At 39.2% G+C, this 60,948-nt stretch overlaps 2 protein-coding genes across 2 annotated transcripts in view; one reads left to right on the forward strand and one right to left on the reverse strand.

Annotated features, from left to right (window-relative positions):
- The window catches only part of ext1b (exostosin glycosyltransferase 1b), a 126,853-nt gene extending 114,371 nt beyond the window's left edge, over positions 1–12,482 (forward strand). The window contains exons 9-12 of the mRNA XM_028596851.1: positions 5,164–5,253; positions 8,225–8,385; positions 9,674–9,845; positions 11,304–12,482. Coding sequence (XP_028452652.1) covers positions 5,164–5,253; positions 8,225–8,385; positions 9,674–9,845; positions 11,304–11,489 — 609 coding nt within the window. The 3' untranslated portion in view covers positions 11,490–12,482. The remainder of the gene's footprint in view (positions 1–5,163; positions 5,254–8,224; positions 8,386–9,673; positions 9,846–11,303) is intronic.
- A 9,856-nt stretch (positions 12,483–22,338) lies between these two features.
- med30 (mediator complex subunit 30) lies at positions 22,339–57,129 on the reverse strand. The gene is made up of 5 exons (XM_028597814.1): positions 57,032–57,129; positions 55,825–56,135; positions 53,323–53,481; positions 47,769–47,876; positions 22,339–23,116 (listed from the first exon to the last, which is right to left on the reverse strand). Exons 2-5 carry the CDS (start codon positions 56,041–56,043, stop codon positions 23,021–23,023), a joined length of 582 nt encoding a protein of 193 aa, XP_028453615.1. The 5' UTR covers positions 56,044–56,135; positions 57,032–57,129; the 3' UTR covers positions 22,339–23,020.
- Between the last annotated feature and the right edge of the window lie 3,819 nt (positions 57,130–60,948).

The raw sequence follows: 60,948 nt of genomic DNA on the forward strand, positions 1-60,948 counted from the left end.
GGGTAAAGAAAAAAAACTTTTTTTTCCATTGAACACAGTGTATTTTATATTTAAACACACTGCACACTGGCAGGGAGACGGATTACTAAACTGCCCTTTCTGTCCTTGACCACTCATAAAAACAGCTGATACCTTAGGAACAGTATGACAGAAAATGTTAGTGGTTTTGAAACCTTGACTTTTTCAAACCGCGGTATACCTTGAAATCGGTAACCGGCCTATGCCTTGTAGCAACACCCCTAACTGTCCTTCAGTTTTTCTCTTATTTCTCTTTCAATTCATATATCTTCCCTCAGACAATGTTGGCCGGTTTGTGTCTTTCGCTTTAAAGGGTAATGTATCCCCTTGCATCTTGCAGCAGGAAACATAACTTTTGAATGTGTAGTGACATAAAATCTGGTTGAGTCAGTTTAACAAGATCCACTCCTGTTTAAAAGAACAACAACAGTGAAATGAAAGTAAGTAAAGAGAGAAAACATTAGCCATTTTGACCTGATACCTCTTTGAGCAGTCTGATTACTGCTCATGCTAAGCTTATACTAAATAATAAACTTTAATTTTACATAAATCCTTTAACATATCTCTCTGAGTCTGACTAAAAATAAAAAATAAGACCCCTGGATTGGATTGCTAACAGCATAGGGATCTAATTCCAAGTTAATTTACCGGCTTGAAAAATACCCAAGTAATTTTGCTGCTATGAATTCTCACTAATGCACAAAATGTGTATTAATCCGCAGCTGGAAATAGTGCTCCAGTAAAACACTATTCACTCCAGTTTGAGTAAAGTTTTCTAGATACTACAGTGCCCATCTCTTTTAGGAAGTTACTAAGCCTTTTTTTGTCATGGGATTTGTTAACAGCTAGGAAAAACATGGGATAACACCAATCTTATCCTTTAACCATGTTCCTTCTTTTTCTCCCTCTGTCCTTCCCTCTTTCATTCTCTCTGGCACAGGGGCCAACAATCTGGTTTATGACTGGTTGATTAAAGCCGTGTGAGAATCCCTGCAGCGCTTAATATGGTTTAAACAAACTGGTGGTCCTTTCTCCTTTCTCAGTCTTCCTCCTCTGTTGCTGTCCTTTAGAGAAGAGGTGAAGTGCTGGAGGTAGATTCCTGCTGTAAGAGCTCACATTCCTGGAGAGCACCAGGAAGCCCCAGGCTAATATGTCGCACTTCTAACATTACAAACCATTTGGGGGTTGGAAACACCAGCCTCTCATCCCCTCTTTCCTTTTTTGTCTTTTTTGTGTCTCTTTCCCTTTTTTGGGTTAGGTTTGTCTCGCTGTCCCTTTCTCCCCTCCTGTCTTCTATTTTGTTCTGTCTCCACTTCTTCTTCGCTGGTATTCTCTCTGACACATTCTGTTGAAAAAGAAGTGGGGAAGTGGAGCGCAGAGCAGAGGTTGTTTTGTTTCTCTTCATATCCCCGCAGGAAATTACAGCAGTAATGATGACACTAGAAACTCACACACCTTGGCTCCTCCACCCCTGTTAGGAGTGAGTCGAAACTTCCAGCTGCTGCTGTTGCCTCTGGAGTTTTTTTTGGGCAGAGGGGAAGAAGATGGCACTTGACCGAACCTCGACAGTGCTGTCGAGGCTCAGCTGTGTAGAATTAACTCCCCTTGTACATGTAAAATTAAGTTCTGTGGCAATCCACGTTTTATACTTGATTTCTTTCCTGCAAATACACTGCACCTGCAGATATAAAAAATTCAACACTACATTTTCCAAATTTAATCCCTTAAAATAGTATTTAAAAACGTATTTTGCTGCCTATATATAGTTTAACATTTAAACGACTGTATATATGTATGTTAAGTCAGCCTTTTTCCATCACCAAAATGACCCATGTTTCTCCCATGAGCTCAAACTGTTGGATCATGAACACATACAACTCTCACAGTTAGAATTCAGGAAACAGGTGTATGTGTTAAAAAGATACCTGATCCATCCATCAAAGTGTACCATCAGGTCTGAAAAAGCATATTATTTCAATTTGACCTATTAAATAGTTTTTCCGTATTATGTTGCCTATTCGTCATTTAGTCAACTACTATGTAAGTTCAATCTGCTTCTTTTTTTTTAATTACATTTGTAATATCATATTTCTTTTCTGAAATGAAAAGAAATCTTTATCAGGAGTCTGAAAAGCAACGATGCCCAAAATAATGAAAATGTTTGTTTCATCCATGAATCCGAACAGATTAGTGTTGAAACAAACAATTGAAGTGAGCCGTCATTTATCAGACAGGTTTATCAGGCTGAAGCTTTTCATATGTAAAGATTTGCTGCTTTTCTCTCACTTGTCATCATTATATACCTCAAACTAAGTGTTGTCGTATTGAACACCTGATAGACGGGTGCATAGTTAAATCAAATCATGCAACAGAAAGCGTTGAAGTATTGCACAGTGATTAATTCATGAATCATAAAATTCATAATTCAAAATGACAACATCTTTATTCTTTAGCCACAGTCTGCAACAAACAATCACAAACATGAAAGACAATCATAACAACAATAAATGTAAGGATGTCTCAGGTGTTTGTGATTTCACTCTTCTTGATTCTCCTTTTGATTTGATAATTTATGTAATTGTCAAATGAAAATCTTTGAGTTTTTTTTTTACATTTTATTTTTAAAGACATTTTATTCACTAAAAGGTTGGTCGATAATAAAAGTTATCATTAGGTGCAGCAAGGCATACTGTCGAGCTTCACACAGATCGACAATATGCCTTGCATTTCATTTCTTTTGGTGCTTGTTGTTGCCTCGGCCGTAGGAGTAAACCTGTTGAGACTGAGGTCACTCTTCTTGAGCGCAGCAGGCAGACAAGGTGTTCATAGAGAAACGAGGTTAACATTGACTATTCTTCAATGCAAATGTGGCTTTTTAAGTGCAGGTGGTGTTTTAAAAGAACACATATTCTTCTGACCTTTTTAGAGCTGTGCTGAGTAACTGAATAACAGGCTGTTAGTGTGTATGTAGTGTGGATGTGTTAGTGTGTCTACGTCCATTAAAGCCATGCACTGTTAGTTGTTTCTTGTTTGTGTGGGAGGTTGTTTGAGTTTGAGCACACATCCAGTTTACAATACACACACACACACTTCCTCAATAAGAAGCTGCTGTTTTTTCGTCCGAATGCGTTTCATCACAGCAACAGACTAAAAGACTCCCCGTCTCAATGTCCTCAAGATGTTGGTCTCTCCATCCGCCCACCAGGCCCCGGCCACTACCACTCTCTCTCTCTGCTTCCAGTAAATATTCAAGGACTGTTGTGTATAACATCGTTTGGTTTAATTTGCCGTTAAATATATGCATTCTGTTTCAGCAGTGGTTGATAGGAACGGTAAATTTGTGCCATATGTAGGACACATGACTTGTGTCTTATGTGCTGCATTCATGTGTTTTCATTGATTTAAAATAGAAAGATGACTCTGCAGTAATAATGGAAACTTGTATCAGCATTCTATCACTGTTGGAAACAATGGGAGACCAGCGTGCAGTAAAGAATAGGATATTGGCTTCTCTCTTCTTCTCAGTGCGCTGCTGTTTGTTGATGTGATGGCTTGTTGTTGTCTTCCATGAATCTGTAAGCCATATCAACGTTAAAGGTGATCATGTCAGTTTTGTGTTGACAGCTTGTTTGTGTTGCCCTTATGTGACCAAAAACATCAGTTATCATGTTTTAATATAGTATAATCACTTCTCTGTAGCCTCCTTTAGCATTCTTAGTGTGGTTTGGGCATCTGATTAGGATGCCTCCTAGTTGACCCTCTTTAGACCGTCAAAGTGTGAGGAGACTCAGGGCAGACCAGGACATTCTGGAGGGTAGTGATGTAAGATTTGTGAATTAATCATTCTTTTTGAACAACTCATATAGAGGAACAAGTTAACTCAATTCGCAAGCGGGAGGGAATCCAGAATCCTGCTTCTGTATGGTGAATGCACAGTTAAGAGTTATAAGAGCCAGGTTAGCTTCTGAGCAGTCTCGCTTTGCCAGACCATCCACATGCTGCAGAGCAGAGGAGGATCTGGCTGCTCAACACAGCATTCCGGGATGGGAGAAAAACGTGCTCTGGTTTATTGGTATTTCTTTAAACCAATCACAATCGTCATGGGCGGCGCTAAACTCCGCACGGAGCCGCTGTAAACAGAAAACTCAGATTGGACAGATAGTCTAGCTAGCTGTCTGGATTTACCCTGCAGAGATCTGAGGAGCAGTTAACCATAGTCCTCATAAATCCACCGGAGTTTCAAATTCCAACACAAAGAAAGCCGAAGGAAACGGACAGTGGCGAAAATACATGCAGTAGGAAGGATATGGACTAGCTTCCGAGAGTCGTTGCTCCAGACTTTTGTTCAGGGTGCACCCAGTGAGCCGAAAAGAGCGAGTGAGAGCCACAGCATCAGTGACACTCTTGTTCAGTGAGAGAACGCAGTAGCACAAAGCACACCCACTGAGCTCAAGAACGAGTTGTTCATGAGTGCAAGGTTGTAGGTGATCCAGGGGCGCAACTACCCAGTGTCAGAGGGGTATGCAACAACAATTTTGGCGCCCCGAATGTCTACGAACTGGGTTACTTAAAAGAACTTGTCTTCTCCAGCAGGCGCTGAACTACGACTACGACTGGGGAGAAGTTAATCTAGGCTAGCTTGCCCTCGCTACCTGAAACTGAATAAGCAGCAAAAAAATCCATTGAGTTATTTCAAAATGATGACAATTTTTGCTAAAAGCGTTCTTGCTGAGGAAAAAGAACGAGAAAGATGTTTTTGTGGTAAAAAATGTAATCATTCGCAGATGTTAGATAAAATAGCCAATATTTGGAACAAAGCTCTCAAAACAACCTGCAATGATTTAGGATGACATGGAGCTATTAATGTTTCCATGGCAACATTCAATGGAAGCTGTCATGTGTGAATAAACACCGCCGCAGTGTTGGTTTGCAAAACAATATGCAGCTGAACGGAAAAATGGAGACCATTGTACAACAAGGGTTTTTTGCTTTTTTTCCACAGCTTTCAGATCTACATTTGCTCCTTAATGTGTTTCAGGCAACCAAATGATCACATCTTCATGCTGTTTGAAGAGGGGAATCCAACTGCTATCATTTGAATGGTGTGTTTTTAAGCCTTTGTGCTCTGTGTTTCCCTCTCTGCAGGTGATGAGCAGTCGTTTCTTGCCCTACGAGACCATAGTGACCGATGCTGTCCTCAGCCTGGATGAAGACACAGTGTTGTCCACCACAGAGGTATCTTATAATATAATAAAATAGAGTAGAATAGAAAAGTCTTTCTCTCTTTCTGCCTCTTCTCTGTGTCTTGATAGCCTGGTCCTCCTGAGACAAACTCTCTCTATGTCCCAAAAGCAACTCTCTGATTGCATTTTCTCTCAATTTTATTTCTCTCTTTCTGTTTGTCCCTGGTGTTTTCAAGTTATCGCTCTGCAGCTTGATTCTTAAATCGCTTAAACTACTCTAACTTTTACTGCCAGTGCCTTAACTTTATCCCTCTTCTCGTCTGCCTTTTCTCCTTTTCTTTCCATCTTCCACCTCATGTTTTGGTGCCAGTAATCACACGGCACCTCCCAAATCCCCTGTTCCAAAGCAGCAATGCAATAGGCATTTTTGTTCCACATGCTGTCGGGACTGTTTCTGTTTTTCCCGGGGACACGTTTTGGCGCAGCACCATAGAAAGCCAGATGCTGCTTTGAACAGTGTAGAATTAGATCTCATAAAGGCTGTTTGTACTGAGGATCAAGATGGCAAGGCAGTGCTGGCACTGAAAAAAATCCAGCCCCAAAAAAAACGAATTCGACCTGTGCTTCTCCGTTGAACATAGTTGGATCATGAACACAAATAATAAGTTTTAGGCACATCAATGCCAGTGCAAGTTTAAAAAAGAAATTCAGGCAAAAATACCATCACAGATTTCTGAACAGTTTCCCAATCTAAACACACTTCCCATTCCCTCCAAATTAGCCTCTCAGAAAGAACAAAATCCAATTTTCTTCCTCATCCTCAGCTTTCTTTACCCTTAAGTTAAAAAAAAATTATCCTAGGGGTTAATAGCATATGTGTACCGAGTCGAACGTTCTCTGGGATCTGTTTTCATGCTAATCGAATGTGTCTGTAGCTTGAAACTAGCTACCGCAAACCGGTGTTTAGCTGCAAGTAGCGTTAATGTTTACATGCGGTCGCCATCTTGCATAACAGTCATGACCAGTCAAATCACGAACGCTGTGTTTGAGCTATGTTACTGGTTACTGGTTGCACGGCGTTCGACTGGTCATGACCAAGATAGCGGCTGCATATAAACATTAACGCTACTGTCTTTATAATCTATCTTTGTAATAAACTGTCTGTACACTTACAAAGTCAATGCTTCGGTTTGCATGTAGGGACCTTCATTATGCTACCGTTTAAGTGTGGTGCTATTTTGAGCCTCGTTAGTGGTGTAGAAATAGTGATTTACCCTGTACCCCGTTAGCAGCTAAACACCGGTTTGCGGTAGCTAGTTTTAAGCTACAGACACATTCGATTAGCTTGAAAACAGATCCCAGAGAACATTCGAATCGGTACATATACAGTATGTTATTAACCCTAAGGTTCATTTTGCGCCGGAATTGTCCTCTAAGGATGATGAGAAGCAAAGTTATCCTTCACAATAAAATACAAGCCAGTTCTTCCGAAGGATTCCCCATGTTTATTTATTGCCATTTTTCCAGCAATACTTCCTTTTGTTGGTGGTTCAACCATTGAAATAATTTTCCTTGTGACTGTGTTATTCCTTCAACTACCTTTCTCTTGCATTGAAAGTAAGAGCACAAGAGAGTCAGAGGTCTTCTTCTTTCCTCTTGGCACTTGTGAAGAGAAGATAACAATGTGTTTTATGGTGTATTTTGACATTCATTCAAGTATTCATTTATATAAACACTCTCTCAGTTTAGTTTAGTTTAGTGTGGTAATATGTAGTGTAGTGCAGAACGGGCTGTTTGTGGAGCAGCTGAGGCCTTTTTGATGTTTTCATCTAATTTTTTGATTGAATGCTTTGATTGTGGCCACAGAAGAAGGCAGCTGCTTAGGAAAGGCTGCTTTGTGTTTGATGTGGTTTTGCCTATGTTGTATTTTCACTATGGTGTGCACTTCCTTTGTTAGTTCTCCATGTTGTCTGTTTATTTCCTTCTTTGTTTCTTTTTCTAGCACAATGTGCACTGTAAAAAGAAATTTAATCCTAACTAAATAAAATTTCTCAACATTTCAAAAAGAATATTTCATGCTTTATATGTACAAATTACAAGGGAATACTACAACAGGTGTTGTCGCATTTTTCAAATTGTGTTGTAATAATTGCTTTATTATTGGTTACTACATCTTTTACTAATGCTTTGTATATCAGTTATAATCCATTAATAAGAGCAACATTTGGGTTGCCAAGTTGTGGTAAATCCCTCTGGCTAGTGTTTATCCCTTTGATTTGGTAATAATGCAGTTATAAATGTTGGCAATCCATTAAAGCATTAGTGCGTAACTTTTTTATACTAATGAACATCCGTTACATTCAAGCCATGGCCAAATTGCTACAAAGCTAATTAAGACTATCAGCTCCACACAACTCGCTCTGTATTTCTCAGTCTGGCTACATTCAGAAGATTGTGTCTAATTACCTCCTCTGAAGAGTCAATCATGTTTTTGTTTTTGTTTTTTTTATCCTCAGTCTCCTCCTTGGTTACTAGCTACTCCGTGGAGGAGGGGTGGAGGTTCCTCATGGGGGCACAGAAACTACGCGCTATAGCTTTAATAAACACATGCGAGTTTCAGACTTTCTAATAAGCCATCAAGTCAGTTATAGAGTTAGTTATAACTGTTAAGGTAATGGTTGAAATAAAATACGTGGTGTTGATGAAGAGGTACTTGGGTTCATCTCACCTCTGTGGAGGTATGTCAGACAAAATATGTCGGTAAGCGCTGTCCTGATGAACTAAAGAACTATCTAAAAAGATACATCAAGTGTCCTGCTGAAGGAGCATAAACACCATGTTAAAGAATTTTTTCATAACCTGGCCACCCATAAGTTATTAATTCATTATAAATGATATAAAGCATTAGTAAATAAATATTAACCATGAATGCATTATTCACAACATATATAGAGTGAATTATTAGGAATTGCTACCCATTATGCATATAATAAATGTTCAACATATAATCTGTCATCGTCCAGGTGGACTTTGCCTTTACGGTCTGGCAGAGTTTTCCAGAGCGAATCGTAGGTTACCCTGCTCGCAGCCACTTCTGGGACAGCAACAAGGAGCGTTGGGGCTACACATCCAAATGGACCAACGATTATTCAATGGTGCTGACTGGGGCCGCCATCTATCACAGGTACAGCACGCGCTTCATTGTCCTCTTCTGATCCGCAGTTTACTTACTCGCTGTTTCGTTCTGCTCCGCTGTTTTCTTCCATGCTCTTTACTTCTGTTCTGTTCCTCTTCTGTTATATGGGGATCACAGCTTTGCTCTACTCTGCTCTCCAGTGTTCAGTCGTCTTTCTTCTGATATAACACTTTGATGCAGTGATCTGTAGATTATGAAAGTAGGTGTGATGTTCAGTGTTGCACAGCCTCAGGAAACCAGTGTTTTGACACTTGGTATGTTTTATGCAAAAAATTTCAATTTGTCCGCTACACAGCGTTTCATAGTTCCTGCGTTTAGTTTTACTACAGCCCTGTCAGCTTTAATATGGCTTCGCTCAGCTGTGATGGGAGCAGTCCATTAAGCTGAAGTCAGCCAATCACTGTAGCCAAATGCTTAATCACTTTCAATAACTCAGTCGTTCAATCCATCCAGGAACTTGAGCAATCAGTTGTCTGTTGATGAACTCCATGTTCTACCCAAAGGCTTTAACCTGGAACGTAAAGGTGTCTTTTGGGAGCATTTAAATGAAGTAGTCTACGCAGTTCTTTGTGACATACGCCACTCTTCAGTTGTCTCTAAAGGTCTGAAACTGTGGGATTACTCATTTTCACAGTGATGTTTTCAGGCAATAATCCAAAAGCAATCTTCTGAAAGTTTGTGAATGTACTTAGAATTTGTTGGAGTAGAATGTAAATGAAAATCAATATACAGTTTAATGTGTTCAATTGGGAAAAGTGAAAGGGAAATGAAGAAAAAACACGTGAAATTGAATCAAATCACAGATGTGCTGCTTTTGAAGGGAGGCCACAAAAACAATTGTACATCACCAACTTAACCTGCAAATCATCCTTTAGTCTGCTTCCTTTCCATTTAAATGCTTGCACCTTTTGATTCTTAGTCACTCTGCATTTGTGTGACCCCCCTGGACCACATATACACACACAAAATGTTTTTGAAATATTGGATGTATGCACATTGGTATCATTAGTTTAGAGTCGTGGTTCTGTCCATCTGGCAAATGTCTAATTGTCACTCTCCTTTAGCTCTGAGGGAAATACCTTCTCTTTAGCTGCTAAATGCTCAACTATGTTTACCAGCAAGTATCTTATTGTGTCTTTTTGGTGCTGAGCAGGTAGTGAACAAAGTATTTTTTTTTTTTTTTTTTAGGGAAGGAAGACAATTTCTCATAAGAACTGACCCATCCAGATCAGTAGCCTATTCTATTCTTCTAACTCCTTTCGGTCCTCTCTTGCAGATATTACCATTACCTGTACACCAACTACTTACCCACTAGTCTGAAGGGCATGGTTGACCAGCTGGCCAACTGTGAGGACATCTTGATGAACTTCCTGGTATCTGCTGTCACCAAGCTGCCACCCATCAAGGTTACACAGAAGAAACAGTACAAGGAGACAATGATGGGACAAGTAAGAGTCTATTGAAACCCTTCTCATGACTGGATCCATGTCATTTTTTTATTTTATTATAGATACATATTTATTTTTTACTTAGAAGACTCATTACCTTGTAGCGCTTTTATGAAAGAGCTGTTACATCAAAAACAGGACAGCTGCCAGTTGAGAGAACTGGTTTGCACTAATGAAAAACACATTACAGGATATGATAGAACTCGTAACAGGCGTAGACCTATTATATGAATCGTGATTCATGATGAAGCCAGAGTTGTTTTTTTCCCATCATCAGTGTGTGTGTCATGGCCTTTGAGCTGGAGCAAACCTGTGCTGCTTTATGAAATCAACATGAATAATTGTCTTAAAATTCTTTGGTACGACCCATGGGTAAACAGAACAAGTCACTTACTGTACAGTGGAGAGACAAAAGCAAAGAAAGGAGTCGTGTCTTACGTCATCGTTGCTAGTCTTGCTCCCAAATATAGAATATGATCCACCTGATAATTTATTGAGGCACATTAATGTCAGTTGTCATTCCGTAATGGTTTTCTCTTGTCACAGTGTCTGAACTGTGACTATGAATAAAAGAATGAATGCAGCTGATTGTTATTGTTGGTCTTTTTCATGTAATGAGAACGTCCCTTTCCTGCCAATGATAATAATTAAAGCAGTGGTTTTTGTCTGGCGTACCCCAACATGCCATCAACGACACCACTTGTCACGTTCCAAATAAGTTCAACGCGATTGGTTTTGAAGTAGTACAACATAAAATTGGATATTGTTACAAATGGTTTTCATACTGTTGAATTCTTAGTGATTTTTAGCCAACAGTTTATCCATCACTTTTAGCAAATTATTTAAATGTTTTATTCATTACTTTTAGGTAGTTCTTAACTGTTTAGCTCATTGGTTATTGTGGCAATACATTTTCTAAAGATCAGCAACACACCAGTTTGTAATTTAATCTGGATGTTTATTTTCCTTACAAATTTGTTACATAAAATCATAAATAGGAAGGCAATTCTGGCACTCCAAAATGCTTTGTTTAAAGCCCTGACGAAGACCTACAGCAGTTGAAACATGCTGGCTTCTTTAATGATGTACCCACTATAATAAAGGCTTTTTAATATTTCCTTCCTCTTTGTCATTTTGGAGTGCTTTGATTGCCTTCCTATTTATCCTTTTTTAATCCCCATTTTCAAAGAGCACCCGACACTTGTTTGATCTACGTTTGAGTATACAGAGCTACCAGTCATCTCTTCTTTTTTTTCTCCACATAAAATTCTAACTTAATTAAGCTACTCCACAATCCCCCATGTACCCCAAAGCAAGAGCAGTGGTACTGGTACCCCCTGGGGTCATGGTTGCCAATCACTGATCTAAAGCAATACTTATTTACTGTAATAGTATAACTCTAAAATGGTTCTTTTGTTTTCCCTTATTCCTCTTCTTCTTCTTCTTCATTCCCTTCAGTCTTCAAGGGCTTCTCGCTGGGCCGATCCGGACCACTTTGCCCAACGGCAAACCTGCATGAACAAGTTCGCCAGCTGGTTTGGCGCCATGCCTCTGGTCCACTCCCAGATGAGACTGGACCCCGTCCTGTTCAAGGACCAGGTCTCCATTCTCCGAAAGAAATACAGGGACATCGAGAGGCTCTGACAGGACCGGCGCCCCCTAGGGGGAGACCCTACACAGGGGGAGGCACACGAGAGAGACCCTGTGGAGAGTAGTAGTAGGACTACAGCAGGATGGACGGGGAGCGACACAGCTCTGTCTTCCACTCAGCACATTGCCAATGACCACAGCGCCGCTGCTGCCAGGACTTGACGTGGAAAGGGATGAATGGGAAACAAGCAGATGGCGTTTGGATATGAAAAATACAAACAAAAATCTCAAACACAGACAGACAAAGAGGAGTACACAAACTGATGGACATGCCAAACAGTACTGTATGTTTTGCGAATGTGCAAACACACAGCACACACTACTGACGACAAGAACTCTTGGATAGAATATTTTTTTGTACAACATGAACATGGACGACATTGACTTTCCTGCTCTATTGGCACGTGTGCAGGACGGTAGACGAGGGAAGGTGTCCACGATCGCAAATCTGGCAACCCCACCACCATAAATCCTACTGGTCGCCCCTAGCTACCCTCCCCAGTATGCATCAGGACTTAATATTGGACTACCAAAACCCCTGCTTTATAGCCCAGGATACCCTGTTCTCAAGTTGATTTGATTTCTGTACAAATCAGCTCTCTGGTGTCACTGTTGACCCTTTCTCTTCTCTGAGAGGTAATATTTTTATTCTCAAGGCTGAAAAGGTAAACATAAGTGTCCTGACAAGGTTTTTATAGCAGAGCAGCCATGATTTCTTGACATTCTTGGCCATCAACACATCCTTGAGCCGGAAAACATCCTGTCTGTCCTATCCTTGGCTCATTTCTTGATGTGCTGATATGGCATTTATAATGGTCTATCTGTGTCCCTGTTATCACAAAGATAAGTTAGAAAAACATCTTGTTATCATATTCCATTTTCCACCAATACTCGCCATTTACTTTCATCATCTTTTATTTTACCCATTCAAACTCTCTGTAGTTTCTGTCGTGTGTGTGTGTGTGTGTGTGTGTGTGTGTGTGTGTGTGTGTGTGTGTGTGTGTGTGTGTGTGTGTGTGTGTGTGTGTGTGTGTGTGTGTGTGTGTGTGTGTGTGTGTGTGTGCGTGCGTGCGTGCGTGCGTGCGTGCGTGCGGCCTAAAAGAAGTTGACTCATCCAACCATAAGCTCAAGCCGAGTACATTTTCACTCCGTTGGAATGAGTGAAATGAACATTTCTGGATGAAATGGAGCAGAACGTTGCATTCAAACCCAAACTTGTTTTTGCCCATTTATTTCTTCCTGCATGGCCTCCGAGCACTAACTTACAGGGAGAGATGAAATAAAATGTCAGCCCATAGCAGGTCTTTAGTGACCAGCTTCATTTCACAAATGTGCTTGTGGAGAGATTTTTAACGCTGAGTGCATCAGTGCCATTCTGACATCAAGGTCTGCCTTTAAAATTGTTTATTGCACATCACGTTGCCTGCATCTGTTTGAGATGCCTAGATGCCCTCAAGTTGAAATATTGTAGTCATCGGTCCAATGTGGCTCTCCTGCCACCATGATTATTATTTTTTGCCGTGACATATCAGAGGACCTCAGACCCATTAAATTGACGAAAGGTTTTTTCCTCCATTTGTCAGACAGAGATACGGTTTGGCTTCAATTAGGTAAAGCTATTTCATTTTGAGTGCTGTTTTATTCCCAAGGGACAAGCTGTTGATGAAACACTCTCACATTATGGACCATTGTGTTGTAGAAGCAGTGACCCACAAATATGACCTGCTGGCTAATGCTAGCCTTGGGAGGACAGTTTTTTTTTTTTCTCGCCCACACCCTCCACTGCTTGTCCGTTACTTATAAGAGCTGTTCACATCACCATCATATCCACATCAAACTGCCTGACATTTTGCACCTTAAATTACCTTATTGGTATTGCATAACCAGATTAAAATGCTAAAATAACTAGCTATCTCAACCTTTTAATTGATCATTTCAAAGAGATATGTTGTCTGTGAAAATGGCTGGATCATAGCAGAGCTGCTACACGCTGTCATTAGGTCTGCATGCAGCCGAGAGCACAGGCAGTCCACTCGCACATTTAGTTTGCAGACACTTAAATGAAAGCAGCATGCTTTTAGTGGCCTTTCTGTTGGGCAGCCATTGTCTCTGCCGAAGTGTGTGTGTGTGTGTGTGTGTGTGTGTGTGTGTGTGTCAACATCATCAGTACCAGTCTCACACATTCAATTACTTTGAGATTTCATTGATTTGTTTTAATTTTGTTTTACGGATAGTTTATATAAAATGTATTTTAAAGCCTTTACAGTGTCAACAAAAATGTTGTTCATGCTATCAGGTGTCATATCCAAATGCTACTAATGCAAAGCTACTCTTTTTCAGCATGTATCAAAGCCAGCAGGACTATTATGTTTTTGTTTTATTTTTTCTCACGTCATTGCTTTAAATATCATGTTTGTATTTGCATTCTGGGACATCAAGATTGGAGTGTTATTTGTCTGCCGGGAGAGTTTTATGATCTGTTTAATGTTAAGTCAAACAGCAAATGTTCTCTCATCTACAGTACGTGATTCCTGGAAAGACATGCTCCTCATTTGGTCTGCATCTGGTCCCTATTTCATCTTCAGAGAACCATACTGTATTGCTTTTTATTCCATATCAAGTCTTTTATGTCTGATCGTTTGAATCACTGTATGTGCATCATCTCAAGAGAACCACGTGGCCCCCAGCTTTGCAGATATCTCGCTGAAAAAAAAACATCCATTTCAAATCCCTGTACATAGGCATATATTTATTTTTGGAAAAGAAAAAAAAGACTGTGTACGATTTGAGATGACATGGTGAGAACATACAGTAAGACTGATCCTGCATCGCCGAGGGGAGTTAATGGTATTTATTTGGTTTATGTTCTACACGCTGTGCACATTAATCCACAAAGATGCCGATATACAGCTCATATTATGTTTCACTCTGCATTGGTTTTCCAAGGAAACATACATCACACTCTTTCTCATACAGAACTCTCCAAGAGATGGAAAACATTTTTGGAGTTTTAACTCTAAAAGATTGCATACACCAGTGATCTAGAATTGTATTGGGCCGCACAATCTTGGCTCTCCACGGGAGTCAAATTGCAAAGTCCCAATAAAGACTACGCCAACTGACACATGGAAAATAATAAGCAGCTGGCTCCTCTGATCCAGATGGAAACATTTTCAGATTCTGCAGTAACATCCCCCCCATGCATTACAATAATGGGTCTGAGGCTGTGACACAATTGTTTAAATTGCCTCGTTCAAAGCTTGGTTTCAGGTCAGATAACTTGGCAAAGGAACTTGCTCCATCTTTCAGTTGGCGTGCTGTACATCATCGAGTCCAGAGCTCCGTCAGAGTGTGATGGATGTGATTAAGGCCACCAGGAAAACCTCTGCATCTGTTTAAAACGCCTCTGTCATGTCTGTCATTTGATCAGGAGGAACATTATGCAAGTTATCATTCTGTGCTTTAAAACAGATGATAGAATTTTACCCAAAATGTGCCAGGCATTTGGTGTTTATAGTGGCAACGGCGTGTGTGCTAAAAACTAGTCTGTTCTTGATTTGTGCCTTTTTATCAACATGTAAGTTCTTGACATGCCAAGCACTGTCTGTCCTAGACTTGTTATTTCCAGTAGACAGGCAGCAATAGCACCATATGCAGGAGTGGAACTGCCCTGCCTTCATACACTGGATGAGTCACAGCTTCCATTCTCTTATTGTAACACCCCGTTTTCATCTTTGTGTTTGGACACTGTTGCTAAGTTGACAACGTATGACCACTTCCTGTTTGGAATTATTTATCAGTGATTTTGCTGTATCACTTTACCAATCAGCAGTAATATCTGTTGATCTGTAAGGACTCTTATCTAGCCCAGCTGTCCTGATGCCTTCTCCTCCCTCCTACCTTGTAATTAACAGAAGACTTTTATAGAGGTCACAAATGAAATAGATACATGCCAATTTTGTAAGAATGATTTATAAAAAAAAATAAATAAACTCATATTTGATGATAACTGTATCGCGTTGTGCCTTTCTTTTTAACAGGCTGTTTGCTTTTAAAAGAACATGTCAAAGTATAATATGCCATAAAGAAGTCATAGTCGAAAAAAGTCATAGTATTGTATGTCGAAAAAAGTCATGGTATAGTATGTCGTAAAACATCATAGTATAGTATGTCAAAGAAAAAGTCATAGTATAGTATGTCATAAAAAGTCAAAAATAATTCATAGTATTGTAGGTAGAAAAAAAATTATTTAAAAAGTCATAGTATAGTATTATGGAAAAAAGGTCATAGTATAGTATGTCGAAAAAAGTCATAAAGAAGTCATAATATAGTTTGTTGAAAAAGTCATAGTCAAGTATTCCGAAATAGTCTTTAAAAGACATATGTCAAGAAAAAGTTATAGCATAGTATGTCGAAAAAAAGTCATAAAGAAGTCTTATATCGAACAAAGTCTTAAAAAAGTCATAGTATAGTATGCTGAAAAAGGTCATATTATAGTAGGTCGAAAAAATTCAAAAACAATTCATAGTATTGTAAGTAGAAAAAGTCATTAAAAAGTCATAGTATAGGCTTTTCAAAAAAGTAAAAAAAAATAAAAGTATAGTATGTCGGAAAAAAGGCATAATAAAGTTATAGTATAGTATGTCAAAAAAAGTCATAGTATAGTATGTTGAAAAAAGTCATAAATAAGTATTGTAGGTACAAAAAAGTAAAAAAAAAAAGTCATAGTATAGAAAGTTGAAAAAAGACATTAAAATGTCATAGTATAGTATGTCGAAAGAATCCAGAGTATAGTATGTCGAAAACAGTCATAGTATAGTATGTCGAAAGAAAAGTCATAAAAAAGTCATACTATATTATGTCAAAAAGAAGTCTTAGTATAGTATGTTGAAAAAAGTCATAGTATAGTAAGTTGAAAAAAGACATAAAAAAGTCATAGTATAGTATGTCAAAAAGAAAGTAACAGTATAGTATGTCAAAAAGAAAGTAACAGTATAGTATGTCGAAAGAATCCATAGTATAGTATGTTGAAAAAAAGTCATTAAAATGTCATAGTATAGTATGTCGAAAGAATCCAGAGTATAGTATGTTGAAAAAAAGTCATAAAAAAGTCATAGTATAGTATGTTGAAAAAAAGTCATAAATATTCCATAGTATTGTAGGTAGAAAAAAGTAATAGTATAGTATGTCGAAAACAGTCATAGTATAGTATGTCGAAAGAAAAGTCATAAAAAAGTCATACTATATTATGTCAAAAAGAAGTCTTAGTATAGTATGTTGAAAAAAGTCATAGTATAGTAAGTTGAAAAAAGACATAAAAAAGTCATAGTATAGTATGTCAAAAAGAAAGTAACAGTATAGTATGTCGAAAGAATCCATAGTATAGTATGTTGAAAAAAAGTCATAGTATTGTTGGTAGAAAAAAGTAATAGTATAGTATGTTTAAATAATCTTAAAAAAGACATATTATAGTATGTCAAAATAGTCTTAAAAAAGACATAGTGAGGGCAGTGGTGGCTTAAAGGTTAGAGACGCAAGCTTGTGACCGGGAGGTCGTCGGTTCAATCCCCAGACCGACAAGATAAAATCTGGGTGGGGAAAGTGAAAGAACAGTGCTTGTCCCTCCCTCATTACCACCACTGAGGTGCCCTTGAGCAAGGACCTTAAACCCAACCGCTCCAGTGGAGCTGCTCAGTGGCCAGCAGATCAGACTGTGGTTGTACTGGGCAGCTTCCAGGTATGAATGTGATCAGGGTGTTCCTGCAAAAGAGAGGCTGCCTCTCAGTGAACCTTCCCGTAATAAATAAAGGTTAACAAAACTAGTATAGTATGTCAAAAAAAAGTCATACTATATTATGTCAAAAAGAAGTCTTAGTATAGTATGTCGAAGTAAAAGTCATAGTATGTTGAAAAAAGTCATAAAGAAGTCATAGGGGTCTAAAAAGTCATAGTATATTATGTCAAAAAAAGTCATAGTATATGTCAAAATAATCTTAAAAAGTCATAGTATAGTATGTCGAAAGAACACATAAAAAGTCATGGTATAGAATGTCGAAAAAAAAGTCATAAAGAAGTCATGTCGAACAAAGTCTAAAAAGTCATACTATAGTATGTTGAAAAAGGTCATAGCATAGTAGGTCAAAAAAGGTCATAGTATAGTTTGTCGAAAGAACACATAAAAAGTCATGGTATAGTATAGTCATAGTAGTCATAAAAAAGGCATCAAAAAAGTCTAATAGTGTGTTAAAAAAGTCATAAAAAAATCTAAGAATAGCATGTAGGCAAAATATTCATAGTATAGTATGTTGAAAAAAGTCATAAAGAAGTCCTAGTATAGTTTGTCAAAAGAACACATAAATAAGTCATAGTATATTATGTCGAAAAATGTCATAGTATGTCAAAATAATCTTAAAAAGTCATAGTATTGTACGTCGAAAAAAGTCATAGCATAGTATGTCGGAAAAAAGTCATAAAGAAGTCTTATGTCGAAAAAAGTCTTAAAAAAGTCATAGTATAGTATGCTGAAAAAGATCATGGTTTATTAGGTCGAAAAAATTCCAAAACAATTCATAGTATTGTAGGTAGAAAAAAGTCAAAAAAAGTCATAGTATGGTATGTCGAAAAACTCATTCAAAAGTCATAGTATAGTATGTCGGAAAAAAGTCATAGTATAGTATGTAAAATAAATTTAATCCATTTTGGAATAAGGCTATAACATAACAAAATGTTGAAAAAGTGAAGCGCTGTGAATACTTTCCGTATGCACTGTATAATATGTTGAAAAAAAGTCATAGTATAGTATGTTGAAATAGTCTTAAAAAAGACATAGTATAGTATGTCAAAAACAGTCATAGTATAGTATGTTGAAATAATCTTAAAAAAGACATTTCAAATAGTCGAAATAGTCTGTCGAAATAGTCTTAAGAAAGACATAGTGAGGGCAGTGGTGGCCTAAAGATTAGAGACACGCGCTTGTGACCGGGAGGTTGTCAGTTCGATCCCCAGACCGACAGGATAAAATCTGGGTGGGGAAAGTGAAAGAACAGCACTTGTCCCTCCCTCATTACCACCACTGAGGTGCCCTTGAGCAAGGCCCTTAACCCCAACCGCTCCAGTGGAGCTGCTCAGTGGCCAGCAGATCAGACCATGGTTGTACTGGGCAGCTTCCAGGTATGAATGTGATCAGGGTGTTCCTGCAAAAGAGAGGCTGCCTCTCAGTGAACCTTCCCTGAATAAATAAAGGTAAAAAAAAATAGTATAGTATGTCAAAAAAAGTCATACTATATTATGTCAAAAAGAAGTCTTACTATAGTATGTCGAAATAAAAGTCATAGTATAGTATTTTGAAAAAAAAAATCATGGTATAGTATGTCGAAATAAAAGTCATAGTATGTTGAAAAAAGTCATAAAGAAGTCATAGTATAGTATGTCAAAAAAGTCTTTGAAAAGTCATAGCATATTATGTCGAAAAAAGTCATAGTATATGTCAAAATAATCTTAAAAAGTCATAGTATAGAATGTCGAAAAAGAAGTCATAAAGAAGTCTTATGTCGAACAAAGTCTAAAACGTCATAGTATAGTATGTTGAAAAAGGTCATAGCATAGTAGGTCGAAAAAAGTCATAGTATAGTTTGTCGAAAGTACACATAAAAAGTCATGGTATAGTATGTCATAAAAAGGGCATAAAAAAGTCTAATAGTGTGTTGAAAAAGTCATAAAAAAATCTAAGAATAGCATGTAGGCAAAAAATTCATAGTATAGTATGTTGAAAAAAGTCATAAAGAAGTCCTAGTATAGTTTGTCAAAAGAACACAAATGAGTCATAATTCATATCTTTGACATTATAGCTCAATTTGGTTTTGGAAACACTTTCCTTAACTGGATCAAACTATTACATTTGAACCCTATAGCTGAGTTACTGACAAATGAAGTGGTGTCTGAGGCCTTCAATATTACAAGAGGTTGCCCCCAAGATTCACCTCTATCACCACTCCTGTTCATACTAGCTATTGAACCATTAGCAATAGCAATTAGATCTAGTAGACAAATACAGGAGATTACAATTGGCAACAGAGATCATAGATAATCTCTTTGTGCTGACAATGTAATATTATTCTTAAAACAATTAAACACATCCATATCAGCACTGTTAGAGCTAATCGGCATGTTTGGTAGTATCTGCAGATATAAAGAAAATGCTTCAAAATCATCACTAATGCTGCTTAACGGAATGATAAACCAATATAAACCAATACTTATTTACTTTCAAGCTCTCATCTAATTTTACATATTTGAACATCAAAATAACACCCTATTTAGAACCCATAGCACCAACAAACTATAATGTAATAATAAACAAAGTTCATAAATATAAAGAAAGGAGGATGCCCTTAACCTATATCTATGATAGGGAGAATAAATATCTTAAAAATGAACATATTGCCTAAATTCCCTTTCATGTCACCTGCAGGAATTTTTAAGAAACTCTTTAGCACTCTTCCGGAAATTTGTATGGAATAAGAAATGTCCTTGAATCCGCTTATCTCTGCTATATCTTACAGTTGATACTGGGGGGCTGAAATGTCCAAATCTTTATTGGTACTATTAAGCAACACAATTGAGAACTATAATGTTCTATTTTTCTTCGGGAGATTCTCCGTCATGGACGGTCATGGAGTCATGCCCCTTTAAGGTACCATTGCATTTGCACCTATATTTAGCTAAGCTAAATTACTTAAGGACACATACTGCTCACCCTAAAGTTCTTCATATGTCATAGTATTGTATGTCATAAAAAAATAAAAGTCATATTATAGTACAGTTTCTCAAAGAGCGAGCCACAGGCCAATGGCGGCCTTCAGAAACATTTTGTGTGGTCCCTGAACATGACATGAAATGCATGCTGCGCAAATTGATTTATCAGTTTAGCTAAAATTATACATTGTACAATTGACCCTGTCTAACTTACATATACAAACTTGAAACTTATTAACTTTTAATACTTTTTAAGCGCTTTCTGAGTTTTGTCTTAGATCAAGAAAATGTGTCTGGGACAGGCAAATAGTGGAACAAAATGTATTTAATCTGCATTAGACGTTTGGGCCTCAGTTCTTTAGAATCAAGGACCAGTTTCGCACAATTTGCACAACAAATCATAGTCATACCAGCTTCTCCTAAATGCCATTCCTCCACTGACACTTTTTAACAGTGTCTGAGGATTCCTTTTTCGTCCTGAACATGACACAAGCGCACATTGTAAACATCAGAGTATAACCCAGCACATTTTTATTGGCTTCATCACTCGTATCCAGTCCCTGACCTCTGCCTTGGCTGAATGAGAACACACTCCATTTGTACAGATATAATTCTGCATTGCCCTCGGAGATAAAATAACCACTTCTGTATTAGACAACTGAGGAGGGGTTTATTAGTCACTAGTCAGAGCATTGATTTTTTTTTTTTTTTTTCCGCTGAAAGCCTTCTCGCTGCTCCAATGCTGCATCTGTCCTTCTGCGTCTCCCTGAGGACGATACCCTCATAACACATCTTAGATATGACCCCAGCTTTGCTCTGAATTATTAAACGCACCCATATCACACACTGATATTCTCATGCATATCTGTGACCTGACAGTGGAGTGTGTGTTTGTGTGTGCGTGCACATGTACTCAGATTTTAGCTCATGTTTCAGGTTTGTATTGAATGAGGTCCTTTATGAATTCTTTCTCTCTCTTACTTCATCTGTCATTTCTTTTCTATAAAACAATTGTGTCTGGGTAAAAATACAAAACGTAAACAGAGACCAAAGGCTCCCCCTAGTTGAATTAGCTGGCCTCCGATCAAAAAGGCCAGTATCTATCATGCACCTGAGGAAATCACTCCTAAATGCCTTACATTTCCTGAGTGATAGGGAAGATTTTTAGTCCTACTTTTGAGCCTCACAACCAACTATTTCTGCAGAAATATATCAAACTTTGATCACTCTCACACATCCTCAGATAATGGTCAGATTAATTATTATTTATCTACTTACTAAAAACAAGCTGCACTCATGCACACCATTCATTTAAAGAGTTATCATTATTTTGTTACGGTGCAGTTCCCAACCGAGCTCGACCGATAAATTGGCTAGGTTGACATAACTTCAAGCATATTACCTTATCTCCGATACATCAGTATCTGTGCATGTGACGGCTGATAAGTAACCATAAATGCCAAACTAGGTTTAAGATCTTTAAAGTGTTCATATTATGCTTTTTGGCGTTTTCCCTTTCCTTTATTGTGTTATATATCTTTTTTGTGCACGTTATAGGTTTACAAAGTGAAAAAGCCCAAAGGCCACCCCAAAGGCACTTACCATCTCATACTCTGCTTCTGACTGGCTAGTAGTCCTTACCTAGCTACTACGCATGTGCGACTCCTAACAAAGATGGTACAGAAGCGGGATGCCTCACGCTGCAGCTAAAACAGAGAGCTCAACACACAGGGTGAAAAGAGGAGCTGCAGCAATGTGCAGTACAACAAAAATGTTTTTTGAAAATTAAACCATGTAAACCTATTCTGATATAACCTCTAAATACAATTATGATCCTGAAAATGAGCATAATATGAGCACTTTAAGAACCATTGTCACCGTAGCATAATTTTTCCACCAGAGAGCACTGACAAGCTGATTCTTACAATGTAAAATGTCAAGAGGAATCTGTATCAATCATTGTTACTATCGTCCGATATATAGTTTATTATAGATTAACTTTTAGCGCGAGGAGTAATTTTTAAATGCTTGATAAATACAGACGGGATAAACAACAGATACACAGATGAACAAAAATCACAGCACAACACAGCGTTGAGTTTTTTTTTTAAATCACAGCAAGATTTATAGTTCAGCAGAATCCTTAACAAGGCATTGTATTGACATGTCAAGTCCAATCAGAGCAGAGCATAGATGGGTTTACATATTACATCAAATAAAAAAGCAGATCAATACAGTAAGAATAAGACTCATAATTTTCCCACAGTGTTTGTCCTTCTTATTAACGTTTTTAGGGATCATATAAAAGATTTTTAAATGTAGGGCTTCACTGGATTTAAATACACAAAATTGGCAGAATTTTGGGATTAAATAGAATATATCAGTGTGTCCGATACAGGCATAACCCCCTTTCTTGAGTTAGTGCCTACAAATACATAAAACTTAATATATCAACTCTTAATTCAACTATTAATTGTTGACTGATGTCACCTGCTCCCTCCGTCGCGGTATTTTATTGGGCATCTCATCACGTCTCTGTGGTGTCAAGCGCTTTTTGTCTTCATGTGTCTCCTCTCGGTTTTCCTTCTATTGTTTTACTTCTTCTTCAGGAAACAGGTTAATATTGCCAAAGTCTCAATTTCTTCTGTAAAGTGCAGCCTCAGCCAGCCTGTGGTACCCTGTCGCAAGTCCAGTTCACGACCAAATAATCCCATTTTTGGGGCAATTTTGTGTGCGAGTGTGTGCGCGTTGTATATAAATGTGCGTTTCTTTTAGCTCCTGACAGCCAGCATGGAGTTGATCTCCCAAATGAGGTTGCGGAGTTGGTCCATGATCTGCTTCAGCTGCTGATTCTTCTGCTTTAGCTTCTACAGGAAAAAATGACAAAAAGAAAAACATATTACATATTTTTAGATGTAAAAACAAAAAACAAATATGAATGTCATAGTGCCTTTTTTGTCTGCTAAAACAATGAAACTACAGGTTTACAAAAGACCAAAAGGTCAAACAACCAACAAACACCTTTCAGCAGAAAAAAATAATCCATGGCTTACAGGGTATTAAAGTTGCACATACTGTAGTACTGAAAAGTCCAATGCAGCCAGATTTGAGCTGCTACACTGGACCACGTAACTAGTTTTCCCCATCAGCACTACATTAGCATCATGCTAGCAACACAGCATAAACTTCACACATTCTACACCACTGGAAGTCCTGTAAAATATAATTTATTTTACAACAGTACTGAGAAAAACAGGTTCCAGGTGTAATCTCGTTCCTAATGACTGTTGCGGTTTTGCTGCTGGCATGAGAAAATGAACAGGGAGGTTTTTCTCAGCAGGAAATCCTGTGAGAAACCCATTTAAAAGATTCTGTTTCCTGTCTTCAAATTTAGTATTAGTCCAAGTTATTATTGTCGTTACAGTATGAAAACAAGGTTCAAAGTGTTTATGCTTCGGTAGTTTTAAAAATAAAGACGGATTCTTTGGAGAGTATACTGTAACAGCTACTGCCAGATATATGTAAGTGTGGCAACAAAGCCATATAAAAGCCTAAAACCTACAATAAATTCAAACAGATCCTACTAAGTATTGTATGTGCAGCCAAAGCCTGATATAGCTTATTCCTCTGTGCCATTGAACTCTACTGTGTGCAAAAACGTACAAAAAACACATCTCTAGATAATATTTACCATGTTCACCATCTTAGTTTAGCATGTTAGCATGCAAACATTTGCTAATTACATTGAGGCTGATAGGAATGCCATTAGTTTTGCAGGTATTTGGTCATAAAGCAAAGTATTGGTACATTAAAAAAATGGACTCGCTAGTGGCAGCAGATGAAAAGTCAGAGAATCACCAAAGTCATTATGATTCATTGCATGGAAACCATGAATGTCTTTACAAAGTTTGATGGCAATCCATCAAATAGTTGTTGAGATATTTGGACCAAAGTGGGGGATCGATGGACCAACATTGCCATACCCACAGCCGTGGAGTTAGTGTGACTAAAGATTTAATTATTTTTGTGATCTATTTCTGAAGATTTACATCCTCAGTAGGAATGAATGGGGCCTGGGGTTGAGTACCATAGACACAGCACAAGTCAAAGTAGAGAATAATAATAATAAATAACCCCTGCCTTATCCTTTACTGTTTGTATGGGGTGGGGCGAGGATAAATAAAAAAGTTAGAAAGCCATCTTTAACTTCATTTCTTTCATTGTATTTTTTCCTCCAACATACAATAGACAACGTTTTCCCACCTGCCCATTAACCTCTTCCCAAACACTGAGTACTTTAGTTGACTTTATCAATCCTAGCCTCTGCTAATCGCTAAACTAACACATCTGGCCTGCCTCGGGGTTGTACAGGTACATCACAGAGGAGCAAACAACTCAATCACCCCGTCAGTCACTGAGGGCTTTGTCTGCTGATTGCCTCTGAATGTGCTACCAAGATCTCTAAGTCAACAGCTGCCATGGTCTGAAGTACCTCATTGCCCGAGCTTTATACATCGACAAATAATGGCTCCGGAGCTGCTGCTGCTGGAGAGTCACAATAAAAACAGGCACAGCTGCCAAATGTGTGCGGCCTTTGAACAAGTAACAAAACATCTACAATTGAAGGTTCAGGCAAATTAAGCAAAAGCAGTACATCACAGCTACTTACTCCGCTGCTTTTCTTCTGATAGATAGCCAGAGAGAGATGGGGGGGGGGGGGGGGGGAGCTTACTCACTCAGGAGCTACTGTATCTGCAGTGCAGTGAAATCTGTTAAGATTAAATCCATCTCACTCTCTCGGTAACACTCCTTTAGCCATGACTAATTACCAGCCATTTTAGCAGTGCAGATAACACCTTGAGCAATCGATTCCACACAGCTCTCTTATTATCAGCTGTTTAGCTGATTGTCCTTGAAGATATTCCAGAGTGGAACATTTGGAGGCCTTCCAGTCTCTCTCTCTCTCTGGGGGGCTCTCACTGCCTCTTAAGCTCTCTCACTCTTTTCTCTTTCTATCTCTCTCTTCGACTTTCACTTTAATTCTGTGAGTGTGTGTGTGTGTGTGTGTGCGTGCGTTACATGGGATATGCCTCATTACCCTGACGAGCAAGTTCTTGAAATATCTCGGTCATTTACTCTGTATTAATGAGATGATACCATGAGCCTTTGTAATTTCAGTCAAACACTTTTTAAACAAAGAATACAACACTGGTCCTTTTTTTTTTTTTTAACAGCAAAACTATTTTTTATACACAACACTTTAAATGAAAAAAAAAGCTGCAATAACAGATATAGTTTTCAAGCGTTAACAGGCAGATTTGGCTTCAAAGACAAAATGTCTTACTTTTGAATCCAGATTCTACTCTCAGCTTTTCTTTGAAACCAGACATGAAATTCCCCATTTTTCACAGTGGAAATAAAACTATGGAGGCTTGAAGCCTTCACGGCACATTCATCACAAAAAGGCTCGCTGGCATACCTTGATTTATGAATAACAAGACTGCTATTATTACAGAAATTGTTCTGCAACCTCAGGGAGATATAATTCCATTCATAACCTTGTAATTAGCGTAACTCTAATCCTTCACACCTATAATGCGATGTTTGGGGAAAAAAAGGGTATACTACAGAGAACAAAGCAGAGAAAAGAAGCTCTGAACCATTTTTTTTTTATCTCCATAACAAGGCTTTTACACACATGCACACACAAAAACAGGTATCCAGCTGATGCACTCCCTCATTTCTTGGCATGCCACTCAGCAGGTCAGCCCCACAATAATGTTTTTGATGCCTTTTCAATCCGCAGTAGGCCTTTTCTGACACGGTATGACACTGCATCGGCCGCGGCAGGGTGGCCAGTCAACAACTCATGAAAGTAAACAAGGAAGCGCTGTCTGAGCTCCTGTCTCTGAAGGCCTCCTGCAGACTGGCAAACTGCCTACCTGCTTCAAATAACCGGGAAATGCTGGCAGACGCCGGCGGACTGGCGGAGGAGAGAGTGGAAAAGCACAATGACCCGAGATGGAGTGGAAATGGAGATTGGCACGAACAGAGGAGATGGTGTGATGTGAGTATGTGAGTGTGTGTCTGAAAGTATGCATGTGTTTATGGTCTGTGTGCGTGTGTGTGTGTGTGTGCGTGTGTCTGTGAGGGTGTGGCTGCACATGAAAATAGGCTCGTTGGAGATGAACTGCGCCTCGCCTGTAAAGCGGACGAGAGTAGGCGGCAGCAGCAGGGGGCGGTGACAAAAATCCATCGGACAGTTTCCAGCCAATTCCAGCAGCCTTCAGGCTGAACAGGAAGTCACAGAAACACTGTGGTCCGATTCCAATTTAATAAAATGCTATCAGACCCATATATCAGCTTTTACACAGTCTCCAGTTGTTTCATCATGACAGAGTAGCTCTCAAAATGCTCTACATTCAATCTGTTGCTGATTTTAATTAGCAACAGACTGTAGATGATCTGTAATCTGAACAGATTTAGTCTCTCTGACTTCTAAATTTAACTACCAGAATAAACTTAAATCAGACAAATTGCAGTTAAAATCCCTCCAATTCAAAATCAATAAAAAGTTTATATAAAACGTCATCATGTTGAGTCGATTCTGAACAAATCAGCTGTTGGATCAGATGAGAGACCGGAGTCTCCCAGCATGCACTGGGTCCGCCTGGGTCTTGCAGTCAGTGAAAAGCAACTGCGCTGCCTGCGTCTCAGAACTGCGGCCACCTTGATCTTGTGAGGTTATCGTTGCCCACGTGTGCATGACGTCAGAGTAAGTCGGGATCAAGTCGGACACAAATCTAACCAGCATGCATTGGGCAGCGATTGCCGGTGATTGATTCTACGCAGACCTGGCTCATCTCGAACGTCTGTGTCTGATGTCTGTGTGTGATTTTATTTGTGTGAGTGTGCGTCAGACTGCGTAAGGGATGCAGCGATTCAATCCACTGGATAGGTATCGGCGCCAATACTGACCTTATTAAGCAGGTATTGGCCAAGATGGACCGTCTTAGTCTAAAAAATCTAATAATTTCCCAAAATGAATGTCTTTAAACGAGTCCAAAACCTAAAAATATTAAATTTACAGTAATATAAAACAGACAAAAGCAGCAAATCCTCACATTTTGTGAATAAGAAACAGTGAAGTCTAGCATTTTTCCTTAAAGTATTGTTGATAATTACTTCTTTGTCGATCGACTAATCAATTCAGTTGTTGGGAGGTTGTTTTGAAAACATTGCATGGAAGTTTTTATTACATGTAGTAAGTGTGCACACCCAATATCTGTGTGCGATCAGAGAGCCGGAAGAGAAGGTCATGTAAAGCTCTCAGGTGCAGCTTACAGCAGATCTGGGCAGAGGATAAGCCAGGGTGAGATTTTTGCAAGCAAACCAAGTCGCCTTTTAAACAAAAATCACATGGACTGATAAGTAGTTTGTTTAGTGGACAGAATTTTGGCAACCTCTCCCCTAAGAGATTTAACATTTTGGCAGTGGGGGTGGGGGGTCAAAAACATATCAGATTCTAGTCCCTGTAACTGCAGCTAAGCCTAATGGACATTTTACAATTTACGTCTGATTCATACCCAGTAAGAACGGATTCTAAAACCAAGTTGAACATAGTGTAACTAGAGTCGCACTGTGGTTTGACCTACATTTGTTTAATTTCCCAAGCTTGTGAAATTGTGGGTTTTCAGATGTTAATCACTCCAAGTTTATGTAAAAGTTGAGGTGAAAATAAATCAGCAGCAATTTTGATAAGTGATGAATCATTTAAGTAATTTAGGAAGCCAGAATTCAAAACATTACCTTGTTTCAGCTTCTTAATTTTGAGGTTTTGCTGCTTTTCTTTGTCTTACAGTAAACTGAATATATTTGGGTCTTGGACATATGGTCAAACACATTGTCACTTTGGGCTTTAGAAAAATTTGATGGACATTTGTCTCTATTTTCTGATAAAATAATCTCAAGTAATTGGCAGAATAATTGATAATAAAAATAATTAAAACACCTTGAATGTGGTTAATATGGACATCTTTATTGGTGGTTCTCGCTTTTCAAAAGTGAAGATTTGCTGCTTTTCAGTGTTTTATATTATTTCAAATTAAATATCTTTAGAGTTTAAGAATGTTGTTTGGATTAAAAAGACATTAAAAGAGGTCATCTTTTGTTCTTAGAACTTGTGATGGCCATTTTTTAAATATTTGTTTTACATATTACCGACTAAACAATAATCAGTAGATGAATGGATGATGAAAATGACTGTAGGTTGTAGCCAGCCATATTTAAAAGCAACAAGGACAGCGATTCACAATAAAATTGCTTTCATGTTGTCTGTTACAGTTATTTACTGATTTATTTTAGTTTTTTTAATTAAGTACTTGTATTTGACTTTTCTATGTAAAGCTCTGACTTGGGTTTTCCAACATTCAGAAACACAACTCTCACTTGTTTAACAGCCTGTACAACTGTAGGATTACCATTTCTCACGTTATGTTCCTGTCCTGCCAGCATTGCTATAGTAAGCGTAAAAAGTCTGACTTCTTCCTTTGTCCTCCACTGTCTCTTAAAGAAAAGAGTCCTATACATCTGCTGAGTTACAAACTGACAAAAAGAGTCCATTAGTATCTGCCGCTTTGATTCTGACAGTATCTGATCCTTTGTTCACCATCAACTTTATAACAACCCAATCAGTTTGAATTACAGTGATCAAATAGTCACAGAAATGGCTTGTGCATAGTGGAGTGGAGGACAGCAGCTCCATCATTAGCTGCAGCCTTTAAAAACAGAAAAGTAGGAAAAGGGTGCTCTTAGCTAACAGGACAGATGACAGTTTGTTTGAATGACAGATGAAGGGCTGTTACTCCGTTTTCTCCATCCTTCGCTGCTTCTTTATCTCTGCCTTTTCGAAGACACCCTTCTTCATGCTCCCTTTCTCCCCTACCCATCCAAATCAGATCAAAGAAGCTGTCCTCAGCGGAAGGGTGTAAGACAGAAGTGAAAGAAAGTAAAAAGATGAATTTTTCATTGAAATCACTTTATTAAAATTCTGCTCCAGTGAAATGTAACAAGAGAAGCTGGAACTGCTGTATCTCTGTGTCATGTCACAACAGATCCTGGCTCGGGCCACCAAAAGACATTCCCTGACCTGAAATCCATTAGTCACAAAATTGGAGATTGCTTTTAATTAAAAGTGAATGGATTTTGATGATTTCAATACATCACTGCTCGAAAAACGTTCTGTGACAGATCAGACGCAACAAATCAGCACAACATTGTAATCTGTAAACACTTGGGATTTGTCAAATGTAGGCCATCAAACAACAGGCTTATCAACCTTGATAATTGGCAACTCTATATTAATTAATTCTGTTGCTCCACAATAAAGCCAATTGGGGAGTTTTTTGTATTTATTTTTTTTTATCTATTAGACATTATAGAAAAATCAAGCTAATCTTGTAATTATATTATATGAATAAGATGAGGTATTCATCTGCTTTTTAGCCATTTAACCCATTTCATCTACGATTAAAAACATGACCACCATGCCTTAAGAACACTAGCGTTGCTTTTTAATGAGAAGCTTTGAGATAATGGTGGGGACGAAATGACTTAGATTGAAAAATATACACACACACACACGAGGAGTGAGGAGGAATATAGCAAGTGGAGCGGAGACGTGCTTTCACTCAGGATTCCTTTGCTAATCCGCCCTGTCGCTGACGACTCAAATCGCAGCTTTGACTCCGACGGATCTGGCTGGGAATTACAAGTGTTAGTGTCTGTGAGTGAGGAGAAGGGATTAGGGAGGGGAGAGGAGAGGAGAGGAGAGGAGAGGAGAGGAGAGGAGAGGAGAGGAGAGGAGAGGAGAAAAAGGTAGGAATGGGTTCCAAGTTGGTAAAATACCTGAATTCTTTAAGCTCTGCAGCCAACGAATGCCTTATCTAATGTTAATTGTACAAAACTGACTAAATGAACATGAAGGACCGCCTTAACTTAGGGGCCATCCACACAGAAACGTTTTTTTGTGCAAACGCACATGTTTTGCATCGTTTGGGCCGACCGTCCAGACGAATCCAGCAAACACACTGCCTGAAAACGCACTTTTTTGAAACCTGGTCTCAGGGTGAAAAAATCCGAAAACGGCTCTCGTTTGGCTTCGTATGGATGGTAAATACGGATCCGTATTGATTATGTCATTGCCACACCCCTCTTTTACACCGTCTCCCACGGCCGCTGACGCCCAAAACTGCGGTGAAGCTAAGCGAGCATGTCCCATCTCCGTGGTCAAACCAGCTCACTTCATCTAAATACTGTCTCTGCTCCCTGACCCTTCCCTCTGGATTCTACACAAAATATATTGCTAACGTTATGTAGCCAACGTTAAACATCGCTAAAGTAGCTGACCACTCCAGCAGCGAAGTAATGTTAACGTTAGCTGCTATGGCTATCTGTTTATAAAGTGGAAGTAGATAACTTATCAACTAGCTAGCTAATCTGTCTGTTTATAAACTCCTTGAACGGATTATAGTAACTTTTACCACGGCTTATTGTAGAAAGGCTATTAAAAAGACATCATTCATGGATCATTGATGTTTGTTTGACTGCCGATGTTAGAGCTAGCTAACGTTAGAACGCTAACGTTAGCTCGCTACTAGCGCGTTGCAATCATGCAAAATAAAAAGCAATCCAACAGCACATTATACAATGTAAACAAAGACACGTTTTCTTGCGGCGCCTTCATAAAATGATCAGTGGTGAAAGGTATTATAGTCCACGGATGTATTAAGAGAACGTTATAATCTAGCTAGTTATGATGGGAAGTGGAAGTGACTATGCTCTTCTTCTCCGTTTTTTGTGAATGTCTGTAGCAGAAACAGCGCCGCCTATAGGCCTGGACTATGAAGTAGCGTATTGAGTCATTTACAAGTGGATTCGTTTGGACGCAACTATTCTTGAAACAAATCCAGGGAAGACGGGTAAAAAAAAGATTGTTTTGGTACGTGTGGACGAGGCCTTAAACAATCCAAAGTGTGGATAAACTTCACCAACGTCAACAAAACAACCGCCAAAAGCAATAACTGCAGGAGGGCACTCATGAGAAAGGGAGGAGCAACAAGTCCCTTGCTTCAAATATTTATCTACGGCCCTTTATGGTAAAGTTTCTTAAAAAAGGACGAGTGTTTGGGAAAGACTTGATAAAATACTACAGAACCTGATCCACATACTCAATACCTGCTGTTCCACTTTAAAATGCCTTACGTTTCACATGGTTTACAAAGGCTGAGGCAAAACCCCTTGCTGTCCTCAGACAGTGAGACTGAGTGTCATGGCAGAAACACAGGTCAGATTTAATAAAATAATATGTTTTATAATAAGTAAGACAAAACCTTGGAAATGAGCCTCAGCTATATGGAGCGGTGCCTTTCCAGAAACCAACATTCTCCTAAAAATTGCACAAATGATTAAAGTTGTATTAATTTTGGAGCACATACTGATTTAAGTTCAGGGGAACAGATCCACATACACAACTAGTTCAAGATCAAGTGGCAAACATGGACCAAGGTAAAGCAATATCAATTCATGGTTCATTTGAAATAAAAAAAAGATATGATTTGTTGAAGATTGCTGTAGATTGCACTTAAGTGTGAGTGCATGCGTACTAAAAAATGTGCCAAAGTGAAATGTAACTTGAAGGAAAACGCTCTGCCCACTCGGAGGAAACTTGTAGAAAGCAGAAGTGAGTCGGGGGGTAAGTAAGCTGCTTACTGCTCTGTGCCCTGCCTGGGGAACCCTGGGACGCTAAGTGGGCCCTGGTTGACCATCTGACAGTATACCCACAGGGAGCCAGGCCAAGAAGCTTTAATTTGCCTGACATCAGTTAAAAAAGCCTTAATTGACTTTATAAACTTCATGGCTTTCTCTCAACGGAAGGTTTAAATGCAAGTGTGTTCTGTGTTGGCAGTGGCTTTCCAAGGGGAATAAAGCCATTTAAAGGGATTTTGAAGGCAGATAAAAGCCTTCTCTTCCAGGAGTGGCAGAAATACAATAGCCATGTTGTCATCTTTGCATACTCCTACCAACAGGGTTCTTTCAATACGTCCTCAGCACTGAGGTAGAAAGCCTGCAGTGTCAGCCGACTGGTGCAGAACAGCTGCAATCGATTTGGCCTTTTAGAGCTATCTGAGGCTAGGTGCCCCCTCGCTCTCTCCTAAGCACTTGAGTCTCTGCCAGGTAGCCCCATCGATTTTGCTTACCTTTGTGATTTGGTTCCCAGTCATAATAAATGAGGGGCAAGAAGGTTGAAGCGCTGTTTCTTTAAAACCAATGATGGGCAGCCATGCAAGTAACTTAACCATCACAAAATTGCACATCAGAGCAAAATCCAAGAAATGCTTACTGTGTAGGGGCATAAGTGACATAAAAAGATTTCTATTTCACTGCAGAAGTCTCATTATGTTAACTACCTTTTATTGTAGACCTAAGAACATGCAATATGCTCTTGTGCCTGAATGCATAGCTAAGTTCATACTTTAGTTCAGGAGAGTAAAAGGGGTAATTTGTACTAAGCAGCAGATTAGCTACAGCAGGGGACCGATAAGGAGAAGGAAATTCAAATCACAACATTCTGGGTTTCAAAATGTGTCGGAAGAACAAGTCAATAGTTTGCTTGCTCATTGTTCAGACGCACGTAAGTTGTGATATCTGTCTCCTTCCCACAGACGTTTACGCATGCTTGATTATCTCTAGGACCCTCCCCCTCCACACATTAGCCACTTATAGTGGCCATTCCCTATCCTTCTCACACTCATTGGCCTGCCACAGATTCCGGATTCACTGACACGCCCATTCCACATTTAACGTGTAAAAAAAAAAGGAAGAAAAAAAACTTGTCGCACATGTGCGACTGGATGTAAAATTCAGTCGCACACTCTCAAATTTTGGTCACAAAATGCGACCATTTGGTCGCAGTCTGGAGCCCTGGCATACTGTATGTCGCTTAAAGCACGGACATAGAGTTAAAGCCATAGTTACAGGTAGAGCCAAACAAATATGGGACTTTGATTCTGATGAGGAGGATGCATATGCCAACATTTTGTTTTTAATACAATCCTTTTCACACACACCAAGTAAATATATTTCTTTGCAATTACCTTGCCAATTTGGTTATTAGGATACAGTATGTACAGTTGAGCAATACACTTTACTATCAAAGACGACAGTAACAGAAAGTTTAAGACATTCTTAACACTTAACTTTCCCAGTAAGAAAATAATTATACTTAGTGTAGTATATATACATCTTGATTTAAAAAACATAAGGGTAGGGAAATTGTTGAAACAGTGATTGATAATTGGAGAAATTGATCATTTTCAAATGCACCATTTTGTGGATTTCTTTTTTTAAATATCTTTAAATTGGTATAAATAAAAAGAGAAAAACAACAGATAATATCTCTCACTCCCAACATAACAAAAACACCAATATAGCGGTCTTAAATTGATATCAGCCAACAACATCAGCCTACAGATGTATCGGTCGGTCTCTAGTTAGAGGTTCAACTATTAATCAGTCAGCATGAAACAGTGTCAAATGGCTGAGGCTTCCTGCTCACTCTGTTTAATTAGAGTACTTTCCTGTTTGACATCTGTGCTGCTAACTAGCTAACTTATGGCAGGGCCAGGGGAAAGCAGAGCTCAGTTTAAAAGTAGCTGCAGAGAGTGAAAGCTTGCTTGGAGGGCTGATTTGTAGACTGGAGCAGATGATGTCTGAGCATTAAAACTGTGTGTGTATTTGTTTTGTGTGTTTGTGTGTACTGCAGGTATGACTGTGCATGTTCTGTAAGTTTTGAGTTTGAAGCATTTGCAGAGTGATACCCCGTCGTCTCCATCTCAGAGCAGGCAGGACGTCTTTCTTTCATCTCTCTCTGATGTTTGTCAGAGCCTTATATCATCTGAGGCCAAGCCGTAAACCTCCTCTCAAACTCTACTCTAAGTAAACATGATAAGGCTGCAAAATTCCAGGAATATTCCCGGTGAAAACGTTCCAATTAACGGGCAATTTATGTGAATTAACAGGGAAAAAATGGAAATATAGGAGTTATCTGCTCACGCTGTCATATGCAGACAGAAACTAACCTTTTACTATTTCATAAGCAGACATAACCAATTTATTTGCCAAATAGGCAATTTGTCATATAAATACATATAGTGCGAAGGGCGATATGTGGTGAGTTAACTAGCTAGCAAGTTAACTAACAGGAAAAAGTACTTTGAAAATTTTAGCCAACAATGTGGGCTGTGTGCAAACTTCTGGTTTACAGTGAACAACAAATATAGAAAATTAATGTTTTAAATGAAAGAATAAAAATGGAATCGTTAAAACTCCTCAGCTCATTCAGGCAACATCCCACATGGTAACTAGCTAGCAAAAACTAGCAGAAGGTGATAAGTTATAAAATGTGTACTTTCAATAATCAATTTCAATAATCAAGACTTAATGAATACATGTAGTCCTAGCTCAGACAGTGCAGTAGTGTTGGTGTGGGCTGCACATGCGATGGGAGAATGCACTGTGCATGCAAAGGGTTAATTATAAGTTCACTAATAAAATGCATTTAAATTGAAATTGTGACGAAATCCCAAAATTCCTGAACTTAATTTACGGACCCTTTGCAACCCTAAACATGATATTCAAGGGCTTCTTTGATTGGCACTGGAGACTTCTTCCTATGAGGTTAAAAAGAAAACTGATTTAAATATTCTTCAGGTGCCAACAACAGTTATTCAGACGTCAAAAGCATCTTGTGACTCAGTGATGTGTTAAACCTGTATAATCATTTACACACACTTAAAATCAGCTCCCCTATGGCACCTCTCCAACAAAGTACTATTGGTTCTAATTACCACCAGTCAGAGTTAAGTCAAACTTAAAGCTTCCAATCCACTCGCAGGAGATGTGTTTAATTGAGTGTGAGGAGGAGTTGAGGTTGAAAGGAGAACAATTATGTAGGGCTGGGCGATATAACTTATAAAAATATTTTTCACCTCAATATTTTCATATTTCCATAAATTCAACCGTTTGAATTTTCTGATCCTTTGAATTTATAGGTAACACAGCTCATATACGACATTCTACAGAGCATTAATCTTAAAATTCCACATCAGAATGTCCTGATATTGTCTGAGATAGTCTGATAAAAGCAATTCAAAGTGCTTTACATAATCAAAAACAAAAAAAGTATCCCTTACACAGCAGACCACAAAGCCTGTTGTTTATTCTTTACTCCCTGTTTTCATAGTTCTGATATTAGTCACCACATTGTGCTCAATGATGAACCCTGAATCCATATTTTTAGAACTGAGCATCCAAACTACTCCAAATAACTCTCCATGTAGAATACAAAACAAACACAGTTTGCATGTCAAGCCAATATTGTGGCATGGTGGTACTGTCACTTATTAGTGGAAAGAAAATCAACTTCAAACTCAAATTTGATTTGAAAACAACCTACGTAGCCTAATCCTAAAATTGTTTTAGAGTTGGTTGAAAGCATTTTACTAGAGATGCACCGATTGACCGGCTGGTGACCGGCCACCGGTCAGCGGCTCTCTCTCTCCTCTGCAGGCTGAACAACTGGAACATGAAAACCGCACTCACACAGGTGAAATATGACAGCTACGTTTTAAGCAGGTAGGTGGTGCAAAATATTGTCCTTGATTGAAATGGAGTTGTTAGGCTGGCATTGTTCTGCATCAAAGCTGAGTGTGGCACAACTGCACCAAAAGCAACTGGATAACTGAACGGAGAAAGCAAAAAGCCACAGAAAAAAAGACACGTACAGTAAATAATGGTGCTGAAAGAAGAAGAAAGAGAGAAGGTTTTGCACCAAAGAGGTGGCATTGTTTTCACCAGACTAGCAAGTCATGAGGTGTCTGGCTCTGCAACATGCCCGTTAAAAGGGGCTGTACTCGATTTTCAGAAAAAAGTGATCTGGGATTACTCCACACGGCTCTCACAGACCGCTCCCCAACTCGTCAAATACTGACACTTTTTCACGACTCTCGGCGTCTGATACTGACGCTCATTCTCTGCTCAGGACGCAATAACTGCTCAGGATTCCACTCACAAATAGTTGTTTACTGCTATATTAATTTTCTGAATATTGAGTACAGCCCCTTTAAAACCAGACACCGTGTTTTGGTGAGAATAACTCCAGTGAAAACTCTCTGTCTGACACTGCACTAGTGGAGGTAGTACATCCCTGGATGACACTTGGAAGAGAGAGGCCAAAGACCCCGACCTCCTCCACATAGACTTGGACTACAGATTGTGCTAGGAAGTGAAGAGGAAGACGTGGCATGTTTCAGGCAATGCACTCCACAATCCCACCACTTCTATATCTACTGGACCACATCTACTACCACCTCAATACAAACCCCTATGTTTCAGCCATTATCTTCCACGTAGAATACGTAAGTAATATCAGTGTAAAAACTAAAGACTAGACTCCACCAACCTGCTAGAATTAATATATCCTCTCCAGCATGTAATGTATTTGAACACGAATTGAGAGCATTTAGGGCATACTAATGGTAATATTTATTCCGCAATCTGTTTTAAAAGTATAGTATTCTGTATGTGATCTTTTTTTACGGTTTCTTTTAAGCAAACAACAGAATAAGAAAAAGCTTCTTTCCTTAGGCCATCAGGATGCTGAACTCCGTCCTCCAACCGCTGCATATCCTCGGCCTTGCCTTGCAAATTATTTTTCTTTAACGATTAATCTGCCTATTATTTTCTCAATTAAATGCTTAGTCTACAGAATTTTAAAGAGGAAGAATTCATAGATTTGTTTCATCTCTAAAGCACATTTCACAACAAATATTGCTTGTTTATGTAAAAAATAAACCTTGAATCCTTGCAGAAATGTAGACACGTAGAGCCTTGAAGAGCCAAGTATTTTACAAAAAATGTACATACAGTGGCTAACTTACTATGTAAACTACCACGTTGTTTATGCTTCCAGAGGATGCCTGATGACCTGAAAGTGCTCCAGGCCTTGGCTCCTTTAAAAATTATTTAAAAACATCTCTTTTTAATGGAACCTTTGGTCTTTTACATGAACTTCCCTCTGTTTTATGTATATACAATTGCATCCTGCATGTAATTTGTTCTTTAAAGCAGTCTCAAAAGCATCAGAAAAATATAAAACTGGCCTTAACGTGCCTTTTACTTATGTTACACAAGTGTCCTACCTACAACATAACTGGCAAATATGTACACAATATAGTGTGAGCAAAAAAAAGGCTGTCCAACTTACTTCATGCCTTCCTTTCATGTAAATAATAGCTCTAAACACCACAACAGTCAGACAATGGTTAAAAAAACTAATTGCTTACATGGCCCTTAAACACTGTAACACAAAGCAGAAATAATTGGGGTTGCACTTGACACTAAATGCAGCAAAATACTAGGAAAACACTTATTCACCACAAAAAAACCCCAGCTCTGATACCTCCTCCACAAGAGCTTTGCAGCTACACTGCTCCTCTGACCCCCGCAAAACAATTAAAACGCCCTAGGCATAAAGGGAGCCTCTAATGGGCCACATATGAGACTGCTAATAAGACAGAGGTATGGGCACCTGCTGTGCACAGACTACTAATTCTGGAGCCTGAACATAGCGGCGGAAGACGGGATAGGAGCAATAGAGGAAAAGAGGGATGGAAGAATAGGAGGTATAAGGAGGAAGGGAGACAGAAAGGGATAGGAAGTGGAGAACAGCAGGGGGGTAACGTCTGTGGGAGTGGAAAGAGAGACACGCCTAGAGAGAGGAGGAGTAGGCAGGGAATCAGAGAGCAAAGCGAGGGCAATGGAAAGAGACAGAGAGAGAGTATCTGCCAACCAAGCTGCATCCCTCTCTCTTGGTCTTATTACAGTTAGGAGGTTGCGTTTGTTTATCATCAGGCCTCGGCAGACTCAGCAGCCAGTAACACTTGAATTCATTACACACGCCGAGCCGGCAGCTTGCTCGCACAGGTCTGGAGAGGAGAGAAGAGCAAAGCCAGACAGTGGATGGCTTTTCTATTTGAAATTACAAACATCCCCCTGTTTTTAATTTCTCCCTATCTCATTTAAATAAAGAGGACAGATGCGGTAATTAACGGGGTATTAAAAAAGCAAGGCAGTGTGCAGTGAAGGAGAGGAGCAAGAAGAGGAGGAGGGTGAGGGGGCATGGGAGGGAGAGCAGCAGCAGAGTGGGAGAGATAGTAACTAAAAGAGGGGAGAGAAAGACAGGAGCTGTGGAGAATTAATAACAGGCCAGATCTCTCCAAGGCCTCCTTAATGGGCTGTGACAGGAATTTATTCACACTTAGGCTGGTATTAAATCAAACGCGAGGCGAGTGGCAGTGGCAGGCTGTAGCAGAGGGGTGGGGCAGGGGGGCAGGTGCAGCAGAGAAAACAGCGGGGGTCTGCCATGTCGCACAGGTCCAGCAGTACAACCCCCCTACCAGGGTGGAGGGTCAATACCAAGGCCCTTGGGATAGATAGAAGGACGGAGAGATGGAGCGATAAAGGGACGCATGAAGAGAACAAACAATGAGTGATGTGCCAATGACAAGACAGCTTGTCTCGTGCCCAAGATGGAATGATTATCAAGTAGTCCGGAGAGTCGCTATGAATCATCCTTCCTCCATTCTGCAAAATGCACCGTCACTTAGCCAGCCAGTCAATCAGGCAGGCAGAAAGGAGGCAGATTCCCACAGCACTTGCTACAAAAAAGCTGGTCGAAAATGGAAGCTGCTCATAACAGAAACCTCTGTCCAAATTAGTGCTTGGTGAAAAATTCTGCTGGCAAATTTACCTGTCATATGTTTTGTTTTTCCTTCATTAATTGACGTGTGTCCAGTATTGTAGGATATTCATTAGGGCTGTAATTTGTGGTCACTTGGGTGCCACAGAATTCAGTCCATGTATTGGAGCAGAAACAGTATGTTTACATGCTAGGGCTGAACGATTAATTGCATTTGCAATAATATCGCGGTATGTTAAAACGCGATTTCCTAATCGCAAAGGCCGCAATTTGGTCACATGACTCACGAGAGCAAATCAATCTGCACTCTGCAGAGAAAGCATCAACTTGGCACGCTAACGCTACGCCGTACCTTGAGCTGATTTCTGTCATTCAAACAACTGAGTTGTAGTTTAAAGCTTTACAGCCATTTTAATAAAATGAAGGGTTTTATTCAGGCTTGAGTCCATACATGCAGTTAATGGATACAGGCACGCAGAACTGAAGGCTCGGTTGGCAACGATTAGCTCTGATTTGCGGTTAGCTCCGGTTAGCGCCGTTATAAAGATATGGAGTGGAGGAGCTGCCGCTGAGAGGGGTAACAACCAGACTCTGATAAATGACGTTCGCGGAGCTTTCACAGCAGCGTGACCGCTGTGTTTCAACGGTTTTATTAGTACAGTTAATCCCACGGCAAGAACACTATATTTTTACTTGTTTAACTGTATAGTAAAGTTAAAAGACAGTTTTAAAAAGTGCAATCCACATGTCTACATATGTTTATTACAGTAAATTAAAGAAAAGTGTAGTAAAGCCACATATTTGTTTTTATATTTCTACAATCTGCACTTTAGTTTGTTTGATTTGTTTCTGACTTTCATATGAATGTTTACACCAGGCTTGGTCAGTGCTCAATATACTACTGTGATTGAAGTAGTTAAATAAAAGATGTCATTCATATAAATTCATGCATCACCTAATTTCATCATCACATACCTCCAGGAAAGAGTTTGTTTAATCTATCTAATTGTGTGTTGTTCATACTATACAATAATTTATTGTTTGTCTTTGTTGAATAATACAGAAGACAAAGAGCTTAAAAAAGAATCACATATTAAATCGCAATAATTGAAAAAAAAAAAAAATGGCAATTAGATTTTTTTCAAAAATCATTCAGACCTATTACATGCACACCAATATTCCACTATTATTCCAAATTTGATACAGGTCATCTAAACAGCATATTCCGGTTGGATATTTAGAATAAGGCCTTTTTCCGAATATAGCATTTTCAGATTAAGATGTGGGATATTCCGGTATTATTTGGGTTTTAGAGGCATTGTTTGGACATGTATACAGCGCATTCAGAATATGCGTCTCAATCTGGGTTTTCACTGCAGGCTTATGGTCAGCTCTGTGCGTTGCTATGGTTTCTGTATACAAACCAAGCAGCCAACAGTTTGCAAGGCTGGAGATCCGATAAGAAGGAGAAACACAGCTACTTTTAAACATTATCAAAGGCTTGGATATCAACAGGTTTTTGGATATGTGCAAACATCACTACGCCAGCCTTTTCAAGAAGCTATTTGAAGGAATGAAAGAGGGACGCTGTGTTCGCACAGTCCAACAAGCCCGCCGCCGCTGGTAAACTCTGAAAAAATCCGGTTTTGCACGGCTACCTTGTAAACAGGAATATTAGTGGAATATTCACTTTCATTAGCCATGTAAACTGCTTAGTCGGAATATCGTCTTTTTCGGAATTAGGGCAAAATATGGAATATTATGTAAATGTAGTCAGTGTGGATGACTGGGGATCCTGAATTGAATCACATTCTACAGCACCAGAGGTATGCAGCACAGACATTGAGCAATCGCAACCCATTAGGCACCAATGAATTATGGCTAATTCTTTTCAAACATTTATGCAAACACAGGACTTTCACACATGCTCAAATAAACTCTACTTCTTCATAGACACATCAACTGCACACTGGGACACATGACAGAGTATACAAGTATTGTATAGAAGCAACAAGGACAAATAGGCATACACTCACATGTACACTGAGGGAATATACACATTCAGGGCTCCAGACTGCGACCAAATCGTCACATTTTGGGGCTACAGAGCTCCTAGTAAAAAAAAGTTAGTGTGGAGCCTTGATATTCAAAAAAACTTAAATTCAAATACATATAGTCACACGCAGCATGCTTCCAAGTAAAGACACTTGTGGAGAGTGATGAGAGTGATGCCTCCCCTTCCAATGCTGGGCAGATTGCATCACCATCCGTCAGCCAGATTTCGACAAACAGCAATTACCCCAATCGACAGATAACAAGAGCAAGGCTATCACTCACAGCCAAGACATCCCATAAAGCAGCCAGACATTACCATGGAGGAGTCATTTATCTGCCTCTCCTCCAGCCATCCCCCTTCCACCACCACTGCACCCCACACTGATCTTTACTTCTACTACCTGTTCAACGCCGTCAGCTTGGGGGGTGGGCTTCAGGCTTCAATAGAGGTAGGATTATGGGCCTGGGGTTATGGGGGATGGAATAAAACCTGAAGTGACATCTACCGCAAGGGTCAAGGTTCCTGCCTTTGAGATGCAGTTTATTTAAAGGCAGCTAGACGGTGATGGCGTAAACTACACTACTGTACTACAACTGTAGAATAGGATGTCAGTGCATTTTTTTCTTTCTTTTTTTCATCATTACAACTCTTTTAATCATGTCATGTCACGGAGACTTCTTCTTCTGCAATGGTTATCTCATTGGGCCTAACCCCTAATACTTGCATAACAGTCATGGATGGAAACACGATTTTCTGCTCTATATTTGGATGGAAACATGCTAATTAGAGCTGAAATGATAAGCCGATTAATCGTTAAGCCGATCAACAAAAATTACTACAATTTACATGATCAATGAATAGTTTAAGTAATTTTTTAGGCAAGAATGCTTAAAAAAATAAATAATAAATGTGAATATGTTCGGGTTTTCTGAGGCTTCTATGACCACACACTGAATCCGAGGGTTTGACAAAACAAGCAATTTGAAGAAGTCACACTGGGCTCTGTGAAATTTTGATGGACATTTTTCACCATTTTCTGACCATACAATTAATCAAGAAAACAATTGGCAGATTAATCCTTAATAAAAGAATACTTAGTTGCAGCCCTAATGGCAATAGGAAGCTCCCCAATAACTCTCCGGAAATGAATTGTGTGTTTCCACCTCATGTTAGAGTCTCACTAGTTAATTTCACTAGTGCTAATGAGTGTCTTGGTGGCCTTTTCAAAGGTTATTGTTTTATCAAGGGGATATCAACGCTTACAGAGACACGTTTTTAAGCATGTTTGCTTCAGTGGACTTATCACACTCACAAGTGGTGTCGGCAGCCACTTGCTGCACCAATCTAAACTTCACTAAAGGTTCCACTCTACCTGACAGATTTTGGATTTTATGGCTATGGTAGCAGACATCCGGCCTGCCTCTGTAACATTACAGATACAATGTCAATATTTATGCAGTCTATAGTGGAAGCAGGGCTTGGGACAGGGCTGTAGACAAGGATGAAAGGTGCTGTAGGTAGTATTGTCAAGATCCAGGACTTGGCCAAAAGATTTGAACTTTGACAACTTCTCAGTTCCTCCCCCCTTTCCGCTAAAGCTCAAAACAGTCTCCTAAGCCCCTCCCCCCACAAGGGAGAATAAATATGTGTGCATGAGCAGTGAACAGGGAGCAGTGGATTTTTGCAAATCGCACTACAGGCTGCAGGTGGTGCCAGAAGAGCTGGATTATTTTTTAAATGACCTGCTTCATGTAGTTCTACTCGAAAATAGGGTCAATTTCAGCAAATATGACAGAAATTTAGTTTTATAAGTCTTACCTACTGCACCTTTAAGTAGGGTTTGGACATTGTGAACATTTAAGGGCTGTGCCAACGATTCTACTTCCCATTATACCCTCTTGTGAGAACAGAACACACAATTCAATGGCTCTCTTCAGATCACTCTGTTCTGTTATATTGTAACAAGGGTGGTGTCTGTTCCAAGGTTATTTCACTCAGAACAGAGCGCACAAAAATCCCCATCCATGGATTTAGAATCCCATTACCCTGCCATCCTATCACTCTGCCTATCACAACCATCCCATAAAGATGCATTATATCACTGTCTATTACTTACAGCACTGAGTGAATTTCAATTTTAAGTCGTTGAAAGTTGTTTTTTCCCAACAACAAAAAAAATCTGCTTTTTTGCTTTTGTGATGGGAAATATAAGGCTACCAATCCTAAACCAGTTTGACATATAAGGTTAAGAGTCTGAGACATGATTGTACTTATCTTTTCACTTATGCATCAATCTTTTCTCTTTCTTTCAGTCTCTCTGTGCATCCTGTCACAGAAGGCTTCTGTTATCATCCATCTTTCATCAATTGTTTTACCTCTCTTAATTCCTGTACATCCCTGACTCTTTGATACTCCTATACACATTTTAATTCATATCACAAACACCACACAAATGATTTGTACTTGTATTTTGCTACATGTTTGCTCCTCTGTGTCCCATCATCCTTTACCCTCAGCTTTACTCTCTCTGACAACACAAGCCATTTGTCTGGTCATCCATCCATCCATCCATCTTCAAACACCTTTCCCACCTGAACAGTTCATTTCTCTTTTTCCTTTTACTCAAAGGCTTTCTTTCCATCTTTCTTTTTCCCCTCTATCACACATCTTGTATCTATCACTCCATCAACCTTTTCATGGTAACATCGTTCTGCCATTTAGCTCTCTTCCTACCCTTTTCTCTCTTTTTTTTAATGTATCTCTCTTTCTATTTTCTGCCACCTCACCCTCCTCCCGATCATCCCCCCCCTCTCATCCAGAACTATCCTATCTGGCTGAAGTGACTGCAGCAGATGTAGCCAGGACACAAACATCTGCTTCCCCTGTACTGCTGCATCTTTACTCTGCTGATCAGACTAACCGCTTTAACTCCCCAAAGCTTGCTGTCCTTACTGTGGCCTTAATGTGCAGCTGGGCAGCCTGCGCAGAATCACAGCTAAATATGCTGCAAACACAAAGGACAGATTGAAAAGCGGTTTAAAAAAATAAATAAAAAATGTTAGCCTCTGGGTATGGTTGGCCGATACGAAAAAAATAAACCCTAATCGTGATAGAAAATTTCTTCAATTAGAAACTAGAAATGTCAATATACTGTTGCCAAGTTACATTGCTTGATAATGTGTTATCAACCAATCACGTCACAGAAGAAGACTGGCTTTGTTTGTATCATTAATTTATTTAAGTAGATTTTCTGTTTGCAGCTCATATAGTTCTTGGTCATTTTCTGGTTCTGAATCTGTAGAAGGATATTTAAGCTTAAAGGGGTAGTTTTTGATCACTGGTAGCGCTATGCAATTTTAATGTATGGGTCCCTGTTGTGTCTGTTTTTGTGCACACAGGTAACATGATAGACATTTGTACCACAGTTTAACATTATTCTACTGTACTCTAAAATAGTTAACATGCACGTAAATAATGCAGGTTTCAAAAATTAGCTTTGCAAATTTGTTAGGGGAAAAGAAATGCATTCAACACTTTTGTTAGGCCTCAAGGATACACACACGGGCGCCCGGATAGCTCAGTTGGTAGAGCAGGCGCCCATATATAGAGGTTTACTCTCTCTCCCCTTTCATGTCTTCAGCTGTCCTGTCAATAAAGGCCTCAAAATGCCCAAAAAATAATGAGGTTAAAAAGGATGCACACACTACTGAATTGTAAACAGTGAACAGAAATTACCCTTTACTAAGACCCCTTATTTAATCAAGAATAATCATAAAGCGATCTGATGTAGATCAAGAAAAGCAGTCTAGTTTGAGAAAGACTTTTATGCAAGACAACTGAGATGTGGCTAAAAGTCAGTATCATCACATCAGTTATATATTGCGCATTCAGTGTATGATATATTCCACTTCAAAATAAGTGACGTATTGCATACACGATACAGTATAATGAGCTGTTCTTTTAGATATACTACATAATAAGGTCTTGCTATGTGTTAACAGATTGTATTCTGTATTTCAGTCCGGTATTGCATTTAAAGAGTTGGAATAAGCACTTGCTTATTTATCTACCACAATATCAGCAGGCTTTAACTGTGCTCTTTGTGGGTACGGAGGCTTTGTGTGAAAAGGCGATGCAGTTTGTTTTGGATGGAGCTGAGTGCAGTTGAGCGAAGGGTTCACTGCAATGTTTCACTGTTGTGTTAACATTTAAAAGCAGCCAGGGGAGCTGTGCTGAGCTCTTAAAAATAACCAATTCGCATCTCTGTTTGCTGACACTTCTGACCTTGGACCATTATCATTGCAGCACAGCACACAACACGAGTTGGCATGCACAATCTGTACAGATCCAGCACAATGCACATACAAAGAGGGGAAACAGAGAAGGGCTTCAGCCAGCACGCGCACATACTGAAAGCTTGTGTGAAAGCAAATGTAAACACAATCTTCTCTCTGAAGAAAGAACAAAAGCTCTTTTGCACTCTCTCAAACTCAATATACACATATATATACACAAACAAAACAAATCCATTTCAGACAAAGCAAACTAAAAAGGCCTCCTAAATAATGCATGATGTCTTACCTTTGCTACGCTCCACTGTCCATAACTACTGTACTCAGGTGAGATGGAAACTGCTTGGAGGTATTGTGTCTGACTTCTGGCTGTCTACCTCACCTGCATCTATGCAGGATCTAGGTTTCAACGACCCACGGCTAATATTAGTACACAGCGCTTTAATGTCATCTTGATGGGCCCCCTTTCCCAGGGAGAGATTAAACCTAATCCTGGACTCAAAAATAATCTCTTAATGGCAAATGCCAAAACATCAAGGGGCAGGTTTTTTTTCAGTGTTAAAGGTGCCCTGCCACACGTATTTCATTATTTTGTGGCAATGTCTGAAATTCTACCATGGACTCTGTAACATTTTTTGTGGAAAAAATGCCTTGGTTACCTTGTTTCAAGCCATTCTAGCGTGGTATAGAAAGCCTACAGGAAGACTCAGCTCGATTTCTGCCAGTTCTCATTAATATTCAACAAGCTAAGCTGTTTGAATCTGATTGGCTAACAGCTAGCCAATGAGAGCCTGGCTGTCAGAATCCTTCACCCAGCCCAACTGGGCGAGCTAATGAATAGTAATGAGCTCAGGCAATATGATATGATGTCAGACTGACCAGCTTTTGTAATTGGCCTGATTTCTCTGCTTATTTCTTTTCAGTGGCTAGAGCTGACAAAGGAGGTAGCAGTTAATTTTCACATTCACAATATAACACAAACACATATGGACCTAACATATTTCCAAAAATGCAAGTAAAAACGGTTTTGTATGGCAGGGCACCTTTAAGAGGACCTCTGTCGTGTCCCGGTGGATAGTTCAGCAATGATTTTCTATTGTTGGATTATGTTTAATTAACATCTGAGACACCACCCTTCACACTTCTATGCATCTCTATGCTCAGATTCAACATGTTTGTCTGTGGTGTGTAACTTAAGCCATGACTCAGGATTAAATCTTTCCCCAACAAACTTTAAGACTTTGATTGACAACATGGCATGTCAGTCTGTAGAAAAGCTCTCTGCTCTGCACTTCAGAGTGTCATAAAACAGATTCTCTATCAGAGCTGGGCAAAACATATCTGACAGTAAATACATTTGAAAAAGCTCTTAGGTGTGTTTGATGTCTGCCAGTTGAAACCACTCCAGAAGTGAATAACTCACTCACAATTTATATAAAAAAGTAAAGGCTTCTTCCCTTCTTTTAATATTTAAAACACCATCAGCTACTATCTTGTTTAAGTCAGCTCTTGATCAGTTCATTCACTTTTATATTGGTATTAATACAAACTATAAAAGGTAAGTTATTAGCTTACTTATACTAGTATTATAATCTTTGTATGCATTCTGGCAACTCAAAAATGTATCTAAGGTTCAACAATCGACAGGAGCCTCCTTTACAGCACACTGGCATAATGTTTAAGAAGGCTGAGCAGAGTGACACACTGATAAAGGGGGCACATCCTCCAGTCCCCTTTAAAACTGGGAACCACCAGCCTTGTCAGTCAGTCCATGGGTACTCTGCCCAATCTCCATGTGATATTGAAGACGCGTTTTGAGTAAGATAGCCCAACAGTATCCAGAGCCTTAGCATTCCCACCAGCATATCGCCCCCCTTTAAACACACAAACTCTATTAGCAAACAATAAAGTTTATCAAGTGTAGCCTCTTAATTTTGTTTTGTATAAACCACATCTTTACAACCTGGATGGTTGCTATCCAAATAATGAAAGCTGGGCTATTAAAGCTTCAGGTTAATGATGGTGAGTACAATTACTAATCCGTAATGAATTTCATGCCTAATTATTATTTCTATCTATCTAATTATTATATCTTTAAGATGATATTGAACTTGGTTTTCCCTCACGCTCAGCTAGATTTGAAATGCCTGCAGGCCCATGGGTGTCAGAGGTGAACTGAAACTTTACTGATCTAAAATAACATGCTAAACTGTCATAAAATCTCATGATATCACTTTTTGAACCTTTTTCCATTTTTCTTTTATCAGCCCTACTTTCTCATTTCATTACAATTGGCTGGGAATGAGACCTGTAACCCTAACAGTGTTGTGCTATTGAGATACAGAACACAATACCTTGTTGACCTCCAGGATTTCTCTCCTCTCCTCGGTGGCAGGGCGGCTCTGGCCAGCTGAGCGATCCTCGTGTTTAGAGCTGTCATCCTCCACAAAGGGTATCAGTTGCTGGAAGGGACAGCAAACAAAAATCAGACTGTATTATTTACTGTAAAGCAAGACGACTGCCAGAGGATCACTTCCAAAATTCTGACATATTCAACTGATATGGATTGCATTCGGTTTATCAATTACAGTAGTACAGCACATATATAATCTACAATGTAAAAGTAAGTTTTATTTTTGTGACAATCAACTCTATTTTAAGAGTAGTTGTGAAGTACAGTAGTTCTGGAATAAAACTCATATTCACATTTTCCTGTATATGCCCGCTGAGTGCAGTTATAAGTCAGAATTATGTGCGTATGGGCAAGCTCAACCTTTGAGTGCTATCCTACACTGAAGATATCCCTGTGCTGTCTCATAATCTTGTTCCCATGAACTGGTGAAAATGGGGATTCTGTGTAAGCTCTTGAACACAGTCTCACTCGTCTCTCTTCAACATAGAGAGAGACAGTACAGAGACAGAAAGCGAGTGGGAGATTAATTCATTTTTAAACGCTGTGTGCTTGACCTTGTCTGCTTGACACTACAGTGAGGCTGATGTGCGAGAGCCCTCAGGCGAGGCACAGTTCCTGAGCCGACAGGGTCACCGCCTGCTGCTTTACCTCACACTGCCCCCTAGTGGCCACCTCAGGGAGGAGGCGAGCAGGAGGCTTGCTGCAGTACCACATCCAAGTGATGTGTGTATGTCTTGAGAACACACTGTTCCGTACATACAGTAACGTACAGCAAGGACATAACGGGTTTTATACTGAGAATGTGTGATTAATGACATGCTTGATGAGCTACTGAATGGACACACAGTGTAAATGTAGACAAATGTCTGTGCTATTGTACAGAGCTTCCAGGAAATCCACAGTATCAGCTATGTTGGCATAAAGTCAATTTTGTGGATTAACACTCTCAGAAATCTAAAAACTATTTTCATGGGTTTCAATTAAAAAACGCAAAAATAATCTGCGGGAGTTTATTACACTGGAAGCAAGGATTTGCTGTTGCAAGGAAAAAATAACATCAACAAGAGCTACCATCGCCAAAATTTCCTTTCCAAAACAAAAACTGTCATACCAGACAAGATCACAAACACAGATTAGGTAGGAGACTCTCCAAACAACCAGAAGCCAATATCAACAGCCATATAATGGGAAAACACACCTTGCTCCAATAACGACTTGGCACGATGCTAATCTAAATCATGCAAAGTTGGTTCTTTAGATTAGTCTGCTTTTCTACACTGTTTGACCTGAGGTTGTGCAGCTGGAGTGGAGACCCTGCGGAGACTAGACAATGATTGGAGTAAGCTGGTTCGTCTGGAAGCAATGACTGACTGGGGTTTGAATACGGCTAGAGCAGGCCAACGTCAAGATGAACATGTAAGGAATAAAAAGGAAGGCACGAAGGAAGATTTCGATAAGTGTAGACAAACAGATGAAGAGGGAGGTGAGGACTGTAAGACAATGGGTAAAATGTCAGATAGTCCGAGAGAAAAAAAGCTAAGGTTAAAAAGAAGAGACAATACCAACAGAAAGAGAAGAGAGAATATGAGAAACACAAAGAGGCCAAGGGGGAGGGAAAAAAAGAGCCACAGAAAGATGTAAAAATCTGGATAACTTTCTGTGCTGCTGTCAGTTTTCAGGCCGATATTCACGCCAAACTGCAAACTGACTGTTGGAGGGAGAAAAGACAGCAAGACATGTGCAGGATATTATATCAGACAAACTATGAGCTTGTCTCTGGCTCAAGGAAACTTTAAGTAGGAAAAGAGGAAAGTTCTTTCATTAGATAATTTCTAACTAAAGCCAATGACATATCAAATTTTAAAGGTAGCGGGCTGATTTTTGGCAGCTCCTGAGGGGAAAATGAAATGTGCTGAGTAGGGTGGGAAAGTGCAGTATAGTGTAGTGTGTGTGTGTGTGTGTGAGTGTGAGTGTGAGTGTGAATGTGAGTGTGAGTGTGTGTGTGTGTGTGTGTGTGTGTGTGTGTCATAACCCCTTGAGAGAAAGATGGATGTGGTTTGCTGCCTGACAAAGAAGAATGGGCTAATGAAGTTTTCCAGGTTGCCTCGCTGAGACAAAAAGCAAAGGGTAGAAAAGACAAACCCAAAAAATAGCAACAACAAAATAGCGGGGTGAATGTGTAAGGGGAGAGGGAAATTAAATAGCATGGCTGAACAGTGCAGGAAATGACAGAGGGGAGGAAGACCACAGAAAAGAGGAAACAGAGGGAAAGTAGAAGAGAAAGCTGGAGAGAAAGAGAGTGAAACAAAGCCAACAAGAACAAATAGATTAAAAGAAAGAAAGGGAGAATGAAGGAAATGGAGAGAGAGAGACAATATTGAGCAGCTATCAGAGAGAGAAAGAAGATGAAAGGTGGAAAAAGAGGGATAGCAAGAAGAGAAAAGAAATACAGAAAGTGTGAGAGTTTGAGAAAAAGAGGAAGGAAAAAGCTGCAACGGAGCAGCAAAGAAAGACAGCTGGAAAGAAAAAGGGGAAAGAGCAGACGTGTGCATTTGGTCCAGCTGTTCATTAAACGGGTCTGTTGCTAATTAGACTGCGATGAGGTCACACTGCCCGAGTCATTGATTCCACTTCCTGTGTCGGGCAGCCAATAGTGAGCGGCTGTCAGGCAGGCACCTGAATTCTGCGGGATGATAAATGGCATGCATGCTGGGGCCAAAATCAACTACCCTCAGCCCCAGACAAACATGGTGAGCCGAGCTATTGGCTGGTCATCACTGAACTTGGTCTCAGCCTCAAGGGGAAACAAATACATTTAAATAAGGTGGAAATAAGAAGGGGAAAATAGCTAGAAGGCGTAATGACTCAATAAGGGTTTACACTACTACAGCAAAGGAAAATGTCGGAAGTGAACCACTCATAGGCTTTGATATAGGGGCGGAACTCCAGACGAGAGTCATTCTGAATAACCAGTGGATAGATCATTCAAAATGCTTCTGAGCAACTGCATTACTCAATGTGGAAAATGCACACAGTGGCAGCCATCACAAATTTGTTCCAATTTAAGACTGGTCTCCTCCCACATTCTCCTTTATCCTCAGTAGGAGTCTGGTGAGAGAGATTAGCTCCAAACCAATCTGTAGAAATTGGGAAGGGACTGCCGCAGTCATAAATCCAATCAAACAGTGGTGGATAGCCTAGCTGTAGCCCTGCATGGAGCCTCAAACGGTGCATGCCCAGTAAGCATGTGTGTGCCTGTGTGCCTTTGCGCGTGTGTGTTTTGTTGTTCCTGAAGGTGGATGGCAACCGTAACCAGTGGTAAAGAGACTCTGGAGACTCACCTAAAGCAACTGAATCTGCTGCAAGCGGAGAAAAGACAGACCTGGAGGGAGTAGGTGAGATAAGAGTCCCCCAGGGTAAAGATGTGTGTGAGTAAGGGGGGGTTGTGGCAGTAACAATGGCCTACTTTCTTTAAACTAACAGCTTCCTAATTTAGCAGGCAGTTAGTGTGAAACACTGGGCCACATGTAGATGAGGCAGTGTCTGAAAGCACACACAAAAAAGTCCTGACAAGCTAATACAGTACGAGTTGACATTTGCATCTGGAAGGATCAATTAATCATTTCAAATTAAAAATGTAGTTCCTTCCACCTCTACACCACGGTAGTTACAACCACCTCATGTAGGATCTAATTGCAGAGCTAGGTGTACAGTATATGTATTAAAAGCATAACTTGAGGTTGGGTGAGGTAGGAGAGCATCTCAGTCAGTAGCAACTGAGAAATGTATAGATAAACATAAAACATTAGTACATGTCCTTCTAAACGGGTCGAAAATGAAGTAAAGCTTTCTTAATCCAATTACCTCCATATAACGATATTTTCTGGGTCAGGTTTCTATAAACATGGTGCCAGTGATGTTTGACATAACAAATTTGACTGGATAAAAGGTGTAAAGGGCAACACACACCTGCAGTGTCTGACGCATATCAACACTTGATGTTTTCTATGAAATCCCTCGCACCAGTGGCGAACAGCGATTATGTGTCAACTCAGCAGGATACGCCACTGTCCTATTTTCCAACTTTAATCAAAGTTATCACAATCGTCCCAGATCCGCTACTGTACCTTGACTACTACTTCTGTCTGTATGATGCATGTCCAGTGTGTGCTACAGCACCAACACTCAGACCCCGTTTTCAACTGGCGTTAACATCCGTCCTGAGTGATCAGAACACAAGTAGACAGCTCCAAGTACAGGCGAAAACACTCTCAGGACGCATTGAGATCAGATCGCATAAAAACACATTTGGAGGTGGTTTGAGCCGCATGTGTCCACATTCTAATAGCAGTGAAAACGGGAATGTATCCTGTGTAAAGACCGCTTACTCAACTGTGAGCTGAAATACGTAGGCTAGCCTACTCATTCAAAGTATTTCTCATGTCACAGCAACCACTGAGAGAATTGGGTGTTTTGGATGTTATCATATTCTGTTAGCAGTGTGTCTGTGTTTTTGTTCCTGCATGCTGCCTGATCCTATATCCCCGGCTGTCTCGAGCTCTCTGCAGCTCTGTTGCCATGAAAATAACATTATTTTTAGTTTCATAAAACATTCCTGAATTCACCAATATAGGACATTAGGCTGCTACAAAACTTCCTGCTCCTATGTCATCTCCTGTTGTTTATCAGACTCGCATTACCAGAGTTACACGGCACTGTCTGGAGGGTTTCATTTCCTATACATTTTTCACAATAAAAGTTCCCTGTTATTTTGTTATTTAAAAGCTTTTATTATGAACCCGCCAAAATCAGGAAACGTTGGGGTTTCATCAGCAGTAACATCTCTTTCTCTCCTGCACAGGTCCCGGCGCCCCTCAGTAGACATCCTTATGTCGGCACACAGGCAGCGCTTTTTCATTAGTCATTGAACGTTTCTAATGTATGATTTATGTGAGTGTAACAACCAGCCTATATGCAATATATATACACATATATATACACATATATATATATATATATATATATATATATATATATATATATATATATATACACATATATATACATATATATATATATATATATATATATATATATATATATATTCTGTATACGTAATGATGTACGTGTTAATTTGCAATTCGAGCGGGGAAGTGATATCCGATCACAAGAGGTCACTCAGGATGCATTTGGAGACACATCCTACTGCCAGGTGGAAACACATGGGCCTACAGCTGTCCACTTGTGATCACTTAGATCAGATTTAAATACCAAGTGGAAATGGGGTTTATGAGAACTATAAGTGAATGACAATGAGTATGATTATTTGACTCTCAACTATTAGTAAGGCTTCATAGTGTGCCAAACCTTGGTTGGAATTATTACCTGTATTTACACTGGCCCAAATCACACGCACATGTACATATCCACTTGCATTTTAATCACATTAATATAAGAAAATGATGTCAAATCTTGTCAGTGTCACTATGGCTCACCTCTGGAGGTATGAGGTCCATCCCGGCACAGTTTTCATTGCATTTGTCATAGACAAGGCGTAGCTTGCGGAACAGCACAGAAAGCATTCGTAGGTGCTCCTGGAGTTTCCCCAGCCTGTCCTGGTGGGTGTTGGGGTGGTATGTGACTCCATTAGGCAGCTGAGAAACACCACAAAGGAAACGTTTTGTTAAGCAAAGTACAAGTCTACAATTTTGCTAGTGCTAATAAAAAGAAACAGCCATTGATCCCCACTGACTGCAAAAAGCACTAGAAACCCTCTGTTGTTCCCTAACTGGTAATAGTTCATTGGAAGCCTTCTGCTAATGTACACAGTAGAGGCACTTTCATTTGAATGAAGTGATAGTTTCCTTTCTACTTAAGAATGACAGCAACCTAGCTGTAGAGAAACCTTAAAAATGTATTGTGTTCATGCAACAATATGGTAACTGGTCCTGATAATATAATACAATCACAGTTTAAACTCAAAAACACAAACACAAAAAAATCAGCTGCATCAAAGGTTAACTGCATCAGCTGCTGCACTTTGAATGTTTTCACTCACTCTCATACTGAGATCTGGCATTACTGGCTTTTAACCACAATGGGTGTTAAAGAGTGACAATACATGTTTTTACTGAGAAAATCGACAAGCCTCTGGGGCTGCACTGTCTGATTATAAACATCCTACATAACATGAAACAAGCATGCCTTCGGGGCAAGCAAAGTGAAGAAAAACACAGAGAAACAGGGGGGAGACAGACAGAGACAGAGGGAGAGAGAGGCAGGGAAGATGAATGAAGATTTTTTTATGACTATAAAGACTGTGTGTAGTCTGGGATATAAAAAAAATAATAACAATGCGGTTTGTGCTAGGCGTGTTTGTTTGGCCCGTCTCTCAATTAAAGCGATTATATGCAGTTTGAAAACCCAATTATATTTGAGTAAAGGCAACACCCCATTTTCTCGAATGTCATGTTAACTCGTTACCTGGCTAATACCCCAGTTAACAGACCTAGATAACTCCTTTAGCAACCGGGGTATCTGAGCATGTATACACCTTAACCGGGGTAAGCTTGGGTTACGCGTGTGGGCATGCTCCATAGATTATAAGTGCCCCTGCCCACTCCACTTCAGTGGTTTTTGACCCGGAAATGGAGGAGAGCAGTTGGAAGCAAAGGCGCCAAAAACATCAGCAACAACATGAGCTTTAAACCTTTAAACCCACTGAGGTCTTCGCCATGGAAGGTACAGCAGAAAATGTTCCCCCTACCTTCCAAGTTGTTGTGATTTTATACAAAGGTCAACCCGAAGAATAAGCTTTATCCTGACCAGTTGTACTTTGGCAGAGCGCCACCTACTGTACCGGAGGTAAAGTTATTCCCATCATTCTTTCTATTCTTCTGTGCTCATGTATACGGGGAGAACTGGCAAACAACTTTCCTTTATCACTTGATTGCACTAATTTACCGTATACAGTACAAATAAGAGACAGATTTGTGCAATCAGTATCTAAGACTGTACAATGATAATATGTCAGACAACATACTGTGTGTGATGCAGTCACGACTTGTTCAGCTAGTGTTGGATTTCAACTACAAATGTCACACAACATCAGTGATGGAAGTGTGGAAATATGCATTATTCAGCCAAAAAACTTTGATTTCAACAATCTGTCCACACTAAATAGCTGCTTAGTCCCTATTCATTAGTCTCTCATCACAAATTCAACCACTGCTTGGACTCCTCATTCCGAACATGAACTTTTTCTGTAAGATCTTTGGTGTTATTTGTGACAGTGGCCATGCTTTAACCAACTCATTAGAGAATTAGACCTGCTTTTGTATCCTTACACTGGAATCCATTCATTACCTGCCTTGAAGCAAGCAATTTGTAGCTGAGCTTGCGTAAAATTCTGCATGCTTCTGACTAACATTTCTCCTATATTACTCACATTTTAAACTTCTTTGCAGCACTTGTTGCAAATTTTCTTTTACAATCCATATAAGGTCTTAAACATAGAAACAAAGTGCCCTTACATGATCCCCAGATTACATGAACTTTAAACTTTCTAATGTCTCATTGATCCACTGGTGCAAACTTTTGAGCTGATCCTGAGTTTATCAATCAATGGTTATTCAAGCTTTTGCGTCCAAATTAAAGATTATTATTAAAGAATTGCTTTCCTGAATGACAGCTGTTTTGTTATTTGCATAATAGTGCTGTGTCATGTTACCATCAGACATCGCATTACTATTTTAGTAAATTATTTTAAATATATTTTAATGTTGTGTTCATCTTTTGGCTTTTTATGTGTTTTCATACTGCAGTTTTCACTCATCTCATGCTATTGTTCTTATGACATTAAGTGTCTTGTAAGGGTGTTTGGGCTTTGGGAAACATACGCAAAAAAAAATTCAAAAGGCAGAAGGAGAGGCAAACAGAAGACTGAAGGGTGAGTGTAACCATATTCGACAGGCGTGTGGGCAGAGAGTGAGACAGACCTGCATGTTCCTAAGGAGCTGAAAGATCTCCATGGTCCTGAGGACAATGTCTTGGACCGTCTCCTGGCCGATGCGACAGAGTGAGGCTGTGTTGACATCCCGTGCTGCCTGGGCCTGCTGCTGCTGCTGCTGCTGCTGCTGCTGCTGCTGCTGTTGCTGTTGCTGCTGCGGGGGCGGAGGCTGCCCGCCAAAAGGCGACACCAGTGGAGGGGTTGTCATGGAGACAGCAAGTAAAGATGCTGGTGGAGGAGGTCTAGGTCCTAGGTGAGATTACCTGTCAGGCTATTTCACACCAGCAGACCCTTACATGCCTACATAAAGTGTTTTACAGGAGTAGGAGAGGAAAATGTTGATGAGGGGGGAGAAAGTAGGACAAGTAAAGTCACAGAAGTCACTGAGAAAGCGAAAGTCACCATAATGTATAAGGATACTGGCATAACATTTAGCTTGTATCATCAGTCAAGTTCAAGTTATTTATTCATTGTCAATGCACAACAATTACAAATTACAATGCATACCAATATAAAAAGAGAGTGCAGAATGTGCAGAAGTTAAATATAGTGATACAATATAACATATATATATAAACATAAAATATATATTTGTGGTAAACAGGTGTACAGTAACTGAAAATGAATTAATATTAAGGAATATAGTTAATGTATATGTGTAATGAGAAGTAATAAATAAAAATATGTATAGATATAACGTTAAGTTAGCCACAGTGGTATGAATAACAATGCGCAACACTAACATATACACTCAAGACATGTAGTAACGTTACAGCTCTCTAAAAGCTTCACAGCTGTCACAAATAAACTAAAACGAAATGCGGTCTAACTTAGCTAGCTAAACAGAATCAACACTGACAAAGTCTCTGAGCTAACGTTATAGCCTTTAATATAAGTTGTATACCGGGTTTTTAGAAACAGTTAAACGTAGCTTTAAACCAGTACAAGTCTGTTAGATGTTGTCCTGGACTTTTAAATGCCACACCCAACAAAATTCTGTCTGATAACGTGTCTAGCTAACAAAGTGGAGTGGTTGACACCAAAGCTAAGGGGACAGTCACACCACACACGACACTTCAGCTTTTTCTCGGTTCATTATTTATGTGTCGACTGATTATTCCGTCACGACGTTAACTCAACACCGCAGTGCGTGTTCATATTCATTTCATAGCACATTAGACAACGTGTAATTTTACCTGTGTGGTGATAATTTATCTGTTTTGTTGACATGTCAAGTTGCCTGCTCTGCTCCTAGGATTTTCAGCTACCGCAACTATCGCGAGAATTCGGCTTGACACCGCGACTGATTATTGTAAATGATGAAGGAGATGTGCAACTTGAAAATGCCATTTCTTTTTTAAATGTAATGTTATTTTAAGGGAAGGAGACATGATCTACACGGATTGAGATGTCATAAATATTTAAATAAAAATAAAAACATATTTATCGATATGTACCACCCCCCCCATCCCTCCTAATGGTTCGAAAGAATTAATGACAATATTACGGTAAAGCAAGGCGCACTAAAATCTGTTCAGGCTACTTAGGGTAACAGCGCCATATGCTGGTCTACTCTTATATAACAGCCAAGTCACAGACATTGACTTCATCAGCCCACAGGCCAATTTACGCCACATGGTTGCTTCTCATGGGTCATTATAACTTTTTAAGTAAGCATGATTCAAATTCATCCCATAAATTGATATGTTGTCTAATTTGTGTTCAATAAAATCCTTCAATGCATCCATTCATCCATTTATTAGGCCTACATATACTGTACAGCTGTGCTTGGATTACTTTGTGAGCCATCAGAATTCAAATTAATTTGAAATACAAGAGGTGTCATGAATAGACATGCTGCTTCCTCAGTATGTGCGCCGCCATGCAGCAGAATTACAGCTCTGATTTACAGAGACTGGAAATAAGAGCTTTTGAGAAAAAGAAAGGCTTTGCCTTCAGGCTTGAGTGGGGCTGAAAAAGTAGATTATGATGCCTTTACTTGATTTACATTATTTAAATTTGGGGTTACAGGCTGGATTTCAATTTCCTTTTATCTAAAACACATTTTGTGTAATAATAACCTGTAGTCGTTTCTTTTCACGTATTCTTTGTCACTCTAACATTTCATTTAATTTCATTTATTATACAGGGAAGTTAAAAGTAACATTAAGTTACAATATAAACAGTTCTGACTCAGTTTAAAAACTGGTTTCCAGCAGGTTCCTGTTCTGCAGAAACATAGAACATTGAACATAGTTACGGCACGAGGACAGAAAAATTTGTACAGGACATTAGCATGGGCTAGACAGACATAGACAACTAAAAACAATACAGACAGTGCAAACAAGACTTTGACAATACATGAACAATCAATGTGTGCAAGTGTAACTGTTGGGAAGGAACAGTTTGTATGCCTTTTTGAAAATTGTAGTGTTCTGATGTGATGGGGAATGTCAGTCCAAATTTTGGTAAATACATGAAAAAAGGATTTCTGACCATAGTTGTTTTTGTATGAGGGAACTGGAATGAATGCCTGTGAGACTGACCTAGTGAGGCGTACTGGTCTCATGTTGTGTGTTGGGAGTGGAGCAAGTGTTGGTCAAGTGCTATTTTGAATCTGAAAATAAAATGCAATAGCATGGCTTTTTATGTAGCGTGTGAGTGTAATGCAATAGTGAGACCACTTTGGAAGATTACCGTGGATCTTGAGAGCTCGACTGTGTAGTCGTCCTATTGGTTCAGTAATTTCCTTAGTGGTAAGAGACCAGATTGGAAGACAGTAGGAAATTGTTGAAAACACAATTGCATGTAAGTAGGTTTCAGAAACAGAAAAGGAAATATATGATCTGATCTTGTTATAAACATTAGAGATCATTTATCATCACTGATCAACGTGAATAGAGACACAACAGAATGTATTGATCACATCAAGGCAAGCTGATGGAAAAGATATAGATTTTCCATGTAATTGAACCTCATTGAGACAGAAACATTCTTGTTCATAAAAAATGTCTAGACCTTCATTCATCACAAGGCCATGACTTTGATTACCTCTGTGTATTGTGCAGCATCCTGTACATCATGTGCTATTGCATGTTATTGAGGCCTCTTGCATAAAAAAAAACATCAGGCAACACAGATTACCTTGAAACTTACAGCACTGCGTCATCTCATCAATGCTGTAGGGGCTTGAACCTTGAGCATGAGAGGGTGAGACAGAAAGAGTCAGACAGACAGAGAGAAAGGTGATGAAGTTGTAGTGAATGGAAGAAGAGAAGCAGAGGAAAAGATAGTAAAAAGAGTTGGAGAGGAAGCAAAAGGTAACAAAAAGCAGAAACGAAATAAATGTACTTAAGTTCAAGGTAGAGCTTTCAACTATAATATAATGCTGGATAGTTTAATGAATAATACTTCATCATGCATCATATATACATTAGTGGTTATATATACATTATACGATTTGATGGACTGGTGCAGCCATAAAAGAAAGTCCATGAAGTGTGGAATAAGATGCAACTTTACTGAAGAAGAATTAAAGACTTACATTTTGTGTTAAACACAAAATTAAAATGTTAAATGAAAATACCTAATGTGGAGAAAATGGTATTGGAAAATAAAATGCTAACTTTATGTACAGTCTATGGTGGTGATTATAGAAGTCTGCATGTATGAGATTATAAAATGTGTCTTAAATCCAGTGGTGAAAGAAGTACTCATATATTTTACTGAATTAAAAGTAACAATGCCACTATGAAAAAATACTGTTTACAAGCAGGCTAAACGTCTTACATGACCTACTATCAAAGTAAAAGTACTTGTCGGTCCTTTGAGTGCTATATCACTTATCATTCTATAATATTGTTTATACTGTAAAGGTTTAATTTATAACTATCATATTATATAAATTGATCATATGTTGATTGTAAAATCTTAATTTTAAAAATCAACTCCATCTGTCAGATAAATGTAATGAAGTAAAAAGTTCAATATTTACTCCTGAAATGTAGTAGAGTAGAAGTGTAAAGTACATGAAATGGAAGTACCTCAAAATTGTATATTACAGAACTTAAGTAAATGTACTTTATTATTTTCACCACTGCCTAAATTCAGATATTTTCAAAATAAAAGACCGGCCAGCTGTGTCAGTTGTAATTAATGATGCCCTTGGCCATGCTACTGCTCAGGACACCCAGAGCTCTTACTGCTGGAAACAACCGGAGAGAAGAGGGACAATCTCAAACAAGCCGTGAACACTTCAGTGTCAGTAAAATGTCAGAGGCCCCTGATGCCCAAAATGGCGGCACAGGTACATGTAAAAAATAAAAATAAAAATAATAATCCCCCACAAAACGGGCTCAAGGTCAAGTAGGTGGGGGACTGTTAACAGGGATCAACATGCCCCTCAAAACAATGGCTCCATTTGTGAGCTTGTTGCCCAGCAACAGAGGAGCTGTTCATGAGTGCTTCATCATGAAAAATTTTATGACATTGTAAATCAGACTTTGAAAGCAAGACCGAGTATTTGAAAAATGAATATTTTATTGAATAATTCATTTCACCTTACAACTGTACTAAGGCAGTGGAAAGACATTTGTATTCAAATGCACTTGATGCTCATATGCAGTACATCTGAAGTTGCTGGTGGAATAATCAATTCATATAAATATGTATTGATCTATATTTACATTCCAGATTGTGTGCAAATGGCTGTATGCTATGTCATGTTGATACTGTAGGTTAATGCTCAAACAAACAGTACTTTTGAATCGTCTGAATGCTTCACATAAGGTCACAAAGTAAACACAGTAGTTAAAAAGTCTGAGTAGAAGTATAAATGACCAGTTAGTCATCTAACATGTATAAATTCATAACGGAGGAACATTTAGTTCGTACAGTGCGTTGGGATTTCTATTTCATCATGAATACACTCAAAAGCAACAACTCAATATTAAAGGTGCAATATGTAATACTGTCAGCTAGTGTTTAAAATAGTTACTGCAATACAAATTCAAAATACTGGAGAGAGTTGTCTCCAACGCCCCCTCCTCCCCAGACTTGAAGTTCACGGAGGTTGCCAGGCTGAGACCGCAGCATCCACAACAATGTTGCTAGC

This window comes from Perca flavescens, chromosome 14 (assembly GCF_004354835.1).
Source record: "Perca flavescens isolate YP-PL-M2 chromosome 14, PFLA_1.0, whole genome shotgun sequence".
NCBI classification, from domain to species: Eukaryota; Metazoa; Chordata; class Actinopteri; order Perciformes; family Percidae; genus Perca; species Perca flavescens.

Bases quoted from the DNA above. Each gene is read 5' to 3' on its own strand.
- med30 (XM_028597814.1), bottom strand. From the start codon at position 56,043: ATGACAACCCCTCCACTGGTGTCGCCTTTTGGCGGGCAGCCTCCGCCC. The intron at 53,482-55,824 runs GTCTGTCTCACT...GGTGTTTCTCAG, and splicing joins AGCTCCTTAGGAACATGCAG to CTGCCTAATGGAGTCACATA. The intron at 23,117-47,768 runs GTATTGTGTTCT...TTTTTCCTGTAG, and splicing joins AAATCCTGGAGGTCAACAAG to AAGCTAAAGCAGAAGAATCA.